Source organism: Pinus tabuliformis, chromosome 5_2 (genome assembly GCF_031772625.1).
Source record: "Pinus tabuliformis cultivar Carrire ecotype Pingquan chromosome 5_2, CPIR1, whole genome shotgun sequence".
NCBI lineage: Eukaryota > Viridiplantae > Streptophyta > Pinopsida > Pinales > Pinaceae > Pinus > Pinus tabuliformis.
Window position 1 is genome coordinate 962,288,357 of NC_142306.1, and position 72,089 is coordinate 962,360,445.

The following is a 72,089-nucleotide window of genomic DNA, read 5'->3' on the forward strand; positions in this document are numbered from 1 at the left end:
TTTGGGGGAGACACCCCCAAGATCTTAAAAATTGAAATGCCAGAAGAAAAATAGGAGAATGCCCAATAAACAAAAACACACAGGTTTTTTTATTAAAACGAAGAATAACTGTAAAAGCTACATTGTGGTAGACAAACTGTCCTTTTACAAAATGTGACTTGTTACTTATAGCCTTTTTTGGTTACAAATACCACGGGTAAATTCCATGGTGAATGAATACCATGGGTGGATGCCACAATACCGTGGGAAAATACCATGGGTGGATGCCACTTACAATACCATGGGTAAATTCCATGGGTCGATGAATAACATGGTTGGATGAATACCATGGGTTGATTCCATTTTCCATTTGGATCATTCCTCCCTCCTTAAGAAGCAATGGTCCACATTGCGTGAACGTCCCTCCTGCGAAGCCTTTGTTGAATATGAAGAGTCACTAAAGAGAAGGGTTTTACATGGTTAACCCATAACCATGATGAACGAAGATTCAAGGATAGAGATACCCTGTAATGCTTGTGACCAACAATGACACGAACAGTGTGCGATCTAGAAAATGGACTTCGATGAAGTGTGCATTTTTGGATGACCTATAACCATGATGAACGAAGATCCGAGGATAAACATACCCTGTAATGCTTGTGACCAACTGTGATACTGACAGTGTGTGGCCTAGAAAATGGACTTCGATGAAGTGTGGGTTTATGGATGACCCATAACCATGACAAGCGAAGGTCTGAAGATAGAGATAGCACATAATTTTTGTGACGAACTATGATACTAACAATGTGCAGCCTAGCAAATGGACTTCAATGACAAGGATTTTGTGCGGTTGACCCATAACTATGATGTTGATTGTTGATGAAGTAGCAGGTGCCTCCATAGCCTGGGGTGGGAGGGCACATCTCCAAAGAACCCAAGCCAGATGTTGCTATGATGAAACTGATGAATGTGAAGTAGGTGCCTATTAAAGTGGGGTGGGAGGGTACGTCTCCAAAGGGAACCCACTCCAAATGCTGCTCCAGAATTAAAATGGACATAACGTGGTCAAGATAACTTAGAATATTTATTATAACCTATTTTTGGAAACAGAAGGACCATTTTTCATCTTCCTATGAGTTGGAAATCCTTATTTGAACAATACAGAATCTCAGATTCGCACTACAATGTTTCTCCATCACAAAAGTTCTGAAAAATAGTTGATTTTAAATCAGTGATATCTCCCACATCCGAACTCCAATTCGACTCATTTATTTTTTGAAATTGAGTGATTTTTCAAGAGGAGCTTAGATATACAATCATTTTTCTAAAATTATGCACCAAAATTTCAAAAAATATAGAAGAGTTGCCGTCCACAAATTGTCGTCAGAAACATTTCTACAATATAACTGACTTTAAATTAGCAGTATCTCCCTCATCCAGACTCCGATTCGACCAATTTTTTTTTTTGAATTTGGTTATTTTTGCAAGGAATCCATATCTGTTATTTTCTTTTGTAAAATTTTCACCAAAATTTTCAGATCTGATCTGCAAACTCGCTGCCTAAAAACATTCCTGCAAAAAAATGAAAAAAGAAATTTCTTACTGCTTGGCCCTTGAAAATGCTTTGTGGAGGACGTATCACATGCCTAAAGTTTGTTGAATATTGCTGCAAAATTTGAAACTGAAATATGCATCAAACCCTCATTCCCATGTAATCATAACCTGCTTTGATACCACTGATCCAAATCTTGGGGGGAGGATCCCAAGATCTAAAAGATTGAAATGGATTTTTGGGGAGAGGCCCCCAAGATTTGAAAAATGGAAATGGCAGAAGAAAAAGAGGAGAATGCCCAATAAACAAAACCACAAAGAAATTTTTAATTAAAACGAAGAATAACTGTAAATGCTACATTGTGGCAGACAGACTATCCTTTTACAAAATGCGACTTGTACTTATAGCCTTTTTTAGTTAAAAACACCACAGGTAAATTCCATGGGTGAATGAATACCATGGGTGGATACCACTTACAATACCATGGGTAAATTCCATGGGTGGATGAATACCATGGGTTGATGCCATTTTCCATTCGGATCAAATGCAATACATATATGGTGCATAATATATATTTTTAGTGTATAGTATTAAATACTATAGGTTGGCATATGCTTTTTGATATGGTATATATCATAACCCTTATGGTGGTGGTATTATATTAAACCCCATGGCATATGACTTAACCATATTTGATGATCCATATCTCCATTGCCACATAGTCGTTGCTACGCCTCTAGACGACCACCTCCCTGCCACGTACTAACACTCCTCTGTGTTGTTTAGACTGCCACCTCCTTGCCATTGAATTCCATCACTCCGCATCGTTTGATCCATATCACATTGTCACATATCCTCTGTTGGTTTAACTATGACATGCCATATGTATAATTTAATCCGCCATTTAATCTTGTTGTTTAGCACCGATATAAATAGACTTTGGGTTGGCGAGGTCGTTGAATGTGGCGGGCTTCGCCAACCTTACCCCCATTTACCATTAATACAAACCATATTTATGATAATGCACTAATGTATTATCAAGGCACCAACTTGGTGCAACAGTAAAGTTTTGTAGTGTTACAACAGAGGTTGTAAGTTCAAACCTTGAATCTACCCATTCGACTTCTGCGTTGACTTGACCACCACGTTCCCCACTGTGGAGCTGCCACTTGGCCTACAAGGCCCCATTTTTACCTATTTTGACATAAAATTCAATGGGCGTTTTCTCCTTCATACGGATGCCATTTGCACCTATTCAAGTTGCGTTGGGATTGTTTCTGCGAATTCTACGCGATGGCATTGTGTTCGCTCGAATTCAACAACTTTGATTTTTCGGCCTTTTCTAGATCCTTGATCAATTTTGGATAATTTCCTCCCCATCAAGACCTTTTGGACCACCAAAAGGCTTAAATTCTATAAAACAAATGTGGGTTCCATTTTCCCACTTGGTTGGTATCTGTCCACCCTGTTCCGAATATGTACACTTTACTCATCCATACAATCATCAGTAAAACACACAAAATACAAAGTATATCAAGTCCCTTTTCACCCACATCTACATTCATATTTGCTGCCAATATCCAGGCACCACTAAATAGTAATAAACCCATTAAAAACATTGAAAGTATTGACATAGATGAAACCATACCCTTCTTTTTCTTCATAGCTGAAATGAAACTCAACTTGTCATGCTACAACTCTTGTTGATGTACAATTTTGGATTCCTTAATCATGTCTATCTGTTTGTGATTAACTTTAATGATCTCATGCTTAGGTGCTTTAGGTTGTACAACAACATTTTTACTGGCATAAGATGCTTGTTTTAACTGTTTCACTGTGAAAAGAGATTTATCTGTTTTTATGGGGTGAGAATGTACAATATATTCAATTCCTTTTTTGAACAAGTAATTATGTTCCTTGAAAAATATTGTTTTCTAATCATATAAATACTGGCTACCCAAGACCATCCCACATGTATCTAGTTTTACCACATCACACATCACCTTATACTGAAATTGAGAAGTTATTGCAAATGGTAACATACATTTCTTAGTCACTCGCAATTTATGGTTTCTTCTCATCCAAATTAAAGTATAAGATTTAAGATGCTTTATGGTTTTCAATCCCAATTGCTTAACCACTTTTTCTAAAATTAGGTTAGCTTGAGATCTAGTTTCTAGTAGTGTGTCGATATTTGTATGTTTCATAACAACCCTTATATGAAATAACTTGTGTATGGAACTTCTAGAATCATTACCTTCATCAGATTTACCAGTCATAACCAATGATGTGATCTGCGCTTCGTCGCTTGAATTTGACCCTATGTCCATCGGTTTCACTGCTGCTAGAACCTTTTGCTTCCCTTTTTTAGTCCACTTCGATTTCACTTCAAGATGCAATTTCGAGCAGTGGTCTTCTTCATGGCCATCTTTCTTGCAATGTTTACAAGAGATATTTTCAACCTCCATCTTAGTATAGTTTTCTTTCTTCGCTTTTCCTTTTCCCTTACTCTCCTTTCTGGCTGTTGATTTTGATGATACACCAACTCCTAATTTACCTGCTTTGATGTAAGTTTCTTGTACTTCCACTTCATCCAGGTTAGTAGGACTGAACTGTTACACAGTAATTTTGGAAGGAATGTTGTACGGAAATAGGTTGTTAAATTGAGGAAAAACTAAATTCAAAAGGCAGAAAAGTACATCTTGATATATTCAGAATGATTGATAGCTTTTCCAGTTGATATTTAGAACTGGAGAGATATGGGAATTTATTAATGATATTTTTAGCATGTGGGAGAACATTGACATTAAAAATCAGAAGGTCAAAAAGTCTAAACCATTGATATGTAGCAGCAGTAAATCAGGTCCTAAAATGAAGCAACTTCCAGAAGATATGACTATCACACCTTGGAGAGCATTGCAAGGAGTGAAGGATGAAAAACTTGTCAAAACAATATTATCTCGTGTGAAGTTAGGGGAATTATCATTGAATGAAATGTGTAAGGAATTTCAAAAGTAAGTTTGTTGAATTATTTTTACTTATTTCTAGTTTATAGTTTTCTTTTAAATATAACATATTTTTCTTGGTAGTATTTATTATACATATCATTATATTAAATTTTTTTACTTTATCTATTCAGTCACAAGGTTTACATGAAAATACAAGAACAAATGGTTAAATTGTTGAATGAAGATAGTTGGGATGATGTTGTACGCAACTACCCAGATTCAAGTTCTACATCTACACTAAAATATTTTTTTCTTGCAATTAAAAAGGTATGTTGATTTATACATTCATTTTTATCCATCAGTATACTATTTTTATTTTATAACTTATACATATATTTTGTTTATTTTATTAAAGATGAAGAATGATGCAAATGGAGCACTAGATAGTTTCGGAATCTTTATTGAAAAATTAAGATCCAAAGACTGAGAAAGTAGCGTCTTAATAATGTTGAACTTGAGCCAACTCTTACTTACTTCATTTGGAATGGGCTTGACACTATTCAATATCAAGTAATATAAGGTGATTGTGAAGACATTGCTAAACTCATACCTAAAAGGGCGTATTCCCTAGTTATTGTAGATATTTCCCATGGTTTCAATATCCCAAACATTGACTATGATATTGACCCTTATACTTATCAAACTCTTAATAAGTGGTTGCGGGATTTGTGGAAGTCACATCATCACCATTATGGAGATTTGTGACATTTCATTCAGATACACAATTGGCAATGTTATTGACAAGATTCAAGGGGAAAACAAACTCAAGGATGCATCTTACATGGTAAGACGTTGAAATTGTATGTTTGATTAATGTTAAAAAAATCATTTATGTACAAGTTAATTGAAATTTTACTATTTCATGTTATAGGAAAAATGTAAAATCTTATTAACCGTGAAGATCAGCCAATTATAAGTGATTGTGAGTTCACCCATATAGAAAGTTGGACAAAAGATGATAGCTATAAGTCTATTCTTCTTAATCGAGTAGATGGAAAGAGTCATAGCCAAGCACTTGTTTATAATGTTGTTGTAAAAAACTAACATATGAAGATAAAGAAGCAAGATGAGAGATAGTTAAAATTTATCAAAAACCACAGTCATTGATTAACTATCTTATAGATTTATGTTCAAATCAAGGAGATTGGGATCTGGATTTATTCTCAGGCTCATGTAAGTTTTATTATATAGAATTGAATTTCAATATCTTCTTTCTTAATTTATATGTCATTATACTAATTTACTTCAGTATTTCTTTTGTGCTTGATAATTAGGTACACCACTAGCATGTTGCCTACAAAAATGAAGAAATGGCATTGTCATTGAAAAATACTCAGTACAGTACAAATCTATTGAACAAAGAATTAATTAGACATCATTTTGGGATTCAACTACGTTAAGTAAGTCATTGACGTATGACCATTTCCATGAGAGGTAGTTGTAATTGACTAATTTCTCATGATTTTTGAATAGCTCACTTAGCACTCATTGCATCGGGTGATGCTCACGGGGCTGAAGAAGTGGGATTGAAACTAGTGAAATGAATCACATAGCGTCAAACATCACTTCCAGGGCTTGCACCCAGTAACCAGGACTTCCCATGAGGTCACCCATCCCCGATCGCCACTGGCTCAAGCACGCTAACTGTGGAGTTTTTCCCCACAATCAAGCCCACTTAGCTTGCTACCCCATTTGCAAAACCTTAGCAAGTATTGTGCCTCATGAACCATTCAAGTAGAGATCCCTTCACTCTTTTTGAATTTAAGTATGGGGGTTTACACAGTGCATTATATTAGACATCATTTTGGGATTCAACTGCGTTAAGTAAGTCATTGATGTATGACCATTTCCATGAAAAGTAGTCGTAACTGACTAATTTCTCATGATTTTTGAATAGTTCACTTAGCACTCATTGCGTCGGGTGATGCTCACAGGGGTGAAGAAGTGGGATTGAAACTAGTGAAATGAATCACATAGCGTCAATCATCATTTCCGGGGCTTGCACCTGGTAACCAGGACTTCCTAGGACGAATTAATGCTCTTCAATTTCTTCCAGATGAAATTCAAGAAATTGGATTGAGGAAAGGGGATTTTAATGAATCACGTGGGGCATAAAAGGCAAAGGAACCTCAACCACCATTAGATGAAATGATTGGAAAGGCATACATTGGGATATTCACAGACATCAAAGATCCATCAGAAGAGGAAAATAAGCAAACTGAAACAGAAAATATTGTGGAAGAACATAATGATGAAACTCTAGAGGATGAAGAGTTTGGATTACGTTATATTATTAATTAAATTTAAGTTATGCTTGGAAATCAAGCTCATTTTTTGTAACTATTATTTAGTTATACTTGTAATATTTTGACTTTGACATTTTATGAGAAGAATAAGTATTCAATTAATGTTGTTATATGTTCAATATTTGTATTATGTGATTTTCGCTTTAATTTTTATGTGAATCGTTATTTTTTGAAAAAAAACTGTGATTATTATTATTGTTTGACATGAAATCCATAAAAAAAAAACTATTATTTAACCATTTTTTTTGTTAAATTTTTCCTATAAAAATTGTGATTTTAACATGTCATTTCTAGCAAAAAATATTGAAAATGTGTAATTTTTTTGTTAAATTTATGTTCAAAATGTTTTTTTTTGTCATTTGTTAAAAATTATTGTTTTTTTAGAGACAAATATTTGATATGCATTGAAAAATTAATTAACGATATATAAATTTGTAGAATATCGAAACTTTAAAACATCGAACTTCTTCTTTAACTATGCAAAAAAAATAAAGACCTCACTACAAAAAAAAAAATATGAAGAAGAAGACTACTTCAAAAATTGTTAAATTTAGAAAATAATTATTCACATTTAATACATTAGAAAATTTAAAGTCAAAAAATAAGATTTAAAAAAAAAAGGGCCTATGAAGAATCATCACCTTTTAAAATCAACATGCAAATCACTAACATTCTAAAAACTAATGTACATAAAAAAAAAAAAAAAAAAAGTTAAAGTGTCAAAAACTATGCTATATATGTATATTCTGCATCACCACTTTTCAAAATCAGTTTATTTTTTTGCTACCTAAAAAAATGAGTGATCATATCAGTTCCCGTTTCAAAGCTTGCATTGTTTATTTTCAACTTATCTCCCTACTATTTTATTCAAATTTTGAGCGGAAGCATTCATTGGATGTGGAATTTAACTTTGCATCCAAGGATTACCCATGTTGCATACTCTTGATGGACCCTACTATACGAAAAATGTGAAATACATGAAAAACATGATTGCAATCACATTTTTTCACGTATTTCACATTTTTCATGTAGTAGGGTCCATCAAGAGTATGCAACATGGGTATTCCTTGGATGCAAAAATTAAATTTTGCATCCGACGAGTGCTTCCACTTGAAATTTGAGTAAAATCATAGAGAAATAAGTTGAAAATACGTGTTGAAAAAATAGTTTTTCCTTTTTTCCCTCCAAAACTTGATGAGATAATCTAATATTATTTTATTATTTCCACTATTATTTTATAATATTCCTTAGGAGGCCCATTTTATACCTCAAAAATTTTCAAAATTTTTTATAATGCCATTTCATTTGAAAAATGTGAGGGGAATCTGTTGGGTGGCCAACAGGTTTCTACAACAATTTCATTTGGTGATTAAGTACAAGAAGAGAAGTATAAACAAGTTATCTAACATGCTCTTAAGGACACCCACATCAAAGATTATAGTTTTGGGGACTCTTATGCACATGGATCCATTCATCCATGATGCATACAAAGAGGCATATTTTGAGGATGAAGACTTGAAGGAGGTGTTTCAACAGTTGAAGAGTCAGAGTCATGTGCATGATCACAACAAAACCATTGATTATCATCTCCAAGATGGGTTAGTCTTCAGGGTAGATAAGCTATGTGTTCTTAAAGGTAAGTGATTGCAATTGATTAGAGAGGCTCACACCTAAGGTTGTGGGGCACTTTGGCGTAGGGAAGACAATGGTCAACTTGCAGAGGTATGTGTATTAGCCCAAGATGCAAGATAAGGTAGCTAGGTTCATAAGAGGATGCATGTTTTGTTGTACCAGCAAGCCTAACAACAGGAAACAATTGTCAATGTCTATATCATCCCTTACTTATACCCACTTGTCATTGGGAAAGAATTTCCATTGACTTTATGGGAGGTTTACCAACAACCAAGAAGGGACATGACTACCTGTTCGTGGTAGTTGACAAGGTCTGCGAGATGTGTGTTCTAATGCCCTATAAAAAGACTATCAGTGGATAAGAAGCAACAAACTTGTACTTTGGACATGTCTAAGTGCACATTGAGACACCAAGGAGCATCGTTGTAGACAAGGACACAATATTTCTCAATGCATTCTAGACTACATTATGGGAGAATATGGATATGAAATTGAAGAGATCTACAACATTCCATCCACAAACATATGGGCAAACAAAAGTAGTCAACAAGACTTTGGTGCAACTTCTGAGGGGATACAACCAAAAGCATAAAAAAACCTAGGATGAAAATCTAGTATATACAAAATATTTTAACAACAGAACAATCCACACTTCTATAGGAAAGTCCCCATTTGAAACTTGTTTTGGATATTTGTCACCTTCACTTAGGACATTGCATATGGGCAGCAAGGAGGAGTGAGGGAATATTTTCCAAGAGATGCCTCGAGGGCTGAAAATTTGTAAAGAAGATAAGGCATATCTATATATATGTACAAGAGACACTACATAAGTCATAGGAGAAAAATAAGGCCAGGCATGGTCAACACAGAACAAAGAAATTGTTTAAAGTGGGGGACAAAATATGGCTACAGTTGAACAAGGAGAGGCTACAGGGGTCTGGTAGGAAAATCAAGGCTCTGCAGTATGGTCCCTTCGAGATACTAGAAAAGGTAGGTGATAATGCCTATCAACTCAGTTTATCAATATATATGTGCATTTACTCAATTGTGAATGTAGAGAATCTGAAACTCTATGATCCTTACATCCTAGATCAGGAAGAGGAACAAGTCCTACCTTTTGTGGAGGATTTGGCACTAGATGCTTAGGTAGAATTGAAAGAAGATATAATTTCGCAGAAGAGGTCCACAACTACAAGTCATAGGAAACATGACCTTTGGAAAATTGGGTTGGAAGGACAACTTCCAGGTAAAGCTAAATGGTACACCCGAGAGAACGTGGAGTCACCTCATTCAGTAGAAGCTTTTGGTAACCAAAATCCTCCCAAAATGGGGAGGTTTTCATGGATCATTATATTCTTTTTCATCCATCTCAATGCTTTCAAAGTGGAAAAAGTGGAGGAATCATCACATAGGACCCTTTTTACCAGTGGGACCCAGTTTGGAAAAACACGATCTGAAACCTTCCAAGAGTGTTTTGAAGCATCAAACGATGTTTTTTGGGGGTAAAAATTTGTTGCTTTAGTGCAACAATTTTTTTTCCTATTCTACACATGGAGAACATTCCAACAACATAAGAATCGTGTCAATCAGAGTTTGTATACGAAATTTATGTCACTCAGGGGTTGACCTTCATATTTTCACCACCATAATTTGAGAGGATGCCACATCAGCCCCCATAATTAATGGAAAAGGGGCAAACCACGTGATTATGAAGTTGAAGATTCTAGAAGAGTTTATAATGTAACTCTGGTTAAGAGTTGAGGTAGTCAAACCTAACCACGAGTAGGCCATTGCGTTGTCTTAGAATCGAGCCACTGGGAGGAAAAGGGGTTCCATTCTTTCGAGTGTATTTGTTCCATAGCTGAGCAAAAATAGATGAAAGGGATAGGAGATAGAGAACACAAAGAAGATTTGTGCATTGTAGTAGCCACAAGCCACAACTCATACTTCTTTGTACTCGCATACATTTTCTATTAAAAGAAAAAGAGCAGAGCAACCTCAACTTCCAACTGGGTTTTTCTCTCAAAAGGGTTTCCCAGTTCATATCTTGTGTCAAATGTGTGTGTGAACTTTTATTTCTCTATCCTCTATTTTCTGCATAATTTTAATTTGCATGCATACAGTATTAACAATAATCTATATATCTATATTTAACCTAAAGAGAAATAAAACTGTAATATTATAGATCTTGGATTTTTAAGTATAATTTTATGAGATATGTTGTGACAAACTGTCTAGTGGAATATGTAAAGCATTTTACGGATCATGATGTATTCTAAATATTGGATTCACTGCATGCCAAATGAGCATTTCTCTATATTGGCATACAACTTGTTTTGTCATAAGGTACTTAAGACCTATTGAATGTGTTGCAAATGTTTGGCCCAAGCTCTATTGAAGATGAGAATACCATCCAAATATACAACCACAAAAAAGTTTGTGAATGACCACAAGATGTCATCCATCATCCTCATGAATGTTGTTGGATCATTAGTCAAGCCAAAGGGCATAACCAACCACTTAAAAAGGCCTTCTTGAGATTTGATTATTGTCTTTCACACATTGGTTTGTTCAATTGAAACTTGGTGCTAGCCTAATTTCATATCATTCTTACTATAGAACTTGGCATCCATAAGTTGATCAAGAAAATCATCAGTCTCAGGGATCAAGTATCTATTCTTGATAGTGATTTTGTTTAAAGATTTGAAATCGATACAAAGTTTCCATGTCCTATCCTTCTTCTGCACCAACACAATTGGGCTCTCGCAAGATGAGGAGCTCAGTCAAATGTGGCCCTTTTGGATGAACTCATGAATGTACTATTTTATTTCCTCATTATACAAAAGAGAGCATTTATATATTGGACCATTAGGTAAAGGAACACCAAGTATCAGAATAATTGAGTGTTTGACTTGGCAATGTTGAGGCATACCCACACGTGAAACACTTACATCTTTGTATGCCTCTACAATCTTGTCCACCTTCTTCCACTGTATAGATAGACCCCATGTTGAGGCTATGGTGGTTTTAATGACTTTTGTTTCACATTTTGACCTAAACATGTAGAGAACAAACTTTGTACTCTAAGAATTCACCATTCAACTCTATTTTGTTGAGATCAATAAAATACACTAGTCAAAGCATGACTATCTGATACTTGACTTCCTAAAATAATAATAACAATACAAAAATTCATAATTATACCATATTTTCACATATAACATTTTCATAAAATAATCTCACAAATTTTCATTTGTATAATAATTTAAAAAACTTACCATCTATATATTTAAAATATATATATATATATCACATTAAAAACCCATAATTTTATTTCCACCTTTAAAAAACTATATTTTGCAGATACTATCCGCATATAATTTAGTTAAATCTCAACCAAAAATTACTTATTTTAAATAATTATTACCAATAAATACGATAAAAATAAAATTATGTTTATATAGAGTAAATATAACCATCTAATGCTACTTGGGACGTCGTCGCCGGCATGGAAAATTGTCAATACTACTTGGGAGATCGTTGCCGGAAAATTGTCGACCATTATAAATAACATTTGTTTTAAAATGTTATTTAAATTTATTTTGAATTGTAATTCGATATGACGAATATACGTTTATTTATTTTTAAATGTTCATTAGGTTTATTTTGAATTCTCGTGTGGAGAATATCTTAGTAATTAGGTGATACTCATGTTTATATATATTTTTTACTTCTATAAATAACAAAGAGAACATCTTTAAAGATAACTGGTTTCTCTTTATACTTTTTACTTCGATCAGAAATAACAAAGAGATGACACCATTACGGATGTAATTATTCATCAGCAATAACAACTCAGATTGAAGCAATATCAGGTTGGAATTGCAGTACTACCACAGAGATGAAGCAATATCAGGAAGGCCATGCTTCAGAAAATACATAATAATCAGCCTTTGTTTTTGGATTAATTGATTGTACCTGGTAGCCACTCATCACCCTGTATGAAGCTTTCAATAGAATACATTTCTACATTTCCCCTAGGAATCTGATTAGACCATGGCACTCTTCCAGAAAGCGTAGCACCTGGCCCATAATTTTGGTATTCCCCATAGTACAGTGTGTCAAGAGCAAAGTCCCCTGACCAAGGCAACCATCCTTCGGGGCTAATGAGCTCTCCCAAGTATGAGTTAGTGAAAATTACTCTGGAGTACATCTTCCATGGCCGACCCAAATACGCCTTGTAAATTTTTGGATTGGCATGGTAATCTTCCATGTATTCTTCAGTTCCATTGATGGTGCAGTTGTGAAAAACAAATCCTGTGGGCTGAGCTGGGTCTATTCGGCCATGTGCAGTAACAGTATCTGATGATCCTTGGCTTGATTTTACTTGACGAGGACGCACCAGAATAACACAGTTTTCAAAAACTGCTGCTGAGTTACCAAATATGAAATCAACAGTGCCTTCTATTCTGCAGTTTCTGTAGAACTGGCGAAGAGTGTGACTATACAGTGTATCCTGGTGGCCAAGAAGAGCACAGCTGTAGAAGGCAGAGAGATCACTATCTACTCTTAGGGCTACTGCTTGTTGACTGCCTGGCGCTGCTGCATTTTCAAATGCAATGTCCCGTGCTAAAAAACCGTCCGCATTTACAGCTGTAAATGCAATTGTGAAACCAAGTCAATCAGAAACTGCCAACAGTCTAAAATAAGGTTTAGTAGAATTGAGGAATATGAAAGTCAAGCTATGGAAAATACATCTGAATGTCAAGCTATGGAATGTATAGTTGTCATAGGCTTGCTTTTCCGAGGTAGTAGAATCGTAGAAATCAATCTCAAGATTCTATTCTTAGCAAGAAAGTGATTGAGATCGATAAAAAAGCCAGGCGATATTGTGTTCCTATTTTCCTGTGTGCTTACTGTGGATGCGTACTTCGTTTCTTCTGCCAAATATCTGTCGTGCATCTTATCTCTTCAGATTCAAAAATTGGTATCGGAGCAGGGTTATGAGCTTCAGGAAGACACCTTTGTTGTCAGGTTCATGAGAATTTGGATTGTTAAGATCTTGTTTTTGAGGTCTTTGATCAAACAGCTGAACAGATATGATTGTCCAGATTGTGGAGCTCAAATCGGACAGTTCTGTGTTTGCTGCTATGACTGATTTTGAAATATTCAACTTCAGTGGGAGGATGGGAATATATCTGTGGGAGAAGAAATGTCTTATAGACATTCGGAAATTGAAGAAATCATGGCCACAACTTCTATTGAGGAAGTTGAAAAAAGGATATATTCTTGTTGAGAGAGACCTACAAGAGACGGCATTGAAGGATACTAAACCTGCTGTTATCCAAAAGGAAGAATGGGACAAGAAGAATGACAAGGCAAAAGCTTTGATTAGAGTAAATATGTCTGCTTTTGGTACTCAAGAATATTTTGATTGCCGCAACAGACTAGGATCTTTGGGATCAGCTTGGATTGTTATATGAAGCCAAATTCCTCAATTTGTTTTTGAGATAAAGCTTACTTTGACTATTAATAAAACATGATATACAGAGCTTTTCACAAAAAAAGAGTGGACTGCGCATGTGCCCACCACAAGCACCAGCCCGGACAAAGTCATCAGGCCAAAAAAGAGGACCACCCTCAAAATAAAAGCTTAATCTAAACAAGACTAGGTATGGAAAACCAGCACAATAGGGGATCAAGCTCGACAATGTTTCCTTTCGTTTACTTGTCGCTTCTTCATCTGTCCAGAATTTGCCCTCATTGGTGGGCAGCAGAGACATCAATGATCATCAGCTGTCTATTGTCCACTTCAAGAGATTGAGATGCATCATCTGGGTCATGCTTCCGTTTACCAACACCAGAAGAGGAATGTATCACAGCTAACAACAATGAAGCAAGCTCCCAAGAATCAGAGGTGATGCCCCTTCCTCGGGAGGGGTGACAGGAGACATGGCATTCCCAGAAAGCTAAAGAGGAATAGATTCTGAGGCAGCTGTACATGTACCACCAGGACTATTTTCACAAGGTTTGGACATCTCCACCCCGTTGGTAGTATTTGCTGAATTCTTCCACCAAGAAAGGCTCCGAAGAGATGCTTTAGATCTCTTCTGGTCCTTTGCATTTGTGCAAGAAATCACAAAGTGTCCATGTTGAAAGGGTCGTCGCCACCAGAATGCAATATGTTCATAATTCACAACCTGTGTCCAATGGTGATCACCATATTGCAGCACATTCGATCCAACATCCCTGTGCTCATCTCAACATAGACACTATATGAGAGCAAGTAGTTGCAGATTTCGCCTCGATTGTTTTGCACAGACAGAAAACATTTCCAAGAACATCGCCAATAGTTTCCAAGGATTTGAGGCTCCAAAACTCCAAGGGAAGCTTCGGCAAAAGAACCCAGAGGATCCAGGATTTGGGATTCCAATATCTGAGTTGCTTCATAACATATTTGTGAACTTATGGACAATCGCTTCCATTGTGGGAACTGGATACTTTACACATTTTCACTGATGACTTCTCTAGGAATTCATGGGTTTACTTTATGAGGAAGAAAAGTGATGCTTGAAAAATTTAATCTTTGTTGTCTTGTTGGAAAGGAAATAAGGCAAAGTGGGAAGAAGATTAAGGCTTGACAATGGTGGTGAGCATTGCTCCAAGAATTTGAGGCATTTTGCTAATCTCAGGAAATTGCATGGCTTGAAGACAACTCCACATGGTCTTGCGCAAGATGGGCAAGCTAAGAGACCAAATCAGACCTTCGTAAAAAATTGCACGAAGCATGAGGAGAGAATGCTAGCTTAAGCAAAGGATTTTGAGCTGAAGCAGTTGCTACAACTAATTATTTGACTAATATGTCACCAAGTTCAATTTTTGGTGACATGACACTAGAGGAGGTCGGAGTGGAAAGAAGCCCTCTCTTGCACATCTTAGGTTTCTAAAGTGTGAAACATACATTTATGTGGCTAAGGTGAATAAGACAGAATTTGACAACATATTGGTCAACTGCCTTGACCCTTTGTTGGCTATTCAGGAGTAGTCAAGGGCTACAAGTTGTGATTTTCGTTAGGACATCGACCATACCTACAACCATACATACAACCAGGATGTGATTTTCAAGGAGAAACCTCGTGGAGATCAACATCAACTATCCGTTACAAAACAAAAGTACAGCCTATGGTGATTCCAAATGAGCTTAGATGAATAGCTATGTTGGCTTGATGGGGCCTGACCCAGGTTTAGTCGTGAGTTAGCCAAACAGAGCCCTAAACTACCGGCCCTTTCGGCAACAGTCCGTGGAGCGTGGACTGAGGTCTCACCCGAGGTAGTATGGGAGGGTGCTGGAACCAAGTTTCCGCACCCTTGGGATGTCTTGATGAGTTTTGAACTTTCGCGGTCCGAACCTGTGCGCTACGCTACCTCCACGCAGCTGCCTATCTAGTGCGACTGCCTTCGCGTAACTTAAATGAAGAGCGCGAATACTCCTTACTCTTTACTGTGCTTATGATTAAAGTAAGTGGGCCCAATACTTTTATTAACCATTCAACATAAACAGGTATGCGCGCAATCATAAAACTGTAAACAGATGCATAAACATAGATACAAGTACACAGATACAAGATATTCAAAACCAACTTATCTCTTATTATCACTTCTTCGGTTATAATCCCAACTCCTACCTTGCGCACTCAGCTGCAGGGGTCCGCGCACATAGTTGCGAACTCTACTAGGCCTTCGCGCACTCTGCTGTGGAGCCTCTATCTACTCCTACGACCCAGACTCAGACTCTACAGACTCTCTATTATCACAACTTGCTTCTCTACTCCATTGCTTCCCACAAAAACCTGTTTTACAACTTAGAGCCTTGCTCTAGCCGTCTCACTTTACATTACATTATATTATTTTAGGGCGGACAACCCTTTGACTGGACTCTTTACTTCACGTGTTGCGCACTTCGCGGAGCCTTTAAAATACAAATGACCCAAAAATGCAGGCTTTAAGCCCCAAAACCGTTGCGCGGGGGATCCGATGCCCAACAGGCCCCCAACACAAACATCATGACTCACCCTCGAGTCACTGTTCGGTGTGTCGATCGTTACGCGAAGTCCATCTAGCAACCTTTGTGTAGCCTGAAAATCTGCAGCCAACTGTCCTTCTGGTGGTATCTCTGTCTCCTTCGTCTGTCTTCCAAAGTATCCTCGTACCTTAACTCCAGCCTACCTTTATAGTCCCGCGCTGTCGAACGGTTCCCAAGAGCGCAAGGACTCAGGCTGTTGTCGCGTAGTCAAGTAGCTGCGCTACCCGTATAAAGCTTTAAGCGGCTGCCATTTACCTTCCCAGGGAACGGTTCTCTATTTAATTTGTCAAGTTGGACTGCGCCTCCATCTGTGATTTCGCGAACCCCATACAGTCTAAGCCAATGCATTTTGAATTTTCCCGGAAATGTTTCAACCTTACTGTCATAGAGCAGTACCAAGTCATTTGCTTTGAAGGTTCGTAGCTTGATATGGCGATCGTGCCAATCCTTTTACCATTGTTTCTATACCTGCTGATGAAATCCCGCCAGGAATCATTCTTCCTCCAGTTCTTCTAATTGGGCTAATCGTTCTTCCACTACTTCGCAATCCGCCATACCGGTAAGCATTGCAATGCGCAGGCTTGGGACAATATATTCCATTGGCATAACAACTTCAACCCCATAAACTAATCGGAATGGTGTCTGTCCTGTTAGTTTCTTACACGTGGTTCGATATGTCCACAATACTATAGGTACACGCAAGTCCCAATTGTTGTGTTGCGCGTTGCATACTTTGGTCAACGTGGTCTCCAATATCTTGTTGAAGGCTTCCACCATCCCATTGGCTTGCGGGTGGTACGACGTACTCTTCTGATGGTATATCTGGAACTCTTCTATGAGCGCACTGATAGTTTCATTCAAAAATGTGTTCTGCAATCACTCATTAAGATCTTTGGACAACCAAAACGGGTCAGTACATTGTCGAACAAAAACTTTGCAACTATAGCAGTCGTGCAGTCTTTCACAGGTTGTGCCTCTGCCCATCGCGTTAGATATTTCGTGGCAGTGATGATATATCATGTGCCCATCGTTCCTTGAGGTTTGATTGGTCCCACAAAATCGACGGCCCATTTCTCGAATGGTTGCAGTGTCATTTGTGGATTTAGCGGCATTTTGTCCCTTTGCGAGGGTTTCCCAGTCCTTTGGCATACATCGCAGGCTTTACAACACTCTTTGGAATCCTGGTGCAAAGTTGGCCACCATAACCCTGCGCACATTATCTCCGCGTTGTCGCACGCCCTGCATAATATCCTCCTGCAGCGCCCCCATGTGCTTCCATAAGGATTTGTCCACGCTCAAATGCAGGTACATATCATCTCAATATTTCATCAGTTCCCATTTTATATAGGTGTCCCGCGATGACGGAAAAATCCGCCGCGTGTACCACCAACTCCTTCTTCTGGACGGAGTATTCCTCTGGCGCAGTCCCTGTTGTTAGAAAGTGGATGATATCTTCGAAGTGCCTATCTGTAACGCGTACTACAAACAACTGAGCATCCAGTAGTCCATCCTCCAAATTAGTAGGTTCTTCGCTTGTCTCAATACGTGACAAATGATCTGGTCCTGTGTTCAGGCGTCCTGGCTTCGCTACCACCTCAAAGTCATATTCTTGTTATAATAACAACCATCTGCAGATGCACCCCCCCAACACAGGCTTATTGACCAAATATTTTAATGTGGAATGATCGATATACATTTTAAAATGCCCCCCAAGCAAATAATGTCTATACTTCTAAAGCGCGTATACCATCGCTAATCCCTCGCACTCGGTCATTGAGTAGTTCTTTTCGGCTTTGGATAATCTACGACTTGCAAATGCAATAGGGTGATCCAAACCCTCGTCTCCCTCTTGGGTAAGTACTACGCCTAGTGCGATACACGACGCATTCACGTGAACGTGGAACTCTTCATCCCAGTTTGGAAAAATCAGGATTGGCGAGGACGCTAACTTTTCTTTCAGAACTTCCAAGCTTTTCATGCAATCATCATTCCAACAATATGTAACCTACTTTTTTAAGAGCTTCTCCATTGGCGCTTTAATTTGAGCATAACTCTTGATAAACTTCCTGTAGTATCTTGTGTGCCCCAAGGTGGCGCACAGTTGTTTAACGCTACGTAGTGCCTCCAGATTCAAAATTACTGCAATCTTGGCAGGGTCCACCATCAGTGCTTGCTTGCAAACTACATGGCCTAATAGGTTTCCGAAGGGAACAAGGAAAGTGCACTTTTTCAGGTTAAGCGCGATCTGGAGTTGTCGGCAAGCATCCAACATCGAGCGTAGGCTTGCCACATGGTATTTTACTAAGCCAAACACAGTCCAGTCATCCAGGTATACCTCCAAAAACTTGTGGATGTATTCCTTAAACGCGGCGACAACGATGCGCGAAAAGATGGTTGGTGCGTTCTTTAATCCAAATGGCATAACCGTGTACTGAAAACAGCCCCATTCTGTCACGAAGGTCGTTTTGCTCCTATCTTTTGGTGCGATCTTAATCTGGTGGTACCCTGAGAATCCATCTGTGAATGAGTACGCTTCCTGCCCACCAACGTTTTCCAGCACTTCGTCTATAAATGGAGTTGGGAACAGGTCATGTACACAAGCATCGTTCAACTTCCTAAGGTCCACACATATTCCTATCTCTCCCTTTTGCTTCTTCTCTTATACTACCATAGGGCTCACCCAATCAGATTCTTCTACGAGCTCAATAATTCCGGCTACGAGCATTTTATCCAATTCCACACGAAACTTTTCTTTATATTTGGGATTCAAACGGTGAGGCCAAACATACACACATGCTCAAAATACACAATGCCTAAACTATCTACAACACACCTATTTATAATACTTATGAGAATAATTGAGGGTCCTTGTCTGACATTACTTAGTCATGACGATGTCTACTCAAATATTCTCGGGTACAATAATGCAATTTAATAATACAAAATAAAGCAAGCGCACTATCTAAGTGCATCTGACCTTTAGTCAGTGTCATAATCTGGTTCGAAATCTGAATCATGTGGAGTCTCTTGTCTTTCCCAGGTATATGTCAACTTTGACAACACGTCTTGTGGCTTTTCCCATGAAGATGTAAGCCACGATAGATATTCTTTTTCCCAAGTGGGGTCATTTTGTACCTGAGCATCTTGATAAACATCAACGAATACGGTTTCTTTTTCTTCGCCCACTTTTGCTTTTCCTTTTGGGTCATGGATTGCTATTGAAGATTCTTCTTTTTGTGGAGCATGTGAACTCTGTCCCGTGTCATAAGAAAATTTTATCGAATCTGCAGTTTTCCGTAGACTCTTTGATGGAAAGAGATAATCATCTTTATTCCATCTGTTCACATATGCAAATGGATCAATTTCAATTCCAAGAAAAGAATCTTTTTTACTTTTTCTAAAGTCTGGCAAGGACTGCACTGCCAACTCAACCCCATCTAACAAATCCCATTTGAAAATTTGAAACATACTGACTGACTGTTCGATGGCTGCTTGCACCCATAATTTGCACTGATGACTGACGTGTCCTTGATCTTGCCATCCAACTTCAAATATCATTGATGAACATACCCTGTTTGATAATAGCAAATTTATAAGACATACAGAATCTTCTGTCCAACTTCCTGAGGAGACACAAATTGTGATTAATGCTTTTTGATTAATAATTAATCGTAACACTCCATGTTTTCCTTGCATCGGCTCCAGTGTTTTGATCATTGAGATTTTTTCTGGTAATTTTAATGAATGGAATTCTTGAAGCCACATAGAAATCTTTTTTATCTGCTCTGGGTTTTCTGCCAATGTGGATTCTAGCACACTATCCGTACCATACATTTGTGCAAACGGATTAGGCTCTATTGGATTACGAAATTCCATACTCTGATAATCCCAAGGTTCTGTAAAAGTTCTGAGATACTGGAGAGTTCTCATAACACACTGAGATGCTCTGAGTTGAACTTTCTTCTGACATCTACCATTCTTTATTTCCCAATCAGCAAAAGGCTGAAACAATTCATACTGTGGAAAAGAATCTGTGGATACAAAGTTTTCATCAGGCTGTTGTAAAAAGGCGACATCTAATTCTTCAAATAAATCAGGAATCCATAGAGATTTCAAGAAATTTTGAACTCCTCTATTCATATTAATCTCTTCAAGGTCCAACATTTTTGCCGAGACATATACAGCCACTGAAAAATCTATTCCCCCGATTATTTGATAATAATTCAAAATTCTGAGAACTTGTATCATAGCATCTGTGAAGTGATTATTCCAAGTGTTGTCAAGTAATTTGAAATAAACCTTCACCTTTAAATTTGGTAGAGGATAAACCTTTACCAATTCTTCATCAAGATTAAGAAAAATACCAACATTTTTGTGCTGCCATGCCTGGCATCTTTGAATCCATTGATTTCTTCTTAATCGCAGGCCAACTACCTTTTTTATCTCTTCAACAAGATCAGATAAGAGAAATTCCAAAATTTTGAAACGTTGTACAAAAGTTTCAAAATTATCATCAGAAGCAGATTTACCTGAAATATCAAACATACTCTGTTTTTGTACATGAACTTTATTCATTTCTCTTGTCAAAGCATCTGCCAAAAAGTTAGAATTTCCTGGGATCCATTCGACATCAAACTCATACATCTGAAACCACATTTGCCAAGCTAACAATCTTCCACGAGCTAACTGTTTTGAAATCTTTGCATTCAGGAAGTATTTAAAATTCATGGAATCAGTACGAATTAAAAATTTTGCAGGGGCAAGATAGATTTCAAATTTCTGTATACCATTGAAAATAGCAAGGGTTTCTTTTTCTGCAGGAAAATAACCTTTTTGATGTTTCTGGAATTCTCCCGAAGCATATGCACAAAGAACTTCTTCAATTTCTTCTCCTTCTCCTTTTCTTTCAAGAAGTGTGGCTGCCCAAAAATTATCTGAAGCATCTGTTTGTAAAATCAGAAATCCATTACCTGGCGGTTTTAATGCTGGCAGATTTTGGCATTCTTTCTTAAGCAACTGAACCGCTGTAGTAGCTTCATCTGACCATCCACCATTAATGTGTTGACGAATTGGAGAAGTTTTTTCAGAGAGATTTGGGATATATTTATGTACATAATTTAAAATCCCTATAAATCTCTGAATCATATGTTTATCTGTCAACTGATCAGGAAATTCAGACAATTTTGTTAAAACATGCGGCTGCATCTGAATTTTCCCATCACTGATATGAATTCCAAGAAAATCAATATTTTCTTGAAATAGCAACATTTTCTTTTCAAACAAAACAAGACCATGTGCCTTGGCCTCTTCAAGGAATATCTGCAAGTGCCTTAAATGAGATTCTAAGTCGGAGCTATGTACAAGAATATCATCAATATATACAACTATGAAATCATATTTACTGAAGATATGATCCATTCTTCTCTGAAAGAAGGCAGGAGCATTCTTCAATCCGAAAGGAACAACTTTCCACTAGAAGAATCCTGCAGGACATGTGAAAGCAGTTTTGTGGCGATCTTCTTCTGAAATCTGAATCTGATAATAGCCTGATTTCATATCAAATTTGCTAAAGATCTTACTTCCTTGAATTTTCTGCATAATGGTTTCTTGTCTAGGCATAGGATAATTAAAACTTTTTGTTATTGCATTTAATGGCTTGTAATTAATAACCATCCTATCTTTTCCACGAACAATTTCTGAATGATTTCTGACAAGAAATGCAGAACAGGAGTAATGAGATTCACTTCTTTCAATCAACTGAAGATCTAACAATTCTTGAATCTGCTTTCTCATTTCTTTTTCTTCAGCAGGGGTGCATGGTATTAATTTACCGGTTACCCCATTATCATGCAATGTCTTAATTTCCTGCTGTGGACTTTCTGTAGTCCAGAATGCTTGAGGATTGTTCGAACAACATTTTAACAAATCCTCATACAGACAAATTTGTTCAGCTGACCAATTGGGATCTCTATTGGCCTTCTGGGTAGGTTGTGATTTAGCCTCATATATCATTAATACCTCTTTCCAATCATGAGACTCGTTTTTTGTTTTTTTGGAACCTACCTTCTTCTGACTCTGCTCCCTTCTAGCTTCTGAGTTTGCCATTGTTAATCTTGGAACTGCTACTGCTTTCTTTTTAACATTGCAAATGATTTTATCTTCACTTATTGTTACTGGCAGTACTGAATTAATAAATGGCATGCCTAAAAATAGGCTTGCAGAAGCATCATAATGCTGAATAGCAGAGATTTTGATAGTAACCCCCCCAAGTTTCAAAGAAATGTTATCTACATAATGGGTAAGGTTAACAGATCCACCAATAGTTTCTGAAACAATAATATGCTGCAAAGGTTTCCATAATCCTTTGAAAAGAGATGGTCTGGCAAGATTATTGGAACCACCAGTATCAATGAAAGCATCAACACTAATCCATTCACCACGGACTTGGACTTCAACTGGAATGTACAAAAGATTATTGGATTTGACCATCTTTTTAAAGAAAGCATTTTCTTCATCTAGGAGAGAATTATTTACAGGGAATGCGAATGATGATGAAGACGCAACTGTTTTTGGATACGGACAGAAAGAACTCACAGGTGGCTGTGGAGGCAAGGAATTTAAACTGGGGAAGGAGTTCTTTAAATCTGAAATAGTAACAGTTTCTACAGAAGAATTATCTGAGTATTCGTCAGTAAAGTCTTCTGTATCTGTCTCATCACTATAATGATTTTCTGCATCTTCTTCAAATTCACTTGGTTCACTTTCAAAACCAGAAAAACAAATATTCATCTTTTGGCTGACATCATTAAGAGATTCAGTGTCAGATAATGAAGCATCAGTCAAAATATATACCTCAGATACTTCATCATTGGAATCGACTACTGACCAATTATCTGCAAATTCATCAATCGCAAAACAGGCTTTCAATTTGTTAGAGGAACTCTTGGGACATTTTCGAGCGAAATGTCCTTCTTTCTTACAGATGAAGCAAGCGTTATCTCTTTTTGGTTGTTTCCTCTTTTTAACATATCGGAATTTTCTGAATGGTCGTTTGGGATTTACAACTCTTTTTGGTCTGTATTTACCATACTTCTTAGTTCTTCTTTTTCTGAAGGGAGTCCAGGGTAATACAGAACGACAAACATTCAGATTTGGAGAAACATTATGAACCTGTTTTTGCCAACACAAATACTTAACTTTTTCTTGGCATCTGAATAGGAGATCTATCCAATAGATTTGTTCAATCTTTTTATTTTGAACTTCAATATCTTTCATAATCATGTCTCCTAAATTTCCAAGAAATTTTGATAAGAAAGCAACTTTCTGGGTAGGATCATTGTTTAAACTGGCTTTAAAAACTTTAGCCATATAGTCTGAGCCAAACTGATCTAGATCCTTTAAATCTTTTAACTCCATTCTTGTTAGATCAATAATTAATTGCTTTCTTTCATCAGTCGGTTCTGGAACAAATTGAGTAAGCAACAAAACTTCTAAAGTAGCTAGACCCAATGCAGCAACATTCTGTCTTTCTTCATTCGAACCAGCGATCCACCAATCCCACACAATACCTGCCATACGTTTTTCTGCTAGCAAGAAAATTGAGAAATTATCCAACTTGGACACTACTTGCATTTGGTACAAAGCACCAATCCGTATTCTGATTGATTCAGCTGGATTTTTAGGTTTATCCAAATCTAGAACATATCCAGATGAATTAGTAGCAAATAAATCCTCTTCTACTCTTGGATATTTTGGTTCTTTATACATATTAGCTTTCTGCAGGGAGGGCATTATGAATGATGGAAATAGAGTAGCAGCATTTTCAAAAGTAGCCAATTCACTTTTATTTTTATGAAATGTAGTTGAATTAGGCTTGTCTATTTTAAAACCAATTTGGCTATTGCTAGACTCAGCTACTTCGTCTTGGGAATCACTAGTTTCCCATTTCTGAGGGATTTCCATAGTTTTGGAAAACTTTGGAGGCTGTGACTCATTTTTCTTTTTCTCTCTTCTTCTTCTTTCTTTTTCTTCTCTGCGTTGCCTATCAGTTGTTTGCTCATCATGTAGAAGTTTAAGATTGGCAAGAATTAATTCACTTTGACATCCAAAATCATCTAAAACTTCTTCCGCATTAGCACACCATGTAGTTAAATAATTGCCGATCTGATATGTCTGATGAAGATCATTTGTATTTTGTGCATTATGTTCAATCAGTGGAGCACAATCTGCACGAGTAGTTGGTTGCCGAGAAGATGAAGAAGTGGTGCAGAACTTTGTACGAGGAGGCCATTTGCCACCCTTGACAAATCTGCGATTGGCATATTGCCATTCTTCAACAGGAGGAAAATAACCTATGCGATGCATTTTATTTACAGTGGGTAAAAAAGGTTTGGACTCTGGTATGTACAATTCAGTAGATGACAACAAAGTCTCACTTTGACTGGCTTCTTGAATGGTAGACAAATCATGACTATTTGACGGGACATCAGTTGGAGCAATAGGGAACACATATCTTTTCTGCCTGGTAATTGGACGAGTTACCTTTGGCCTTGGAGGAATCAATTTTACTTGGCCATTATCAATAGCAACTCTTTTTACTTTTAATTTAGGCTTCTTTTCATCAGCTATGGATTTATATCGGAAATACCAATTTCTGGGTAGTTCAGTTGGGTCATACAGTACTCCTTCAACTTGGGCATTGGATAAACCAACAGTCACACAGTCTTTCAGTACAGGCTGTTTCAGCTTTGGATGTGTAGTGTTGGTAAGCTGAAATGAAGCTTGCCCTATCACAGAGAGATATTCACTTTCTTCAGCCATAGTTAACCCTTGTACCCCAGTTAATAATTTCCAACAATCTTTCAAATGTATATCATTCAAGCTAATGGCATAGTCAGGATAGATTGTCCCATATTGACAACTTGTGGAAAGGTTTCCCATAATAGTTCCAATCCTAGCATTATGATCATGGGAACTATTATGGGAAACCTTTATGGGAAACCTTTCCACAGGTTGTCAATATGGGACAATCTATCCTAGGATTGGAACTATTATGGGAAACCTTTCCACAGGTTGTCAATATGGGACAATCTATCCTGACTATGCCATCAGCTTAAATGATATACATTTGAAAGATTGTTGGAAATTACTAACTGGGGTACAAGGGTTAACTATGGTTGAAGAAAGTGAATATCTCTCTGTGATAGGGCAAGCTTCATTTCAGCTTACCAACACTGCACATCCAAAGCTTAAACAGCATGTATTGAAAGACTATGTGACTGTTGGTTTATCCAATGCCCAAGTTGAAGGAGTACTATATGACCCAACTGAACTACCCGGAAATTGGTATTTCCAATATAAATCCATAGCTAATGAAAAGAAGCCTGAATTAAAAGTAAAAAGAGTTGCTATTGATAATGGCCAAGTAAAATTGATTCCTCCAAGGCCAAAGGTACCTCGTCCAATTACCAGGCAGAAAAGATATGTGTTCCCTATTGCTCCAACTGATGTTCCGTCAAGTAGTCATGATTTGTCTACCATTCAAGAAGTCAGTCAGAGTGAGCCTTTGTTGTCATCTACTGAATTGTACATACCAGAGTCCAAACCTTTTTTACCCACTGTAAATAAAATGCATCGCATAGGTTATTTTCCTCTTGTTGAAGAATGGCAATATGCCAATCACAGATTTGTCAAGGGTGGCAAATGGCCTCCTCGTACAAAGTTCTGCACCACTTCTTCATCTTCTCGGCAACCAACTACTCGTGCAGATTGTGCTCCATTGATTGAACATAATGCACAAAATACAAATGATCTTGATCAGACATATCAGATCGGCAATTATTTAACTACATGGTGTGCCCATGCAGAAGAAGTTTTAGATGATTTGGGATGTCAAAGTGAATTAATTCTTGCCAATCTTAAACTTCTACATGATGAGCAAACAGCTGATAGGCAACGCAGAGAAGAAAAAGAAAGAAGAAGAAGAGAGAAAAAGAAAAAGGAGTCACAGCCTCCAAAGTTTTCCAAAACTATGGAAATCCCTTAGAAATGGGAAACTAGTGATTCCCAAGACGAAGTAGCTGAGTCTAGAAGTAGCCAAATTGGTTTTAAAATAGACAAGCCCAATTCAACTACATTTCATAAAAATAAAAGTGAATTGGCTACTTTTGAAAATGCTGCTACTCTATTTCCATCATTCATAATGCCCTCCCTGCAGAAAGCTAATATGTATAAAGAACCAAAATATCCAAGAGTAGAAGAGGATTTATTTGCTACTAATTCATCTGGATATGTTCTAGATTTGGATAAATCTAAAAATCCAGCTGAATCAATCAGAATATGGATTGGTGCTTTGTACCAAATGCAAGTAGTGTCCAAGTTGGATAATTTCTCAATTTTCTTGCTAGCAGAAAAACGTATGGCAGGTATTGTGTGGGATTGGTGGATGGCTGGTTCAAATGAAGAAAGACAGAATGTTGCAGCATTGGGTCTAGCTACTTTAGAAGTTTTGTTGCTTACTCAATTTGTTCCAGAACCTACTGATGAAAGAAAGCAATTAATTACTGATCTAACTAGAATGGAGTTAAAAGATTTAAAGGATCTAGATCAGTTTGGCTCAGACTATATGGCTAAAGTTTTTAAAGCCAGTTTAAACAATGATCCTACCCAGAAAGTTGCTTTCTTATCAAAATTGCCTGGAAATTTAGGAGACATGATTATGAAAGATATTGAAGTTCAAAATAAAAAGATTGAACAAATCTATTGGATAGATCTCCTATTCAGATGCCAAGAAAAAGTTAAGTATTTGTGCTGGCAAAAACAGGTTCATAATGTTTCTCCAAATCTGAATGTTTGTCATTCTGTATTACCCTGGACTCCCTTCAGAAAAAGAAGAACTAAGAAGTATGGTAAATACAGACCAAAAAGAGTTGTAAATCCCAAACGACCATTCAGAAAATTCTGATATGTTAAAAAGAGGAAACAACCAAAAAGAGATAACGCTTGCTTCATCTGTAAGCAAGAAGGACATTTCGCTCGAAAATGTCCCAAGAGTTCCTCTAATAAATTGAAAGCCTGTTTTGAGATTGATGAATTTGCAGATAATTGGTCAGTAGTCGATTCCAATGATGAAGTATCTGATGTATATATTTTGACTGATGCTTCATTATCTGACACTGAATCTCTTAATGATGTCAGCCAAAAGATGAATATTTGTTTTTCTGGTTTTGAAAGTGAACCAAGTGAATTTGAAGAAGATGAAGAAAATCATTATAGTGATGAGACAGATACAGAAGACTTTACAGAAGAATACTCAGATAATTCTTCTATAGAAACTGTTACTATTGCAGATTTAAAGAACTCCTTCCCCAGTTTAAATTCCTTGCCTCCACAGCCACCTGTGAGTTCTTTTTGTCCGTATCCAAAAACAGTTGCGTCTTCATCATCATCCGCATTCCCTGTAAATAATTCTCTCCTAGATGAAGAAAATGCTTTTCTTAAAAAGATGGTCAAATCCAATAATCTTTTGTACATTCCAGTTGAAGTCCAAGTCCGTGGTGAATGGATTAGTGTTGATGCTTTCATTGATACTGGTGGTTCCAATAATCTTGCCAGACCATCTCTTTTCAAAGGATTATGGAAACCTTTGCAGCATATTATTGTTTCAGAAACTATTGGTGGATCTGTTAACCTTACCCATTATGTAGATAACATTTCTTTGAAACTTGGGGGGGTTACTATCAAAATCTCTGCTATTCAGCATTATGATGCTTCTGCAAGCCTATTTTTAGGCATGCCATTTATTAATTCAGTACTGCCAGTAACAATAAGTGAAGATAAAATCATTTGCAATGTTAAAAAGAAAGCAATAGCATTTCCAAGATTAACAATGGCAAACTCAGAAGCTAGAAGGGAGCAGAGTCAGAAGAAGGTAGGTTCCAAAAGAACAAAAAACGAGTCTCATGATTGGAAAGAGGTATTAATGATATATGAGGCTAAATCACAACCTACCCAAAAGGCCAATAGAGATCCCAATTGGTCAGCTGAACAAATTTGTCTGTATGAGGATTTGTTAAAATGTTGTTCGAACAATCCTCAAGCATTCTGGACTACAGAAAGTCCACAGCAGGAAATTAAGACATTGCATGATAATGGGGTAACCGGTAAATTAATACCATGCACCCCTGCTGAAGAAAAAGAAATGAGAAAGCAGATTCAAGAATTGTTAGATCTTCAGTTGATTGAAAGAAGTGAATCTCATTACTCATGTTCTGCATTTCTTGTCAGAAATCATTCAGAAATTGTTCGTCGAAAAGATAGGATGGTTATTAATTACAAGCCATTGAATGCAATAACAAAAAGTTTTAATTATCCTATGTCTAGACAAGAAACCATTATGCAGAAAATTCAAGGAAGTAAGATCTTTAGCAAATTTGATATGAAATCAGGCTATTATCAGATTCAGATTGCAGAAGAAGATCGCCACAAAACTGCTTTCACATGTCCTGCAGGATTCTTCCAGTGGAAAGCTGTTCCTTTCGGATTGAAGAATGCTCCTGCCTTCTTTCAGAGAAGAATGGATCATATCTTCAGTAAATATGATTTCATAGTTGTATATATTGATGATATTCTTGTACATAGCTCTGACTTAGAATCTCATTTAAGGCACTTGCAGATATTCCTTGAAGAGGCCAAGGCACATGGTCTTGTTTTGTCTGAAAAGAAAATGTTGCTATTTCAAGAAAATAATGATTTTCTTGGAATTCATATCAGTGATGGGAAAATTCAGATGCAACCGCATGTTTTAACAAAATTGTCTGAATTTCCTGATCAGTTGACAGATAAACATATGATTCAGAGATTTATAGGGATTGTAAATTATGTGCATAAATATATCCCAAATCTCTCTGAAAAAACTTCTCCAATTCGTCAACACATTAATGGTGGATGGTCAGATGAAGCTACTACAGCGGTTCAGTTGCTTAAGAAAGAATGCCAAAATCTGCCAGCATTAAAACCACCAGGTAATGGATTTCTGATTTTACAAACAGATGCTTCAGATAATTTTTGGGCAGCAACACTTCTTGAAAGAAAAGGAGAAGGAGAAGAAATTGAAGAAGTTCTTTGTGCATATGCTTCGGGAGAATTCCAGAAACATCAAAAAGGTTATTTTCCTACAGAAAAAGAAACCCTCGCCATTTTCAATGGTATACAGAAATTTGAAATCTATCTTGCCCCTGCAAAATTTTTAATTCTTACTGATTCCATGAACTTTAAATACTTCCTGAATGCAAAGATTTCAAAACAGTTAGCTCGTGGAAGATTGTTAGCTTGGCAAATGTGGTTTCAAATGTATGAGTTTGATGTCGAATGGATCCAAGGAAATTCTAACTTTTTGGCAGATGCTTTGACAAGAGAAATGAATAAAGTTCATGTACACAAACAGAGTATGTTTGAGATTTCAGGTAAATCTGCTTCTGATGATAGTTTTGAAACTTTTCTACATCGTTTCAAAATTTTAGAATTTCTCTTATTTGATCTTGTTGAAGAAATAAAGAAGGCAGTTGGTCTACGATTAAGAAGAAATCAATGGATTCAACGATGCCAGGCTTGGCAGCACAAAAATGTTGGTATTTTTCTTAATCTTGATGAAGAATTGGTAAAGGTTTATCCTCTGCCAAATTTAAAGGTGAAGGTTTATTTTAAATTACTTGACAACACTTGGGACAATCACTTTACAGATGCTATGATACAAGTTTTCAGAATTCTGAATTATTATCAAATAATCGGGGGAATAGATTTTTCAATGGCTGTATATGTATCAGCAAAAATGTTGGACCTTGAAGAGATTAATATGAATAGAGGAGTTCAAAATTTCTTGAAATCTCTATGGATTCCTGATTTATTTGAAGAATTGGATGCCGCCTTTTTACAACAGCCTGATGAAAACTTTGTATCCACAGATTCTTTTCCACAGTATGAATTGTTTTAGCCTTTTGCTGATTGGGAAATAAAGAATGGCAGATGTCAGAAGAAAGTTCAACTCAGAGCATCTCAGTGTGTTATGAGAACTCTCCAGTATCTCAGAACTTTTACAGAACCTTGGGATTATCAAAGTATGGAATTCCGTAATCCAATAGAGCCTAATCCGTTTGCACAAATGTATGGTACGGATAGTGTGCTAGAATCCACATTGGCAGAAAACCCAGAGCAGATAAAAAAGATTTATGTGTGGCTTCAAGAATTCCATTCATTAAAATTACCAGAAAAAATCTCAATGATCAAAACACTGGAGCCGATGCAAGGAAAACATGGAGTGTTACAATTAATTATTAATCAAAAAGCATTAATCATAATTTGTGTCTCCTCAGGAAGTTGGACAGAAGATTCTGTATGTCTTATAAATCTGCTATTATCAAACAGGGTATGTTCATCAATGCTATTCGAAGTTGGATGGCAAGATCAAGGACACGTCAGTCATCAGTGCAAATTATGGGTGCAAGCAGCCATCGAACAGTCAGTCAGTATGTTTCAAATTTTCAGATGGGATTTGTTAGATGGGGTTGAACTGGCAGTGCAGTCCTTGCCAGACTTTAGAAAAAGTAAAAAAGATTCTTTTCTTGGAATTGAAATTGATCCATTTGCATATGTGAACAGATGGAATAAAGATGATTATCTCTTTCCATCAAAGAGCCTACGGAAAACTGCAGATTCGATAAAATTTTCTTATGACACCGGACAAAGTTCACATGCTCCACAAAAAGAAGAATCTTCAATAGCAATCCATGACCCAAAAGGAAAAGCAAAAGTGGGCAAAGAAAAGAAACGGTATTCGTTGATGTTTATCAAGATGCTCAGGTATAAAATGACCCCACTTGGGAAAAAGAATATCTATCGTGGCTTACATCTTCATGGGAAAAGCCACAAGACGTGTTGTCAAAGTTGACATATACCTAGGAAAGACAAGAGACTCCACATGATTCAGATTTCGAACCAGATTATGACACTAACTAAAGGTCAGATGCACTTAGATAGTGCGTTTGCTTTATTTTGCATTATTGTACCCGAGAATATTGAGTAGACACCGTCATGACTAAGTAATGTCAGACAAGGACCCTCAATTATTCTCATAAGTCTTATAAATAGGTGTGTTGTAGATAGTTTGAGGCATCGAGTGTTTTGAGTGTGAGTGTATGTTTGTATTCTGAGCTCTCAAAGATCAGAGGCTAGTCAAGCTCTCGACTTGAGGCTATCTATAGTGTGTAATCTTATTTTGAATTAATATTGAAGCCTGCTGGGCCGCCAGTCTGAGGACTGTTTTGTTCCAAGATCATCTGAGTTGTCGAGATTGTAAGGCGTGTTGGAGAAGCGAAAAGGAGTCGCGCAGTCCACGCATATCTCTGGTTGATGTGAGGAAGTTATGCTACAGCGTCCACTTCAATAAATTCAAGTAAGTTACGAAGTCTATCATCTTTTGAAGTCGTGTCCAATCTGAAATTGGTATCAGAGCCCTGTTCTAGTCCTGAGTTTGTAATCTATAGACAGAGCCTAGAGAAAGCCAGGCAGCCTTCGAAAGGCATCATTGTTGAACATTGTGCTGAGTAGATAAACGCTTTCTTTAGTCCATCTCTGGTTTAGATTATAAAATATGGCCAATCTCTTACGCTCATTCTCTTCTATTGATCGAAAAGTAATTACTGAAGTTTCATCTAGATCTGTTGAGTCTGAAAATAATGAAAATGAAAGTCATGAGATAGTTGAGGATCCTTCTAAGTGGACTCCTCCTGCTTTACATGCTACAGATATTTATAAACTCCCCATGACTTTTGTACTTAAGAGAAAGACTTTTCTGAAAGAAGTAGAAATAACCATAAAAATCTCTGGACCTTCTACTCAAATCCTTGCTTTAAACTTGTTCTCTGATGATGAAATCAAAAAATTTCGTCAGTATGCTAAAGAAGGAAAATACTTTTATCTTCATTTTGGAGGTATAAGGATAGGCCTTGCACCATTATTCCGTCATGGAATAAACACCCCTTGCATTGCTGAATTATTTGACACCCATCATCAGAATTATGATCATGCCAGGATTGGAACTATTATGGGAAACCTTTCCACAGGTTGTCAATATGGGACAATCTATCCTGACTATGCCATCAGCTTGAATGATATACATTTGAAAGATTGTTGGAAATTATTAACTGGGGTACAAGGGTTAACTATGGCTGGAGAAAGTGAATATCTCTTTGTGATAGGGCAAGCTTCATTTCAGCTTACCAACACTGCACATCCAAAGCTGAAACAGCCTGTACTGAAAGACTGTGTGACTGTTGGTTTATCCAATGCCCAAGTTGAAAGAGTACTGTATGACCCAACTGAACTACCTGGAAATTGGTATTTCCAATATAAATCCATAGCTGATGAAAAGAAGCCTGAATTAAAAGTAAAACGAGTTGCTATTGATAATGGCCAAGTAAAATTGATTCCTCCAAGGCCAAAAGTACCTCGTCCAATTACCAGGCAGAAAAGATATGTGTTCCCTATTGCTCCAACTGATGTTCCGTCAAGTAGTCATGATTTGTCTACCATTCAAGAAGTCAGTCAGAGTGAGCCTTTGTTGTCATCTACTGAATTGTACATACCAGAGTCCAAACCTTTTTTACCCACTGTAAATAAAATGCATCGCATAGGTTATTTTCCTCCTGTTGAAGAATGGCAATATGCCAATCGCAGATTTGTCAAGGGTGGCAAATGGCCTCCTCGTACAAAGTTCTGCACCACTTCATCTTCTCGGCAACCAACTACTCGTGCAGATTGTGCTCCACTGATTGAACATAATGCACAAAATACAAATGATCTTGATCAGACATATCAGATCGGCAATTATTTAACTACATGGTGTGCCCATGCAGAAGAAGTTTTAGATGATTTGGGATGTCAAAGTGAATTAATTCTTGCCAATCTTAAACTTCTACATGATGAGCAAACAGCTGATAGGCAACGCAGAGAAGAAAAAGAGAGAAGAAGAAGAGAGAAAAAGAAAAAGGAGTCACAACCTCCAAAGTTTTCCAAAACTATGGAAATCCCTCAGAAATGGGAAACTAGTGATTCCCGAGACGAAGTAGCTGAGTCTAGCAGTAGCCAAATTGGTTTTAAAATAGACAAGCCCAATTCAACTACATTTCATAAAAATAAAAGTGAATTGGCTACTTTTGAAAATGTTGCTACTCTATTTCCATCATTCATAATGCCCTCCCTGCAGAAAGCTAATATGTATAAAGAACCAAAATATCCAAGAGTAGAAGAGGATTTATTTGCTACTAATTCATCTGGATATGTTCTAGATTTGGATAAATCTAAAAATCCAGCTGAATCAATCAGAATATGGATTGGTGCTTTGTACCAAATGCAAGTAGTGTCCAAGTTGGATAATTTCTCAATTTTCTTGCTAGCAGAAAAACGTATGGCAGGTATTGTGTGGGATTGGTGGATGGCTGGTTCTAATGAAGAAAGACAAAATGTTGCAGCATTGGGTCTAGCTACTTTAGAAGTTTTGTTGCTTACTCAATTTGTTCCAGAACTGACTGATGAAAGAAAGCAATTAATTACTGATCTAACTAGAATGGAGTTAAAAGATTTAAAGGATCTAGATCAGTTTGGCTCAGACTATATGGCTAAAGTTTTTAAAGCCAGTTTAAACAATGATCCTACCCAGAAAGTTGCTTTCTTATCAAAATTGCCTGGAAATTTAGGAGACATGATTATGAAAGATATTGAAGTTCAAAATAAAAAGATTGAACAAATCTATTGGATAGATCTCCTATTCAGATGCCAAGAAAAAGTTAAGTATTTGTGCTGGCAAAAACAGGTTCATAATGTTTCTCCAAATCTGAATGTTTGTCGTTCTGTATTACCCTGGACTTGACTGGCTTCGCGCTGAGCTTTAGGTTGATCGTCATCATTCCTAAGTCACCAACAATCCCTTTAGCTCCGTGATCTTGGTCGGGAACAGGTCTTGGTATTCGCAGAGTAAATCTGCGACTTTATCTACCATGGCGCCATCCCAATAATCTCCAAGTTTCGCGTACTTGGGATCCTCCTCTGTTCCAATATTCACCTGTTTCGTCTTGAGCAGTGCAGTAATATCAGGGTCTTCAATCGCAGGACCTTGTACTTCATGACACCTTTCCGTTTTTGGAATGCTAATATTCTGGGGGTCCTCTTCGTCTTCCTCAACGTTCACATTGTAACATTCCAACGCACAACTTAATTGCGTTGCCCATTGTGGCTAAATGACTTCTACAGCCTCCTGGGGTGGCTTCAAAATAGCTATCTTGACTGCTTGTAGCGCATCATCAACAGTATCCCAACAGCGGTCTTTAAATGAAAACGTCAGCAGAAACCCTTTGCGCAAGATATCCCACTCGCTCATACCATGGCGAAGCTCTGTTTCTGTATACCAGTTCATAGGTATGACATCCAGAGTGTGATAGAACAAATGCACCCATTCAAGTTGTGGCTCGTCTCCATAGGCTTTCGTCCACTTCGCGAGGTGGGAGCGCAAATCATCCCTACCGTCATATTTGTCTGGTATTCGCAACTGTGGCATCCCAAAGTGTAGGCGCATCATCCTTCGGCATTCGTGCCAGCTCTCATAGCTTCCTTGGTGGGTGCCCCATACGTGCGCGCATCATCCGCTCAGCCTCAGCAGTTCCTGCTGCAACATGCTGGGCCACAGTATCTGTATGGGGTTGTTGTAGCAGTAGTCCTTGGATCTGTGCGCTAAGCGCCCCAACACAGTGTTTTGCTCTGTCTGCATCCCCTGGAGCGCATCCTGTGCAACGTACCAAATCACTTTGCTGATATCCAACAGATCACCCTTCGTGATCGAGTCAGCGGTCGTCTTTGTGATCTTTACCTTTTTCGGGGAGTTGTTTCCTCAAGGTCGCGCGGTCGCTTGAGCTGTGTTGATGCAGAACCAGGGTCTTCGCACTCCTCTGGGTTGTCCTCTTCCCCAGTCTGTTGTCCCGTGGATATCTCTTGTTCCTCCTTAGGGTCTTGGGGTGGTGCGGTTGTAGGTTATGTTGCTGCTGCTGCATCAACCGCCTTCTATTGTGCAGCCGCTTCTTGTTCCTTTCGCCGTCTTTCAGCCAGCTGCGCGAGGCGCAGCTTGGTGTCCTCCTTTCATTGTTGCGCGACGATCCTCTCCATCTCTTCTAAGTCTGGAGCGCGTCATTCCGGAGGCCATGACTCCATTACTGTGAAGATGGCATCATCTGTTGCGATGAACGGAAGCTTCGTCCATGTCTCCGCATGATCCTTGCACGCCCGGATATACAAGTTATGCATATCTGCCTTGAATTCTGTTGCACCTTGTAAGTTGTTATGAACTGTGGGGGATATGCACGGCCTGCAGTGGATCCATGTTCGGATACTCACCTCCACGAACACCCAAAATACCTTTATCTCGCGAATCCTTGTCGCGTCTTTTGTAGCCTAGAGCGAGGTGTACCTCCTGCGGCTTTGGGTAGGTCGCCTTCCACATCAGGAAACTGGTAGTCCACTGACAGCTCTCCTGCGACCAACAGAATGGACAAGAGCACCCACGCATAGTGGAATGTCTTAGAGCTTGCAAGTCTTCTTCCTCCTCCTTTGGTGCGATGGTTTTGCCCTTTTCTGCAATCGACAATTTGCTGAACCATCATGGTGACACTTAGACTGGCCCCATCGTTTGCTTGTCTCTCTGTGGCCGCGGCGTGTGTGGTGATTTTGGAACTTCAAGCACAGCTGTAGTCTCTCCAAGCTCTTTAGGGGTCATATAGGGCTCCGCAGTAACTTCAGCAAACCGCACTCTTGTTCTTGCAGCCGACATCGAGTCTATACTTGAGGATTATAAGGGTAGGCGCTCAATGCTCTATAATTTCTCAATTCTCAAACAACCAAGTGTTGCCTTGTGGCAAGCCCTAGTGTTTATATAGCATCTTTTGAATTTGAATTCGACCCTTCCCCCCTCTCTTGCAGCATTAATGCATCCTTGGCGGCAGATCGTTCCAAATATAGGCTTTAATCTGTCTTAATTTCCCGTCGCCCACTCCTTTTTTCCTTAAATTGGACCTCTTGTCATGAACAGTGACACCAATGGTCACTTCCTTACCTATCAGCGCAGCAGTGCACCCCTTAGTACGCCGCTGTAAACCCTGTAACATGTCACCCCTATGCGCACCCCTGTTGTCGCGCATCTCCCCAACAGACTGTTTTATAGTCCCAAGCTATCTTTCAACTGTCTGGAGCGGTGAGACTATCTCCTCTCCGACTAGTCAGGTGGTCGCACCCCTTGGTGCAACGCTAGCACGCATCGTCGAAGAGTTCGCAGATCAGTCCTCATGGTCGTCACCACGCGCACTACTAGATGCGGTGCTCTCCCCTGATTTCCCTTCGGAGTAAGGTGCGGCCTTAACCATGGCATCTGATCACCTAGCTCGTGGCGATATTCCTCCAATCCATCCCTAGGGTTGTGCGCATCCGGCTATAGCTTTCTAGGTTTGTCGCTAAGGAAGTCTTCCTTTAGTTCCCTTTCCAACTACTTAACCTCCGCGTCCAGCAACATACTCTTCATTCTCAGCAGTACACTGTTTCTCTCTAGTTCGCGAAGGTGCGCATTCCCATGCCGAATGGCTTCCTAAATCCACTCATACTCTTCTTCGCGCGGCCTTGTGACTTCTTCATTCCGGTCTTCGCACGCGGTTCCTTTCACTGGTATTATTGCATCTAAGGCCTCCTGTGGAGGTTCTTTAGGGACACCAGTTCCTGCGTCATTCCGCAGCCTCGGAATTGACTTTGCAGCCAAGTTTTTGCATATTGCCATATATGCCCATTTGACCGCTGGAACGCGCAGGTCCCATTTTGTACATTGTATCTTCTGTCCCTTATTCATGACTTCGCGTACCTTGGTGAACGCTTCCTGTCTAACACTTGGTAGGGTGATCCTTCTTTTTTGCCAATGCGCCTCGTTTTGGTCTTCTATTTCAATACTGGTGCGCACTGGAACAATCTGTTTAGCATACGTCTGTACCCATCGGCAAAGGTGTGCATGCAAGTTGTTCTGCCCTCTACCACAAATCCTTCTTAGTTGGGGTCTTCCAAAACATACGCACATCCTCTTACTACAATCACACCAACTTCCAACGGGTCCCTGATGTGTATCCCACCACTTCGTGGGTGTAGCGCGTAGCGCCCATTTCAATGCACCAAACCGCTGTGGTTCAAGCACCGCGTTCTAAAATTCTTCTAGAAATTCTTCTACTGCGGATAGCCCCTCGTACACTGGTAAGTCGCGCACCTCTGTAGTTACATAGCGTAGTGATCTTATCAATGTACTGCAATTAAGTGTAGTCACCTCGTGCAACCGATTCTGCGATCTTTCAATTTCTTCATTTGAATCCAAGGTACATGAGCTATCGCGCTCCCACGAAATTCTTCCATCAGTAATTGGATTCACTGAATCTTGTTCGCGCGCAGTGATTTGATAAATGCAATCAATATCGTCGTCGCTATCTTCGTCACGTACCAGCTCAGTGTAGCACGCGCCTTCCACAGGGTCTAAATGTACGACCATGCACAACGCCTTCTTCTTGAAAATCATCTTGCGCTTTTTCAAATTAATAATTCCATTTATATCTGTAGCCCAATCAATGCCTAACAGCGCGGGATAGGGATTGTTGTCATTAACAATCTTTATTACCTCAAAGTCCGCTAGTGCGCTTGCACCTTCAATATCGACAGTGACCCCTTGCAGTCTCCCCATTGGTATAATTTTCTGCTAGTACGCCATTTGCAACTGAATGGGAGACCACTGCAACGCGGGCTTCCCCATTCGTTCCCAGGTCTGCTTCGGGAGTACATTTTCATCTGACCCTAAGTCCAGAATTACCTGGTCCATTTCGTATTCCCCTATCTACGCAGTCAGCCACATATCTCTTTCGATGCGCGAAGCATGCTTCCCTACTTTTCAGACCATGTGTGGTTCTCCAGATCCTGCACACCTAGTAATAAGTTCTTGTAACCCTTTTACCGCTCTACTGTCACGCAACAATTTCACACGTCTCCAGAAAGGTAGTAAGCATAGAAGGATCCATTCCTGCCTCTGTTTGATCCTGACTACCTGATGTGGAGGCCTCCATGAAGCTCTTTTTAGCTTCCATAAAGGTTTTCTTTGTGCGCTCCAAACCGAATTCGAGTTCCTTTGTAGGAGCCTTGCAAACCCAATGATCCTCTTCAGGTTGTTTCCCCTTACCGTCTCCCATCACACCGCCACTTCTAAGCATCATATTCACCGTTGGCTCTTCTTCGCGGGGTTCTGATCTCATCATCTACACATTCTGGGTAGGTGGTGGCTGAAGGACCCCTTTCTCGCGCATCTGTACTATCAACGTAGGACAATCTATCATCTCATGATCAAACTAAGAGCAGTACGAACACGATATTCTTGTCGGGTTTGTGAACTCGCAGGCATAGTGCCCCGGTCCTCCGCAATTATAACAAATCATCTGTCCGTGACCCTTTCTGGGTCCCATTCCTCCTCTTCCCCATCTGTGTCCTTGGAATTCACCACGCATTATCGCTGCGGCTGGATCCAAACCTCACGTCTCGGTCTACATTCTATAGGCAGGTATCCGGTCCATCATTAATTTATAACTCCGGCAGGTGCACTCGTCATGCCCTACTGATGCTTTGTTATGCTCTTTACCTGCAAAATGATACCCAAATATAGAATATGCGAAGAAAAGATACCGAAAACACAGAATAGCAATGATTTTATTATTCAGAGAGTAATGTTCACTTGCCTCTTCGAGGGGGCAACCTCCAATAGAGCAGAGCCCGACTACAAAATAAGACACGATGCTCCTCGCAAGGAGTCTCTATCCTTTATATATGACTCATACATGCAATACCACAGGCCAATACTGTGGGTTTTATTAATACCATCTATCTAATACTACGACCCATTTGCAACTAACTGTGGTTCCGTCATTGATTGCGGATTAACCACTTACAATTATTAATATGGGCTTTATTGACTCTTGACTATGACGTGATCCCATTACATAAATAAGGGGGTTAGGGTGGGACCCTAACATGCCCTCCCCCTTAAGACTAGCCTTGTCCTCAAGGCTGAAGCTGCAGAAACTGCTGAAGAATAGTGGTTGGTTCCCAAGTTGCATCTTCCAGAGAGGTGTCTTTTCATTTGACGAGGACTTCCTTAATCATGTGGCCGCGCAGTTGCTTGTCTCGTGTGTCTAGGACCTGTTCGGGTTGAAGCCAGATGGACCCTTCTTCGTCCAATTCAGGTAGACTGGTCTGAATTTTGCAATTGTTCCCAATCACTTTCTTGAGGCATGAGACATGGAAAACTGGATGGATTTTTGCAGTAGGTGGCAAGGCCAACTTGTAGGCCAATTCTCCAATGCGCTGAAGTACTTGATATGGTCCGTAGAATTTGGGAGAGAGTTTCTGACACCCCTTGTCTTTGAGTTATGTTTGCTTATATGGTTGGAGCCGTAAAAAGACCTGATCCCCTTCTTGAAATTGGCGCTCTAAGCGATGCTGGTCTACTTGTTGCTTCATGCGGTTCTGAGCTTGATGAAGATTCTCTCGAAGATGGGCGAGCATGGTTGCGCGGTGTTGTAGGAGTTGATCCACTGCTTGTACTTTTGAGCATCCCTTGAGATACGAAGTAGGTGAAGGCAGGAGTTGACCATATACTACTTCATAGGGAGTCATTTTGGTGGTGGCATGATAGTTGGTGTTATACCACCATTCAGCCAGAGGTAGCCACTGTACCCAAAGGTGTTGCTTTTCTGAAGTGAAACACCTAAGGTAGGTTTCTAGACATTTGTTGACGGCTTCGGTTTGACCATCTGTTTGCAGATGATAGGAAGTACTGAGTTTTAGTTGAGTGCCTTGTATTCTGAAGAGTTCCTGCCAAAAATAACTGGTGAAGATCGGGTCGCTGTCAGACACAATAGAAGTGGGCATGCCATGCAATTTGAAGATCTGATCCATGAAAGATTGAGCAACCAAAGTTGGTGTAAATGGGTGGGGTAGGGCGCAGAAATGAGCATACTTCGACAGTCGGTCCACAACCACCATGATGACTGACTTGTTCCCTGACTTTGGAAGACCTGTAATGAAATCCATAGAAACCTCCATCCAAATTGATGCCGGAATGGGCAATGGTTGTAATGTGCTTGGTGTGTTGACGGTTTCCCCTTTGTGGCGTTGACAGACATCGCATTCTGCTACGAAAGTAAGGATGTCCTTTTTCATGCCTGTCCAAAAAAATGATCTTCTGGTGCGAGCATACGTCTTCTGAAAGCCCGAATGTCCTGCAATGGGAGATGAGTGCAATTCTACCAAAATGCGACTTTTGAGGGTGGATGTTGGTGATATTACGACTCTGTCCTTGTAGCGAAGAATATCATCCTGCCACGAGTAGCCCTTGGTGGAATTTGGATCTACCTGCAATTGAGAAATGAGTTGGGAGAGCCCGGGGTGTGAAAACCATTCCCTGCGAGCCTCTTCAATCCATTCTGGAATGGGGAGGGAAATTGCTAGCAGAGTACTTTCCTCCTCAAATTGGCGAGATAATGCATCTGCTACACTACTGTCTTTCCCTTTCTTGTAAATGATCTCATAATCATATCCCAGCATTTTGGCTAGCCATTTATTTTGTTGTGGGGAGGATAGGCGTTGCTCCAAAAAATATTTAAGACTATGATGATCTGTGCGGATTTGGAAACGTCGCCCCAATAAGTAAGGTCGCCAGGTCTCGACTGCATGTAAGATGGCCATCATTTCCTTCTCATAGGTAGATTGGCGCAGATTCCTCCCACTGAGTTGTTGGCTTGTGAAGGCCAACGATCACCCTTCCTGCATTAAGACCGCCCCAATACCTGTACCCGAAGCATCACATTCAATGACAAAAGATTTGGTGAAGTCAGGTAGTGCTAAGACTGGAGTGGAACACATGGCATTTTTTAGAGCTTTAAAGGACTGTTGTGCTTCCTCATTCCAGAAGAATGAATTTTTCTTTAGGAGTTGGGTGAGGGGCTTCGCTATGCGACCATAGTTGCGGACAAATTTACGATAATAGCCTGTGAGACCCAAAAATCCTCTCAAGCTCTTCAAGGTCTTAGGTTGAGGCCATTCCTGCATTGCCTGGATCTTTTTGGGGTCCACCTTGACACCTTCACGCCCCACAATGTGGCCCAAATACTCTACTTCTGCCATGCCAAAAGAGCACTTGGACATCTTGACAAATAATTTATGCTTGCGGAGCAGTTGCAAGAGTAGATCTACATGCTGAAGATGTGCGGCCCAAGTGCAACTATAGATGAGGATGTCATCGAAGAAGACAAGGACAAATTTCCTGAGATATGGTTTGAGAATGTGGTTCATAAGGCTCTGAAAAGTAGAGGGGGCATTACAAAGACCAAATGGCATGACCAGGAATTCATAATGGCCTTCATGAGTTCGGAAAGCAGTCTTGGGGATGTCGACTTCCTTCATGCGAATTTGGTGGTAGCCTGAGCGAAGATCCAGCTTAGTGAAGAATTGAGCCCCATTGAGTTCATCCAGCAAATCATCAACCACCGGGATGGGAAATTTATCTTTGACTGTCAACTTATTGAGGGCCCTGAAGTCGGGACACATCCGCCACTCCCCATCTTTCTTGAGCACCATGACCACTAGGGATGAATAAGGACTAATGCTGGGACGAATGACACCTGCTTCCAAAAATTCCTTGATGATTTTTTCTATTTCATTCTTTTGGGTGAACGGATATCTGTATGGGTGCACATTTGGGGGTTGGGCCCCTGGAACCAAGGTGATGCTATGATCATGTTCCCCTCTCGAGGGTGGAAGCTCATGAGGCTTGTCAAAGACCGGCAGATGGTTATTTAAAATCTGTTGCATCTCAGGATGAATTGGCAGAGGCTTGGTTTCGACTGCCTGGATGGCATTAAATTGAGCTAGAACTCCATGATTGCCCTTTTTTAACAATTTTTCCATCCAATGCGAGCTGATGATAGAGGGGGCTCCCGCCTGGAGTCCACGGAGGGTATGTGTGTAGTTGTTCTGCTTAAAACTCATATATAACTCCTGGAAATCCATTGTGATTGGCCCAAGAGTGCGGAGCCATTCAGCGCCGAGGACAATGTCGCAACCCCCCATGTGTATGGCAAACATGTGAGTTTTCAACTGATAATCCCTCATTTGAAGTTTGACATTTTCACAGCGGCCTTCACATTTCATTGTGCCTCCATCCGCAATTTGAACTTGGAAGTTAGAAACTGCTCGTACAAAACAATGCACTGCTTCTGCGACTTTTTGATGGATGAAATTATGTGTACTTCCACTATCAATCAAGACTACTACTGGGCGATGTTTAATAAAACCTTTGATTTTGAGAGTTTGAGGGGAAGAAATCCCTGCCAAAGCATGCAACGAAATAACTGGTTCATCAGAGACATTGTCCTTTTGGTTGTCTTCTTCTAGCGGCTCATGTTCCTCCAGTGGTGGATCTTCCTCTGTTGAGCTGTAGTCAGTGGCATCAATTTGAAAAAATTTGGGCTCCTTGCATTTATGACTTGGGGAGTATTTTTCATCATAGTAGTAACATAGGCCTTGCTTTCTTCTTTCGGCCATTTCCACAGGTGACACCTTTTGGACCTTAAGTGTTTGAGTCGTGTTGTGAGCCTGTGGGGGGCGACCTTTAGCGGAGAAATTTGGGCGACTGTATTGGGCTGCTAATGCACGTTCCTTATCAATACTGCAGTGGCCAAATCCTCAAAATGTCAATGCGGCCAAAAGTCCTGCGAAAATTATACCCCGGTATAGGAACCCTTCACAACGACTCCGATCTGGGGGATCTGAGAGATCTGAATGGCGGATCTGATGTTTCTGAAGACTCTTAACAGAGTTTTACTCCTTCCTTATCAATACTGCAGTGGCCAAATCCTCAAAATGTCAATGCGGACAAAAGTCCTGCGAAAATTATACCACGGTATAGGAACCCTTCACAACGACTCCGATCTGGGGGATCTGAGAGATCTGAATGGCGGATCCGATGTTTCTGAAGACTCTTAACAGAGTTTTACTCCTTCCTTATCAATACTGCAGTGGCCAAATCCTCAAAATGTCAATGCGGCCAAAAGTCCTGCGAAAATTATACCCCGGTATAGGAACCCTTCACAACGACTCCGATCTGGGGGATCTGAGAGATCTGAATGGCGGATCTAATGGCGGAACAGACTGCTTCTGCGGATCTGATGGATCTAATAGATCGGAATGGCTGATCTGCGAACTCGAGACTGCGGGACTGATGTCTGCTGCTGCTACACCCCTTTGCACAAGCGGATCTAGAAGAGATGCTGTGTGATCCCCTGATAGAAAAGGGAACTAAGGTCTTGAGGAGTGTCAGGTGCTACAGATCGCAATATACATAAGGGTCTGGCAGTAGTACTCGGCCCAATGTTTCAGGGCTCTAACTAAGGAGGATCGACCGTACCCTTAGCCGTACAACCCGACTACCCTATCGTACGGGCGAGTAATCTCCCCGAGTGTTGTTCTCGATGTACTGTAGCCGCAAGACGGCCGACGGTTTATCTATGGCGAGGTTTCAAGGGAGCCTAGGGGGCTTCCGATATACCCAGAGGGTACGTGGAAGACAATCCGTGCGCGGTTCTGTCTAATGCACTACTACTCGAAGGGGTACCCACAGGGGTTACAAGGGAGTCCAACAGACGTGACCACGTCTTGTATTTCCTGCGTGCATGCCTCCCCAAATCCGTAGGTTTATGTGCTCAACGACAGATCCCGTGGTTTAAAGACGTCGGAACACGTCTCTAGCCAAAAAAAAATTGCTAAGAAATGGAGATCCCACCGGCCCTGGAAAGTGCTCTGATACCACTTGTTATGCTCTTAACCTGCAAAATGATACTCAAATACAGAATATGCGAAGAAAAGATACCCAGAACACAGAATAGCAATGATTTTATTATTCAGAGAGTAATGTTCACTTGCCTCTTCGAGGGGGCAACCTCCAATAGAGCAGAGCTCGACTACAACATAAGACATGATGCTCCTCGCAGGGAGTCTCTATCCTTTATATATGACTCATACATGCAATACCACAGGCCAATACCGTGGGTTTTATTAATACCATCTATCTAATACTATGACCCATTTGCAACTAACTGTGGTTTCGTCATTAATTGCGGATTAACCACTTACAATTATTAATATGGGCTTTATTGACTCTTGACTATGACGTGATCCCATTACATAAATAAGGGGGTTAGGGTGGGACCCTAACATGCGCAAAAATTACAGAAAAGTTGTTGCAATGTTTACGTGTACTTCTACAATAAATGACAGTTGTCAGTATTATGCTTTCCTCCTATCTGACATATTGCGCACCACAAGGCAGGTGCCGCGCTGGGCCTTACTTGTGCCTCCGACCTCAGCAGCATAGGTCCTCCCATTGCCAAGTAATTCGCAAACACAGGGCAATGATCCTTGTCGTGGCCCTCTCCCTTACACTTAATGCACCATACTTCTTCGCGCACTTCAGGTCGCGTTGTTCTTTCTTGCTTCAGGCTCTTCATTTCTAAACACAGATTCTGCAACTGCACATGAATCTGTTGGACTCCCAATGCCGGATCCTGTATTGGTGTCTCATGCAACCTCATTGCCATCTCTAATGCCTCAGCTTGTGTGGTCAACTTCTATTGTGTAAGCGTCATTCTCAAATGGGGTGATAATGATGCTATAAACCAGGCGCGGTGTTGTGCGTCCGTCAATGTCATATTCGTTTCGTGAATCATACTTTTCAATCTTTGATCCAAGTCCCAGGGGGTCTCGCCCGAAAGCATCATGCTTTCCTTAAGTCCGATAATCAACTAGGCCTCTGATTTCGATCTGCTAAACTCCCTATTCAATGCGGTCTTCACTTCCGTGATCCCTGTGTTCGGGTGATCATTAAAATATTTGATATACCATGTCAGTGCGCGGTCCTGTAGTGCGCTCACCAGGGTCGCCTTTTTGATGTTATTGTCTACTACACCATGCGCTTCCCATACTACATGTACCACAAACCAGAATTGATTTGGATCTTCGTTTCCTACTCCCTTGAACACCGACAGTTTAATTGTGTTTGCCATACTGAACGGTGACGGTCGTGGAGGTGGAGTGGGTGGAGAATTGGGGAGAATGGTGAGGTGGGTGGCGGTGTGGACGGTGGTGGCAATCGTGGGATCCCCTCCCTTATCAAACTTACCGCGCTCCTCAGTGAAACTGCCGCGAATTCTTCCGCGCTTTCCCTTCACGGTGAAATCAAAGGACTATCCTTTATTCCTTCGCTATCTAGATTTCTATACGATCTTCCACTTCGTGTAGTCCCCAACATTAATTTACTCGCATAACCCGTTTCTCACACAACAACATTTTAATCCAAGTATTCAAAGATCTGATGTACTTACCTCGCGGACCCTTGAGAAACCTTCTCTCTGCTTTGTTGTAGCTGACAGTCGTATCTACCGCGAACTCAGTAATGAATCCTCCTATAACTCGATCCAGCCAATGATCTATAGCGCGTGTGATTTTATCCTCCGAGGCTTCTAGTCTATGTACTAACTCTGGAGTCCACGCTATTGGTTTATCCAATCTGCACCTCCCTTAGCTGTCTGCTAACTTCGCAATCCACTCATACAGCTCGACCGAGAAAGACACGAAGAAAATTTCGTGTACTTCTGTATACAGGTAGCGATCTAACCACTGTTCCTTGGATATTCATGGATTCCTGTTCTCCTGTGTCGCGAACTCATGAATCTTGTTAATCAACCAGTCTTCAACTTCTTTCTTCGTTGGATTCCAACGTTCCGACATCAGACATCCCTTAGGTAGATCCCGGTCCCGGCAATGGAACCATTTGTTGGCTTGATGGGGCCTGACCCAGGTTTAGTCGTGAGTTAGCCGAACAAATCCCTAAACTACCGGCCCTTTCGGCAACAGTCTGTGGAGCGCGGACTGAGGTCTCACCCGAGGTAGTATGGGAGGGTGCTGGAACTAGGTTTCCGCACCCTTGGGATGTCTTGATGAGTTTAGAATGTTCGTTGCCCAAACTTGCGCACTACGCTACCTCCGCGGAGCTGTTTATCTAGTGCGACTACCTTCACATAACTTAAATGAAGAGCGCGAATACTCCTTACTCTTTATTGTGCTTATTATTATAGATCTTAGATTAAATTAAGTGGGCCCAATACTTTTATTAACCATTCAACATAAACAGGTATGCGCACAATCATAAAACTGTAAACAGATGCATAAACATAGATACGGGTACACAGATACAAGATATTTAGAACCAACTTATCTCTTATTATCACTTCTTCAGTTACAATCCCAACTCCTACCCAACGCACTCAGCTGCAGGGGTCCATGCACACAGCTGCAGACTCTACTAGGCCTCCGTGCACTCAGCGGCGTAGCCTCTATCTACTCCTACGACCCAGAGTCGAACTCTACAAACTCTCTATTATCACAACTTGCTTCTCTACTCCATTGCTTCCCACAAAAACCTATTTTACATCTTAGAGCCTTGCTCTATTCATATTATATCTTATTTCATTGTTTATCTTCCATGGGTGATGACCCACAAAACATGAAAATTTCTGAATCTACACGTCAAAAATCCTACTGCAATCATTGGTTTATCATCTCCTACTTGTTTTACATTCAACAAGTTATTTACTTATTTAAATAGCGATGAAAACACTATTGCAGACTACACATACATACAGATCATGAACTGAAATAGAACGAGACAAATACACAAGGGACACCATTATCTTTGGACAATCGTCCCCAGAAAAACCCAATGCGGGAAAACCGGTGCAACAACTCTGAGGGTTTTCTATTATTAAGCAGTAGTTATGAATACAACTCTGGATGCCCTCTCAGCAATCCAGTTACAGAGATAAAAATATACTAGCAGAAACCTAAGTGAGATTATCTCACTTCACCCGACAAAAATTCTCCATTCCAGCAACTAGACTGGCTGTCCCTGGCTACAACTGTGTTGCTCCCTTGCAGTAGCTACTTGGGCCTGCGTGGAGCACACTGGGACACTGTGCTGTCTCCTTTGCCTCCTGGAGCTCTGGTGTCAGCCTTCTTGGCTGATCCTACTGCTCCCCGGTTGAATTTGGATTTCTACTAGAGGGTGGCCCTACCCCAGTGCTGGAATTGCGTGAGCCTTCTTGGCCCAGCGTCAGTCTCCCTGGGTCTGCGTTGCCTCCTCTTGTGTCTCTTTGCCTCTCTCTGTTGTGTATTCGAGGTCCTAGAGAAGATCCTCCAACCTCAATTATCCCTGCCCCTCTGCTGCAACAAATCACTTGTTCGATTTTCTCAGCAAACCTCGCCCCAAACAACTCGAACTTACTGATCTCTCAAGTGTATTTCCCACTGACCCTCAAGCCTCCTCTTATACTCTTCCTGATGATGAATCAACAGTCGAGATTAAGTCCCTAATCAACGGCTAAGATCAAAACAGACTTGATCCTCGTCACTTAGAAGTTTCTCACCCATATTCTTATTAATACACATTAATATTTTTTTTTTCTAAGTTTAGACTTAGGAACCCATTAAAAATATTAATTATTTTAATAACTCCTCATCCGGGTGGAATTTCTCCAAACGGTTTTTGGGTCTTGGAGATCTCATGTATTCTAGCCCCTCCACAAAATTTCGGAGCTAGAGCACATCCAATGCTACCCAAAATCAACACAAAATGTCAAAGAGGCTCTTAGTGGAGATGAAACTTCTTATTGGAACAAAGTCATGGATGAAGAAATAAAGACCTTGGAACATTACCAAACCTAGCATTTGGAGGAGTTTCTTGAAGGAAGGAAGGTAGGCCAGTAGATGCAAATGAGTGTTTAAGGAGAAGTCCAATGAAGCAATATAAATCTCGTTGTTAACAAAGGGGTACTCTTAAGTTGAGGGTGTTGATTATGATGAGGCTTTTCCCTTGATGACCAAAACAACCTGTATTAGGTTGATGTTGGTGCTAGCAATTGCTTATGATTTGGAAGCGGAGAAAACAGATGTGAAGACCACATTTTTCAATGGTGAGCTCAAAGAAGAAATCTCCACAAAGCAACCAGAACTTAGAAGGAAAGGATTTATGATAGAAGGGAGAGAAGACATGGTGTTTCGATTGAAGATCAGTATATGGATTGAAGCAGTGCCAGGACAGTGGTACCAGTAGTTCAACAAATATGTTGCTGGACAAGGCTTTATAAGGAGTGATGCAGATCATTGCACTTGCTTCAAGCAACAATATAATCACTTCATTATTCTGGGCTTATATGTTGATAGCAATTTTGAATAGTCACAATAAAAAAATAATCAAGAAAACCAAGTCCCAATTGTCATGTAAGTCTAACATGAAGTACTAAGTTAAGTTGCACTATTTCTTGGGAATTCAAATGAAGAAAGACAACCAAAATTGGAAATTGTAGAACATGACTGACCTTTTTAGGATGGATAAGTGTAAAGCAGTTTGCACCCCATCTCAAGTGGGATCGTGTTTGTCCACTCACATGAGTCCTAAGAGCAAACAAGAAGAAGAGGAGATGGCAAGAGTTTCATGTGTAGTGTGGTTGGTAACCTTATATATGTAATAGCATGTACAAGACTAGATATCACTCGACAGGTTTCAAGGGGATATTTAGGTACATATGGGGCACTAATGGCTATGCTATTTGCTATGAGAAAGAGCTAGGCAAAAGCCTTCAGCTGCATGGGTTCGCTGGTGCTGACTGGGCAGATGATATGCACAATGGAAATTCTACTGGTGCTTATGTATTTATCTTGTTTTGAAGGAGTTTTGAGTTGGAGTAAGAGGAAATGAGTGGTTGCCCAATCAAGTATTGAGGCAGAGAACATTGCAGTTTCTTAAACAACCAAGGAAGCCGTTTGATTGCAGAAATTATGCAGAGATATTGGGTTTGAATAGGGCACCATGCCTATTCGTTGGGACAGTCAGAATGCAATTTCTTTGACAAAGAATCCCAAATTCATGTCAAGGCAAAATTCCACTATATTAAAAGGCGATGAAATCTAGTGATGTAAAGTTTGAGACTAACAATAATGTTACAGATGCTTTAAGGCAATAGATGGAAAGAAATTAATGGGACAAGGTGGGGAGCCAATCTTGTTTGAAGTTATTGTTCCACGTAGCAGATCTGACTTTTCTCTGTATCAAAAGTATAGTTGGCATGGCCCTTGCTTTCAGAAAGAATAGAATTGCATAACGCATTCAGCATTTTTGAAATTTGGTAGAATTTGGATTTAAGTCGAACTCTGCCTATATGTTCCACAATTTACTGTAATTCTTCAAATTTTATCTGATAAATATCAAGAAACATGATCGGAAAAGTTATTTTCTCCCACCATTATTGATAAAGGGGTTTCCCATACAGACGCATTAGAAGTCTCAGACTCTGAGCTTTTTCTTTTAGATTGTCATTCCCCGCCCCCCCACAATGTGTTAGGGTCACTATCGGATTTTAATGACAGCCCCAGCCTTAGGATAATTTTCATTAGATATTTCTGGCCCTTCCTGTGAGCATGGCCATATTGTGAACTTCATGTTGAATTTATATTTTGAAAAACAGAAAGATAATTAAAATGGTGACATTTGCATCTCATAAGTGGAAGATTACTTTGCCTGCTATAGAGCAGTGTTGTCAAACTCGGCCAGTTCACTCAGAATTAGCTGATTTTGACTCAGGTTGGTGACAAAACAAGTTGATTGGTCAGATGACTCCACAGAAGACATGTCAACAACTGACCTGGTCCGAACATAATGACTGTCAAGTCAGTGTTAGTGTTATAACCTTATTTGCCATCCTAAGTGTCTACCAGAGAGATATCCTCATGTCACCTTGCTGAAGCATCGTTTTTCTTCCCTTGGAAACAAAGATTAGCAGGTTCATCACTACCTGTACATTGACAAGGAGCGATACATCGCTCTTTGCCTTACTGCAAGGGGCGATGATTGCTTAACGCCCTTCAGCGGCAAGTGATAACCTGGTCAAGCTTCTAGATTTACTCATTGTCGAGATGATCAGTTTGAATAGGTTTGAATTAACTCATCTAATGGCTTGGGAACTCATATTGGACTCTGAATTTACCAAGACCTAGGGGTCTAGATTCATCCTCTCCTCTCCTCACCAAGTCTATATAATGAAGCCACTCGAGAGAGAGAGGTAATTACATGCTGAAAAATCTTAGAGAGAGCTTTCTTTCTACCATAGGCAAACTCATGGCAGCAGAGAAGCTCTCTCTAACATTTTTGAGCAGCATGTGGTTACATATCTCTGTCCGTTAGGAATGACTTCATTATATAGACTTAGTGAGGAGAGGAGAGGATGATTCCAGACCCTTATGTCCTAGTGAATTCAAAGTCTAGTACGCATTCCCAGGCGATTAGATGAGGTAATTGAAAATTCAAACCTCTTCAAACTGATCCCCTAAAAATGAGCAAATCTAAAAGCTTGACCAGGTCATTGCTGCTGAAGGGCATTAAGCAATCATTGCTGCTTGCAGTAAGGAAAAGGGCGATGCATTGCTCCTTGTCAGTGTACAGGGAGCAATAAACCTGCTAATCTTTGTTTTTTTAGGGAAGAAAAGTGGTGCTTCAGCAAGGTGACATCGTGGGACCCATTTTAAAACAAATGAACTATATTAAATTTAACCCAAAAGAAAATAAAAAAATTTAACCTTATATTACATCTTCAAAAGCTTCCCTTGCCTCATTTGTCAGCCATTGCTTTCGTGGAGAGAGCTTGCAGATGAGATGTTGAGTAAACCTTCCCTACTGTTGTAGCTGATTTGGAGATGATTTCACAGAGGAAACCATTTCTGTCTGAAAATAACATATACATATTTGTACAGTTATCAGCAGAACCCCAGGATCCTATTTATAATTTTAGCGTATGCCCCTGGAAATTATGCTCTACTGTGGTCTAACCTGAGGATCAAACTTGCAAAGCTCAATGCCTGTTAAATGACATTACAGGTGTGATAATGAAAGGTTCCAGATATTTTATCCTTAAAATGTAAAACTATCTTTAAATTTTTTCTGCTTTAAATGCCTTAAGAGGAAAACAGAATCTGCAGAAATAAATATTATAGTTCTCCTCTCTTGAACAACCCACAATCTAAAGAAAAGCATTGTTCTTGTTTTAGCAATTGACAGAGTGCATTCGAAGCAATCTTGGATTTCAACTGTTCTCTTCTCCCATCTGAATCCTTGTTGATGATTTCTGGATCGACATTTCCTAGCAATCAATTTAATCTGGGTTGAACTTCAGTGGTGAAATTCCAATTCGTTGATTGGATTTTTAAGCGTCATATTCCATTTGGATTTCCTGGAAGGAGGTCTTGTCATCTATATCTGTACTTTTATCATTGTCGAGATGATCAGTTTGAATAGGTTTGAATTAACTCTTCCCTGCAATTTGAAAGCAGAGGAAAAGGGCCAATTTTTATAAAATAATATTAAAGAAGGGACTCAACACACCAAACTTGATCATTGACAACCACTCTCTGGTCTCTTTCAATAAAAGAACCATGGTATAAAGCCATAAAGTTCAAATAAGTTCTTACTTTCCTAACTTTATTAATCCCTTTTGCATGGTGAATCGTTTCTGCTCTTAAGACATTACATCGTTTACACTACCCCGCAGCAACAATAACATGCTGCACAAGCTAGTAGCCATGGAGCTTCAAAGCCTACGATGGAGACTCTTTTTCGACAGCCAGGATCAACACTTGGTCTAAAGACGATCTCCCATACATAGTCAGGGATGCTTACGCAAAGCATTGAAATAACAAGCCATCTCTTACAGTTCAAGCTGTATTGTGTCTATTTCCCTCTTACATAGACAGCCTGAACCTTTCTAGCTGTATTGTGTCTAGGACTATTTCCTTCTTTCTTAGAGGCTGTAAAGCTCATTGGATTTCGAGTAAAATTGATAAAAGCCAAAACACTATGTGATTTGGATAAACTGGAAATATGTATTTGGGATTTCTGAAGCTGCACATTGGGTCGAGTATCCATATTAAATCATAAATGCACCTAATGCATGGATTTGATTCAACACACGCTTGGTGGGGGCGGGGGGCAGTGCACACAACTCAAGTTGTAGAATACACCTTCATTTTTTGTTCTTGGAACTATACAGGGAACCTACTTAGCTTAATGGGTATTTGTTTTTCAAATCAAAGAGGTTTTAACTACTTCAGTAGGATTCCTTTGGTTCATAGGTCTAACACATGGAATTCAGGCATGTAAAATCAGCCAGCATTCACACCATTATTAAACACAATAGCACAACCAAGCTCAGGCAAACAAAATTAACTTTATATGAAGGAGAAGAAAGAGCAACCAGGATGAGTATTACCAACAGTTGCAGAGTCATATGTAGTGGGAACACCAGGCAAGGACGGTACACTCCTAGACCCCCTGATCACAGTCCTATCCATGCCATCGCCCACAAACATGAGATTAGTCTTACTGGGAGGAATCCTAACGATCTCCTCATAAACCCCAGCCTTGATACGTATCACGAATCTCCGCTCAGAATAATCCGGTGCACTGTTCACCGCTTGTTGAATGCTCATGGAGGATTCATCCTTGGAAACAGTAACGTCGGCAACCAATTCATTTACCTCTGATACACCCAAAATTTTATTGAAATGCTGGGAATAATCTGCAGTGCTAGATAAATTCAATGATCTCTCTGTTTTGGGAGGCCTCCATATGACCATATCCTTCCCATAAGTATCCAGAGCATCGACCATGCTTAGAGCATTGCTAGTGAAGTTCATAACTATAATGAGTTCTTGCATGGATCTTCCCACTGCCTGGGTAGTATTAACATATTTGAGAGCCGAATTGCAGTCACTCTGATGACTCAGCGCTGCGCTCATCCAGATCTTAACGTTTTTAATATTCCTCGGGTTCAGCTCCTGAGTCTTGCTCTTGGCAATATATCTTATAGCACCCTCCAGGAACTCCAAGCAGTCGTTAACGGCGCCCGTGAAATTCCTGTTATCCGAAGTAGTGAGTAGCTGTTTAGAATGAAGATAACTTTGTGTGGTGAGGTCCGATGAGAGAACCATGGCTGCACCAATGATTTCCTCTGGCCCTGCATTTTCACTAATATTAGAATTGGCCTGCAGAGATGACTTGCAGAAGTCCGGGTACTGTGATGCCTGGCACGCTAAAACTATGCTATGGCTGGTGGAAGATTTCTGAACTAGGAGAATTTTACGGCCACTGCCAGCTGAGAGATAATTAGCTGAGGAGAGTTGGGCAGAAAGCGTGAGGAGGATTGTGATTAAGCGAAGAGAAGCCACGATATTAAACCCCCTCATCTTGTTTTTCCCCTAGCCTTATATGGTTCTCATGAATTGTTTTATATGTAGAATGAGCGCCTGGGCAAATATATGAAGATGAATCTGCTGTCCGTGAAGTGTTCGAATGGTGCAAGGATCAGAGAGGTGTATGGAATGTCGGGGAATCTAAACGGGGCAGATTATCACGAGAGATTTAATGACAAGATATTAAAATACAGAAGCTGACAGTTGATTCATTATTATCTTTTTAAACTATGGATATTTGATTACGGAATCTCTCAGTGAAAAAGTTGTTAATTCATGATTATGTGTTTAAGATGTGGGGATATAATTACACTAGAACAACATATGGAATCGACTACCGCTCGGAAAAATATTTACTTCTATATTATCTATTTATGTTTGGGCTATATAATAATAAATACATTAATAATAATTTAATATTTTTTAAATTATAAAAAATCATAAGCCATTCGATATTAATATTATTATGTTAAAATATAAATATATAATTACAATATATAAAATAATAATAAACAAAAAAATTGTAAAACATTTGGTTGAGTTGGTTTATTTTATTCATGGTAATATAGAATGACAATTTTATCCCAAATGTTTTATAATGGAAAAAATAATAAAAAATGAAATTAAATGGTTAGTTTTCAAATGATTTAGAGAAAGGGAATGTAGTTTCTTAAAGTTGGCAATTCAAAAAGAAATATATTTATGATTATGATGATAAAGGTGATAAATAAGAAATATATTTATGATTATGATGATGTGTTTAATGATTTTATTAGAGATTATTTGAAATTTTTAGCATTTTATTTTCATGTTTAAAACTTATTAAGAGTAGTGTTTTAAGCTGACTATGGTTTGTTGATTTAAAAAGTTTAGTAAATTGGTCATATGATAAATGTTTTGAAATTTAGATTGAATTTGACAAATATTTTGAAATTTAGATCAAATATGGCTATAAAATGTATAATCTAAGAAAAAATGTTTTTCATCTTCAACCTGCTGGATGTTGCAAAATAAACATTTTTATCCCGTGATATTTTCAGAATTAACCATTGCCCAATTTCACTATATAATGTTTAAAATATTTTAACTTATTTAATTAAGAGTAATAAGCATTGCACTCTATTTGAAGTCACAAGTAGCATCCATTTTTTAACAATTTAAACAAACACGTTAAATCATCTTCTTAAAATTGAGATTATAATTTCTTTACCTAATTATGAAATGCATTTGAATGTGAAGATATTCAATTTTATGACGTGAACACAAAATTCTTCCAATAAAGAAAAGCTCTTAAATAGGATTATGCCACAACCTCACTCTTTAGTCCTCCAATTAAAAAAAACTCTTAACCATAATTATGTCCCAACCTTACTCTCCAATCTCTTGATAAAACCATAAAACCACCACTCAACTTTCATCTATTTTACCTATTATCAAAAAAATACAAAATTTCAAGATATATTTACTAGTTAAAAAAAATTACTTATGTCAAAATAAAATTATACACCATATTCATATTAACCATTAATAATAAACAAACAAACAAACAAACAAACATCTATAAATCACTGGTCTCAAAACACACTAAACAAACGCACATCATTAACATATTTAATTAACCATTAATAAATAAAAAAACTTACCAACCTTCCTACAAATTACTTGTCTCAAAAAAAATTACCCGTCTCAAAACATACGAAGCAGACACACATCATATTTAACTAACCTTTAATAAATGAGAAACCTTGCTTCTGGAATTTCAAAGGAAAAATCGCAATCCATTTTGGTAGCAAAATAAATCACAGCTAAAACATTTCCCACTGAATGAGATTTGTTGCAAATTATAATTCAGCGGCGATGTTTGAACTTTGAGTAGCACTAAGGCTTTGAGAATATAGGTTTAGCTATTTAAATAATTATTATTAAATACATTAAAGGACAAATGGACCCCTGTGTGGGGTATATAGTTCAAAAGTTTTGTATCGCCAATCCACGTGGCTTGATTTAATTGTTATAAAGACTTGATTTAATCGTTACAAAGACTTCCGTTGTGGGAATCTTGTTGAGCGCGTTCGGTGAAATACGAAAAGAAGATGTGGGTTAGATGAATGTAATCGAAGTGGGGTCATCGTATCATGTCCCTTTAACGGACTTTTGAGTCGTCACGTTATCTTGTCGCTCAAGAAAATTGAATATGAGCGTTATGATGGGACAACATTACATCAAAGTCCAACTTCAAATTTTAGTGGGTACGCTTTATCTTTCACATCACTTTGAAAAAAACTTTCAGATTTAAAATTATTATTATTATTATTTATATAAAAGTAACGAAATTATATTACGTATATAACTTTTCCAAATTTAGTTTTTTATAAATACTTTTTTCATTAATTTTTAAAAAATATATATTTTATAAATATTTGATTTTGATGTTGTTTTAATAATTTTATTTTTTAGATTTGTTTATGTTTTTTTAAGATAAATTTATAATTGAGAAGATAATTCATTGTTTTATTTAAGTAGAGTTTTTTATTGAATTTTAATTGTATTGAGTAATTAATTATTAATGGTGATTTTTATTGAAATATTTATATATGAAAAAAGAACTTCATTTACATTTAAATAAGGAATTAAGTTAATTCAAATCTTTTTCAAAAAGGATATTAGTTTACACTAACTAGTTTAGTAAAGATATATGAATGCGGGAAAGTATTTATTGGATTTTCTACAAGGCTTTCTTTCTTGTCTACAAGATCATAGATTTATGGTCATGCAATGAAAACCAAGATGATTGAGTTTTAGAGTATGGAAGACAAATCAAAGATATACAATATCCTTAATAAGCAGTTGTTATCATTGAGCCCAAATTACATTTAGTCAAGCTTTCTATAAGAGGTCTCTTCCACAAGTCCATACTCATATGGCCATTAAAATTAAAAGACAATTGAGAATCCTTATCATTGAGCTAGCCTTGAATTGTGTAAGTCAATTTTTTATGGCTAATTATTCAAAGTTTGTGAATTTCGTAGCTCATGGGTTTCCCTTCTTCCTTTATTTTTTCCTCTCTTCATATTCCTCATTTATTCCTTTTCTCGGACATAGTAGATTTTCGAAATGTAAAGCATGAAGCTCTATTACCTTGTCCATTTCTTTCCATTCCATGTCCTCAACACTCATCCCTATGTATTCGACCCCTTAATACTTGGCATTGTTCTATGTTCCATATCCTCAACACTCATCCTTATGCATTCACCCTTAGGCTTGGCACTCCTTTGGATTCCATGTCCTCAACACTCATCCATATGCATTCACTATTAGGAATTGGGATTCCTTTGCATTCCATGTCCTCAACACTCATCCCTATGCATTCACCCCTAAGATTTGGCACTAATATGCATTCCATTTCTTCAACATTGTTCCTATGCATTCACTCTTGAGATTTTACGTTTCTTCAATCATAGAAAACCAACATCCACAACCTAAACTTTCACTTCGTGCCCATTTCCTTTCCCATAAAATTGCATCTACATCTACTATCCATTCCATTCCTCTACCTCAACCATGCCTCTACCCTTTGGATTCCTTCATTTCCTCCCTTTACATCATCCACATCTCTACATCTCCACATTCCTAATGTGGGATGCAATGTGCAACAAAGTTCACCTCTTTTCACACGTGCCTTGCTTTGATTCTTTGATCCAATTAGCAAAGTTGACATGTCATGGAATAGATCATGGCAACAATTAAGTGCCACATGGACCATTCGTTTGAGGTGAAAACTATACGTTATAACTATGTAGACACAAAGTAGTTCACCTCTTTTCACACTTGTGCCTTGCTTTGGTTTTCTCATCAAGTTAGCAACATTGACATAGGGACAATCATGACATGACATGGAATAGGCCATGGCAATGGTGAAGTTCCACATAACCATTCATTTGAGGTGGTAATTATAAGTTATAAGTACACAAACACATAGAGTTCTAATTAACAAGGTATAAGGGTGATAGATGGAATTTAAAATTTAGCATATGATGTAGGTGTGATTAGCAAGGATAACATAAACTAGGCATTTCACTTGACAACAAAAGGAGTTAGTATTTTCACGATAAATACTAAATAATATCATTGCACTAGAAATGTGGAATAAATGTTATCGACAAAATATAATCAATAGGGTTTAGTAGGAGTATTGATAAACCATTGTTGTAGCTTATAAACCTTTTTTTGGGTAAGTTAAATGTTTCATTGATGATTCAAAAAATTACATAATGTTTTTTCAAGAGAATTCTTTCGGCAAATCACATTCCAGATTTTTTTTGGCTGATGCATTTCGAACCACTAAGTGTGGCTCATCTTCAGGATTTAGTGGTTTGAAACATGTCAGAAAAAAAAATAACTGGAATGTGATTTATCGGAAGAATTCTCTTGAAAATCAATATGAATCATAGAATTTTGCATTCTGAAAAATTACATAATATCTAAAACCCATTGTCTCTAGCGTGCCACTTGGGAAGCCATACTAGAGATAGAAGAATATAGATGGAAGTGAACCAAAATTGAAAATAAAAATCCATTACTTGTCCAAAGAACTAGGAATTGTATTGCTATCCCATAGTTGAGGAAACATCAATTGAATATGTAAAAAAAGTGGCACCAAAATTCTGTGATTTCAAGGAGGACTACCTAATACTAAAGAGAATTAAAATTGCTTAAGATATGGGGAGGAGATTCCCTAGTAGAACTAACGTAACTTCCTAGAAATTAAGCATTAGAAACAATAAGAAAAACATGTGCCTTAGGAGGACATACAAGTGTCCAAGTTGATATATTTCTCATTGACCTTACATGGTGGTAGAACGAAAGATCTTGGAGGTGATCCCACCTCTAGCCTACCCAATCATGCTTCTATATCCAATAGAAAATTCTTCAATTCATTGAGCTTGTGCATTAGATTGTCCTAAGTTTTTCGCATGTTCACTAGAACCCTACCAAGCAAAAGCTTAACATGCTAGTGGATATCAACCATGTGAAGGTATTAGTTTTGACATCCACATGAGTTACCAATCTATGGTCCTTGAAAAGAAACCTCTTCCATAATCTTTGATACCATGATTTTCATGTCTCTCCTAATGGATTTCCTCTGCAACATCTCAAATGTCCTCTTATGTCTATGATAGTGTGTTTTTGGTAGCTCTGTGTTAAAGATTAAAAGTGAAAGCACCCTTAGAACCACCCACCATGCCTCAGCCTCCTCCTCCCCTACAACAATGTGCTCACTGTCGTGTCATGGCTACTAGAGGAAGCAACACCATAGTTCAAATAGATGCAGTTCAGGGCAGATAAATGGAGAAGGAATTGGTAAATGAATATAAAGAGATTATCTTGCCAAGAGGGTGATGTATTCGATTTGGCCTAAGAAAACCCCACTCCTTTAGTAAAGGCCAATGGAGGTAGAGGGAAATCCAGTGGAAAGAGAATAGATAGTAGCACCTGAGATGCAGAGCCTCATCCAAAGGTCATGGCAGACATAAAGAGAAGTATAAGGATGCAACGAAGGAGTAGTAGTAAGGCCAAGAGGTATATTATTGAGATTAGCAACAAGAAATGCTAAATAGAAAATGCTAAAAATAACACTGCTATAAATATTTGAGCTATAAATAGCAATTTAGCCATTGCAGATCTTAGCAACAATGGATGAAAAGTGAAAGTGCTAAAAATAGCTTTTCTAAAAATAGCATTTCGGGATCCCTTCTTATTTTAGTCAGTCCCTGGACTAAACATAGGAAGTAAAATTCGAATTTGATATCAACAGTTGTTTGGAAATTAATTAATTAATTCATCTTGAGTTAATTAGTTAAGGAAAATTAAACTTGAAGTCTATGTGAGGACATGCAACAGTTTCTCCTTTGATTGAAGAATTTAACCTTCAGTTAAAGAGATAAGGATGAGTTGTAATATTGAGTTGTAATTAGTTGACTTAGTTTAACTTAGTCAAGTCCAGTTAGATTAATTTAACAGTTTGTTAAATTAATGAGAGTTTAGTTAGTTAATGCTTGCATGCATGTAACTACTATAATTCAGATAACTAAATATTCACTCATGGATAAGCCATGCATGTCAGTTCAGTCAGAGACCTAGTTGAGATCAAATGGAGAGACAATGTACTATTAGCTGCTAGGATATTCCTTGGTGAATATTCCTTGCATGCAGAAGGAATATTATTCCTTATGGATTGCACAGTTGGACCTGAGGTTACAATGAGTGTGATGAGGCAAATTCACACATGTGATATCATTGGACCCCAATCAAAACTACGCAAGGAAATAGGAGGCTTGGAGGGCTTGAGGAAGATTTATTCTAAGTCTATTGAGTCTATGAGCTGTATTGTTTGAGTGCAGAGAGATCAGGATAGCTTGAGAGCTAATTCTTTTTGTAGCTTGAACAAAATTTCCACTTGTATGATAATATAGAGTTGGGGTTTTAGGCTAGTGCTTTCCCCAGTGATATATCTTCTGTGTTATGGTTGATTACTTCTCATTCTTAGTTATATTTGTTCATTCTTGATGATGCTCATATATGTTTAAGCTTCCGTAAAGTTTATGTTCGAAGTAGATCAAGTATTATGCTTTAGGATATTTCATATATTGGGTTGATCTACAGGTGAAATTTCTACATGGTATCAGAGCAAAGGTGATCAAGTCAGAATAGTATACAAGCAGGAGAAGTATGAATTTTGGTTTCTAAATATTGAATTGAGTTCTTATCACATCTATTTCACTTATGGCGTTCAGTGGCTTAAGACTCGAATATGCCCTTGATGTCAGTTCGAATTATATATCCTGGAAGGATCGCATGGAGGCAGTATTGGAAAATAACGGTCTTAAGGACTTCATTGATCAAGAAGTCCAAAAGCCGATCGATGCTAATAAATTGGCGAATGGAAAAAGTGTGTGGATAGAGCAAGGAGAATCCTCCTAGAGGGAGTTCGAGATCACATTGTCTCGAGCCTCCATGGGAAGGAGACTCCATTTTCAATGTGGAAAAGATTGAAAGATCTTTATCAGAATAGCAGTGATCAGAGGAAGCTGGTGCTGAAGGAAAACTTCACAAGATCAAGTGCAAAAAGGGTGACACAATCTCTACATTCCTGAACAAGCTCATCACATGCATGGATGAGCTTGCAAGTGTAGGGGTTGTGATTGTTGATGACGACATGGTTAGTCTAGCACTCCTTGGTCTTCCTAAGAGTTGGCATAGCTACCAGGACTCGGTTAATGGAAGAGAGAAACTGCTAGATTGGGAATGACTTTCGTTAGACCTAATGCAGGAGGAGATAAGGCGGAGCATCAGGGATGGATATTCATCAAAACAAGATGATGAAGAAAATCTAGCTTTAGCGAGTAAAGCTAAGAAAGGGAAAGGGAATGCGTCCCAATCCAAATCTTCTCATGGTGGGAAGAAGGTTGACAAGTAGAAGGTGTGATTATTTCACTGTCATGAAGTGGGCCATTATGCTATGCAGTTCCCACAGAAGAAATCCAAGAAGGGTTCCTCAAAGGGATCTGATGATGATGCACTAGCTTCACAATTTGAGCTGGATTTCTCGCTTATCGCATACATGGTGGGATGTGTTTGGTACCTAGACAGTGGAGCTTCTTTCCACATGTCGGGTGACAAGAATCTTTTCAGTACATTGGAGGAGAAGGATCTCCAGATGTGGATCGAGATGGGCGCTGATGGAAGATACTGTGTCTCCGGTGAAGGTACAATTGTGTTTCAGAGGGAGCATGGTTCTCCTCTCACCCTATCTATTATTAAATATGTACCAAGTTTGAAAAAGAATCTTGTGTATGTTGCTATCCTAGAAGATAAAGGCTATGATGTAGTCTTTAGTAAAGGAAAAGTGTTCCTGAGGCATATCGGCACTGGATAGACCAAGTGAATAGGTATTCGAGTAAAGAATCTCTACAAGCTAGAGGTAGATGACTATGCTACACTAAGCTCCAAAGCAGAGGTGGTGTAAAGCCAAGATGTGGGCGAGCTATGGCATAGGAGACTGGACCACTTGCATCATGAGACCTTGAAGATCATGCAGTAAATTTATACTAGCTTACCCAAGGGAAAACTGGAGCAAACAGACACATGCAAAGGATGCACCCTGGGTAAGTATGCGAAAGATTCCTTTCAGGATCGGGATAGTAGAGCTAGAGCAATCCTAGAGCGAGTTCACTTAGATGTATGTGGACCATTCTCTACAGCCTCCACCGCTAAACAAAGGTACTATGTTATTTTAATTGATGAATTTTCTTGTAGATGTTGGATCTACTTTATGCAGAAGAAGGATCAAACCTTCTTGATGTTTTTTGAGTTTAAAGCCTCAACAGAGAAAGAATCTGGGAAGAAATTAAAAGCCTTATGTAGTGACAATGGTGGATAGTATGTTTCCCAGTAGTTTAAAGACTTCTATGCTGCAGAAGGAATTAAACGAGAACTAACGGCACCCCATAACCCATAACATAATGGGGTGGCCGAAAGGAAGAACAGATCTATTGTGGGAGCAACTCGAGTGATGTTGCATGACCAAGGCCTACCACTTCATTTGTGGGAAGAGGCATGCAATACAATAGTGTACCTTCATAACAGAAGTCCTCATCATGTTTTGGGGATGAAGATACCTATGGAGGCTTTTTTGGGGAAGCGACCAGATGTGAATCACTTTCGCATCTTTGGATCACCAGTTTTATGTCATGTGACCAAAGATGCTTAGAAGAAGCTAGACCCAACAGCTGAGTTGGGGATACGTGTGGGGTACACAGATACACCCCACAACGATTGTGTGTTTCTGCCTTCCAGTCAAAGGACCGTAGTGCGCAAGGATCTGAAGTTCGATGGGCAGAGAGCCATGCGAGTGTCGCTTGAGAGGGAGCTAAAGTTGCATGGTGATGAGGAAATTTTATTTCCAAAGGAGGAGGAGCCTCTTGATGATGTGGATTAGCCACATGCAGAGGATCTAGTAGTGGAGACCACCACTCTTGGAGAGTTTTCGAGAGACGGGCGGAAATGCTTGCGGGAAGCTGACAGATTGATGTAGGATGTGAGAGAGAATGTGGAACAATCATCCTCTCATCATAGACAGAGGAGATCTCCCAAGAGATAAATTGGCTACATGGCCCTGGTTGGGGAGTGTGTAGCGACCGAACCTTCTTCTTTTCAGGAGGTAGTGCAACAACCAGTCTGGGTTGATGCAATGGTAGAAGAGTACGATTCTATCATGCGGAACAGTGTGTGGGATGTTGTCCCTAGACCTACGGACAAGTCAAAGGTTAATTCCCAATGGCTTTACAAGGTAAAGCAGGTAGTTGATGGTAGTGTTGAGAAACACAAGGCAAGGGTTTTTGCCTCAGGTTTCTCACAAGTTGACGAGATCGACTACGATGAGACATTTGCTCTCATAGCAAGGTACTCATCTATTAGATCGATGCTAGCTCTATCAGCTCAGATGGGTTGGAAGAACCTTCAGATGGATGTGAAGACGACGTTCCTCAATGGGAAGAGTGAGGAAGAGGTATACATTGAGTAGCCCGAAGGATTTGATACCTTCGATCGCGAGTCACATGTCTGCTGACTCAAGTGAGCACTGTATGGGCTGAAGCAAGCACCCCGTGCTTGGTATACCAGGATCGACATCTATTTCATTGGGTTGGGCTTGACCAAGAGTGAAGTAGATGTGAACCTATACCACATCATGGTAGATGGTAAGCCCTTGATTATTATACTTTATGTCGATGATCTAATTTTGATAGGTGATGAGCAAATGATACAGTCTTGCAAGGAGGACCTTGCAAGAGAGTTCGAGATGAAGGACATGGGCCTCATGCACTACTTTCTAGGCATGGAAGTGTGGAAAAAATATTGGGAAGTATTTGCGTCTCAAGGCAAGTACGCCAATGAGATACTCAGGCGCTTTCACATGGAGAAGTGCAAACCCATGCAGACTCCTCTAGCTGGGAACTGGAGGAAGGAGGATGCTACTTCAGGTGAGGTAGTAGCTGCTACTGTATATCGGCGGCTGGTAGGTTCACTCATGTATCTAGTGAACACACGACTCGACTTATGCTTTGCGGTGAACCAGCTGAGTCAAGCTATGGTTCAGCCTACCAAGTTGTTTTGGAAGGAAGCGAAGCATGTGCTGAGATATCTCAGAGGCACTACACAGTACTGATTATGCTACAGAGGGACAAAGGGAGTGAAGCTGCAAGGCTTCACAAATGCAGATTGGGCTGGTAGTCCATCAGACTAGAAGAGCACTTCTGGAGGAATCTTCAACCTTGTTTCATCCGCAGTTTCTTGGTATAGCAAGAAACAGAGATCAGTTTCACTTAGCTCAGCAGAGGCTGAATACATGTTTGCGAGTCAGGCAACATGTGAGGCCATTTGGATGCGGAAGATTCTAGTGGGATTGTTTGGTCAGATGATGGATCCTATGGTGATATACTGTGATAATCAGAGTTGCATAAAACTCTCTGAGAATACAATGTTTCATGACAGGTTCAAGCATATAGATATCTGTTACCACCATCTACGGGATTGTGTAGTCAAGAGGATCATGATGTTGCAGTATGTTTCGACCGAGGAGCAGGATGCAGATATTTTGACAAAGGCATTGTCAAAATGCAATTTCGAGTTCCACAGAGACAGGATCAGGGTTGCTGATAATCCCTTTCTTGTTGAGAGGGAGTGTTGAGATTTGCAACAAGAAATGCTAAAAATAGCACTACTATAAATAGCCAGGCTATAAATAGCAGTTCAGCCATTGGAGATCTTAGCAACAATGGGTGAAAAGTAAAAGTGCTAAAAATAGCTTTTCTAAAAATAGTATTTTGGGATCCCTTCTTATTTTAGTCAGTCCCTGGACTAAACATAGGAAGTAAAATTGGAATTTGATATCAAAAGCTATTTGGAAATTAATTAATTAATTCATCTTGATTTAATTAGTTAAGGAAAATCAAACTTGAAGTCTATGTGAGGGCATACAACAGTTTCTCCTTTGATTGAGGAATTTAACCTCCAATTAAAGAGATAAGGATGAGTTGTAATTAGTTGACTTAGTTTAACTTAGTCAAGTCCAATTAGATTAATTTAACAGTTTGTTAAATTAATGAGAGTTCAGTTAGTTAATTCTTGCATGCATGTAACTACTATAATTCAGATAATTGAATATTCAGTCATGGATAACTCGTGCATGTCAGTTCAGTCAGAGACCCAATTGAGATCAGATGGAGGGACAATGTATTATCAGTTGCTAGGATATTCCTTGGTGAATATTCCTTGTATGCAGAAGGAATATTATTCCTTATGGATTGCGCAGTTGGACCTGAGGTTATAGTGAGTGTGATGAGGCCAATTCACACATGTGATATCATTGGACCCCAATCAAAACGACGCAAGGAAATAGGAGGCTTGGAGGGCTTGAAGAAGACATATTCTATGTATATTGAGTCTGTGAGCTGTATTTTTTGAGTGCAGAGAGATCAGGATAGCTGGAGAGCTAATTCTTTTTGTAACTTGAACAAGATTTCCACTTGTATGATAATATAGAGTTGGGGTTTTAGGCTAGTGCTTTCCCCAGTGATATATATTACATGTTATGGTTGATTACTTCTCATTCTCAGTTATATATATTCATGCTTGATGATGCTCATATCTGTTTAAGCTTCCGCAAAGTTTATGGTAGAAGTAGATCAAGTATTATGCTTTAGGACATTGCATATATTAGGTTGATCTACAGGTGAAATTTCTACATATATGAGGAGGAATAACATAGTCATGAAGGCTATAGACATCGTGCTATCAATAATGAGTAAATATCTCAGAGTGTTTTCTGCCACCTTGTTTGGTAGGCGAGGAACATTCACACATTGTGACATGTAGAGTGGTGGGGTGGCAAGAACCCCCATCCTATCATCCCATTCCCTCATTATTCATCATTAACACTTCCATCCAGGTGTGGCTTATAGACCTTTAGGAGAGCATAACTTCTTGTATATTAAGACAAAAAGATTTAAAATAGGCTTGTTAGAAAGCTATGAAGAAATATAATTTGATGAAAAGGATATTCACATTAATTGTTCAATCAAATCATGCCATTTGTCAAGAAGATAAAAGGCTTGATTATTTAATGAAACCCAATTTTATGCATTATGTTGATTTCTTGTTTTGAAGATTGTTTGGAGAGCATATATGACAGGAATAAATAAATGGATATCATGCAGTGGACTTCATGCATGGCACAATGTAATGATTAGTGATGGGGCATTCCACAACTATCATGGAAAACTTGGGATATGAAAAAGTGATGAATCATGACCCTAGGGATTGAAATACAGATGAGATGGAATGAAACTATTACTAGAGAAGACCCATGAGGTAGTAAGTAAATGCATGAAGAAATGGATGTTGAATAATAAATGTATTGCTTATGATGAAGATAATGATTTTTATTCAACAAATGAGCTTTAGAATTAAGATCAACATTTAATATACAATATAGGTGTTGGAATTAGGAAATACTAAAGGGGAAGGGGGTGAATCAATATTCTACAAATTTTTACTCTTATTTTACCAATCAATCAATCAATTTCAATTACCAGACAACAATACATCTCTCACATGGAATTTGTACACAATTGTTTTAATGTGGAAACTCTTCTATGAGAAAAACCACAAAATCTTGTTTTTATTATGATGTAAATCAAAATAACCAACTTTGATTACATCAATTTTTGTGAGCACCCACTCACAAGAGGCCCCAAACCCCTTAGATAAGCAAGAACCAACTTTTTAGCCAAGGCACCAACCTCTGACCTATACAGGCACCAACTTATTGTAGCCAAAAACTCTATATTTCATACAATTTCTAGACTTAGAACTTTGGCTAATATTTGCAATTATAAATTCAACAATATCTCCACACTATCTTTTGTAGCCTCCTCTGCCTCTACAACTCTCCTCTACCTCAACAACTCTCTCTTCTTCTGCAAGCACTCTCACACACTTTCTATGTAACACAACAACCTCCTACTTCAATCAAATTCTCTCGTTATCGCACACAAGAACAACTCACACTCTCTCTAACTCACTACATTCACCCTACAACATAGGAATAATGAAAAAAAATTCATAGCTAATTTTTCTTCAATCTAATGCACATAACTCGAAATAGGAACTACATTCAATTCACATAGTGCTCGAAGAATAAGCTGCGTTGAATCACATACTACTCGAGGAAGAACTTCAATACACATACAGAGATCAAAATGAACTTCATTTACTTCTTGCACAACTCGAGAAGAAGCTTCTCTTCACGAATGAAATCAACTCTACATTTTAGCCTTTAAATATTCTACATTTAATACGAAGGCTTGTTTAATATGGACATAGTCATCATAATAAAACAAACTATTTTCCCTCCAACTTCCACTAACTGTATTTTGATGTACAGGATGCCAAATTTCAAATAGTTCCACACCCTTAATCTTTTGTCTCTTGATGCATATGACTTGGGAGTTGGGATCAACTACTTAAGTGTGGGGAGCGGTTAACCTCACCAATTGTTTGGTCAATTTAGTGATGTCTAAATTGCAACTTTTAAATGTTAACCCGGGGCTCGTAAGTTGATGAAGTGAGGTGTATTATATGTACTTAGGTAACTGTTTTCTTAATCTTTTGTCGTTTTTATCTTTTTAGTTTGTTTTTGATTGTATCTTTCCTAATGTGATGTGATGGAGATGTAATAAAGCGAGTGAATGTGGGTGATTGTGATGATTTCTAAGTGATTTCTTGAAACTTAAAGAGTATTCTAAAAGGAAACTTGAACAATAACTGAAATAAAATCAAAGCTTAAAATCAAATAAAGGACTAATGGCATCGGCCCAGTATCTCTGCTGCTGATGAAAATGAAAATGAAATCTATATTAACTCAATGAAAAGAAAGAACAACTACTTTACACTACTTTACACTATTTTAACTCTTCATTAAAATCTAATCAATGTGAAATATAAGTGAGACAAATCACACCATTTTAACCTTTTCTTAATCATGTGAGAACAATTATGAACAGGTCAGCAATGTGAGTCTTAAAGCAAAATAAACCAAGCTGCACTAAGTGATATTTTGGCTCTCAATAAAGATATTGGATTATGGAAAAAGAACCATCAATAGATGAACAACTTGATAACTACTGAGCAGAAAGTAAAGTGCAAGTTAAAGAAATGATACTAATGAAAATCAAACTGCAGAAAAATAAAGGTCAGCAGCCTAGACAAGATGATCACACATGCCACTAGTTGTACAAAGAAAAGAAAGAAAATTGTCCCGGGCTCGCCTAAGAAACCTACATAACACACTGATTAGTCATGAACAAAAGTGAAGAAATGTAAATCAGCAGAATTCAAAGTTTATGTACAGCTATTATACATGTTGAAAACGCAGCAATTAAAAGAAATCTGTACAACTATTATACATGAAACGAGAAAAAGAAATGCTGGAAATTAAAAGTAAAACTACTGTACAGTGGCTGCCGCAAACAGGGGCCCTCTACCTACTTCAACCAATCCAAAGAGCAGTTACACGCTTAGAAACAGAACAGTCTTCTCATGTATTAATCATCAAAATGTCAAGTACAGTGGGGAGCTCAAAATTTACAAAATGATTACAGCAACGACTAACTATACAGAGTTCAAAGACGCTTTATTTATAACAGAGGAAAGCAAACTAACTTAACGAAAACTAAGCTATTCAAGCAACTGTGTAAAAATACGTAATCTGGCTGCGTCCTCGGATTTAGGCAACGGTCGTTGTGGGCATTCAATCTGCTGTTGGATTCGTGTTTCCCACTATCTTCGTGGCTGAGGAATATGCCACCTGTTCTTCACGTGCTCCAAAACAGAACACGCAGAGCCGTGCCACCGCTAATGACTTATGTTGACCGTATTTGCCTCCTCGTTGACCACGGGTTTTTATGACCGGTTTGGGTGAGCTGGAAGGATACACACCATGTCCTTGGTTCCACGAACTTGCCCATGTGGCTCTTCTTCCCGGAGGACACCTGGAACATATCATTTAATAAAACAACTGCGGAATCCGGGGTTGGTTGCGGAAACCGGGATCAGCTGCGGAAACCCTGTGTGAGCTGCGGAAACACAGCACTTTGAACCAAAATTCTAAACCAACAACAGTCATTAGCATAATTAGCAAACCATGTAAAAAGTCCTAAAATACAATGATTTGAGCAATTTGATGGAGGGAATGAGTGGCAAAAGAAGGAAATGAATAGGAAAAGGAGGCTGAGAGGATGTGTGAAGAAGTCCAGGTTTGAGGCTCAACATACCCCCACTGTGAAGGCGTTGCATGTCCTCATGCAACCAAAACTTTGTCATTGTTTTTCAATCCATGTGCTCAGATGCTTCTGCCAAAACATCTAGCCTTCTTCTCTTTCTCCTTGCTGCCAAAATTGTCCTTGGTTTTCTGACTAAACACTTGAATTTCAAATTGATCAATGCCCTGCTCAGCTTCTTACATTTTCTCTTCAATTTTCTGTTCTTCTTCTGCCAGAGTCCTAAGTGAAGCATGGTATTGTCATGGACAATTTTGTCCACCTTGCTTTGTTCTTTCAATGCTTCGTTTTCGTGTTTAATATGTCGGTTCAGGACTTCTAGCTCAAACACCTCCTGTTTTAAAGATTGGACCTGTTCATCAAGAGGCAATATAGTGCTTGGACCTGCAACTGATTGCTCCAAGGTCTCCAAATAATTGTATACCTCCTGCTGGTCAGTGTCAATTTCAGGTGTTCTTCTTGGGCTATGTTCAAAATCAAATTCTGTTTGAGGTTCTGGCTGAAAGGGGCTCTCTTCACGTGGAGGAGTGGACTCAACACGTGGAGGACTCGACTCAAGGTCAAGCTGAGTTAGAGCCTTTTCATGTGTACCTTCTCCCAAATCAATGAAATGTGATTGTTTTCCTTTAGTCACACTCATTTTTTCTTTAAGTCTACTGCTTCTTCTCACTTGTGCACTAATGCTCTTTTGCTGGGCACCCTGTTTTTCTTTCTGTTTCTTCTTTGAGAGGGCAGCAGCTTGAAGTTGTGCTAGTCTATCAGCCAAGGTTTGAGAGTATTCTTCTACTGAAGGTTCAGGTGATGGATATGATTCTTGAACAATTGTTTTCCCTTTATCCTTTTTCTGTTTCTTGGTTTTATCTTCCTCTTCCTCTTCTTCTTGAGCAATTTTCTGAGTTTCTACTGTAGGAGGATCTTGGGCTGCAACATTTCTTTCTCTTCTCCTACTTCTTTTTGGGATTCTAGGGGAACTGCTAGAGGCTTCAGTCACCTCTTGGAAATGGTTTCTGATTAGAAACTTTTCCCATGTATCCTTGTTATTCTTCAATTGCTCTTCTATGAGAATTCTAATGAACCCGTGATGATACAAGTGGGGTTCAATATGGCCTACATTCTTTTGGACAGTGGAACTCATTTTCTTTAGGCTTGCTAACAGAAAGTGGGGTAAATTGAGGGCATGGCCTTCCATGAAATTCATCATAATCCTTGCATGGTACATATACATAATGCCAAAGCGGCCCTCACATGTGATAAACTTTTGAACAAGTAATAACAATGCATTCCATTCTTCCTTAATTACATGCACAGGAATCCCTTTAGTGAATATTGAAGTGTCCATACCTGGGTTCTTAAGCATGTCTTTCCATCCCTGATCTTCCAGCCCTCTGTTCTTAAACCATCTGTCTCCCTCTTGTGGTAAACTGGTTGCTGCTGCTATGGTGTTCTCTGTTATTGTGAATTTCAGGTCCCCTACTTCCACGGTGTGTCCATTGAAGGATCGAGCAAATGCTTTCGTTACCTCCTTATTATACCCTCTGAATTTTTGAATAAACTTCAACCACTTTTCTTTCTTTAATGCTTCCTTCGTCTGTGGATACCCTTCTAAATACTTCGGACCCTCAGGTTCAGCTCTAAGCAGCTTCCCCATCTTCGGCTCTCAACTTCGGCTGAAGCTTTGACTGTGTGTGGATGCTCAAGGAGGATGCTCACGGGAAAAATACGTGGATTACAGCTGTAAGTGGAGTAGCCGTAACGTAATGCAAGGCGTATTGCAGAACTGTAATCGAGGTTTGAAACAGAGCTGTGGAGTTTGCGGCGGAAATGAGAGTGGAAATAGTGTGAGTACGAGGGAGTAGAAGACAAACACGAGAAATGAGTTCAACACATGCGGAAATGGAGTGATAAGTGGACGGAATAACGGCCGAATCCTTTAGAGTCGGGTGGCTTACGCACACGTCTCAGCGTTGGCTGCGGAAATGATGGTAAGGAGAGTCGTGGTACATTAGGTTACGTCACAGAGGTACGGCCAATAAATGAAAGCACAACCCCATTTCGAGTTTGAATTAAGAGTGATTATGGAACCGTTAGAAAGGTATGAGGTGGATTATCGTGGAGGAGGAATGGGATGATCTTGCCAAATCATTGCATTTAGTGGCTCTTTCCATGATTTAATAACTATGAATAAAATGACATTAAATTGTTGTTTGGAAAAGATTTTGATCATACCTTCATAAGTTCGCCATTTGTTGATTAAGGTTGCTGACCCATTATTGCTTTTTGATCTTGCAGATGCCTCATATCCTTGCTATTCTTGGTGATGATGATACCTCTGACTGTGACTTTTGAAAACAGAGTGTTGCTGTAGAGACAGAGTGTGCTGGCTGCGGAATCATTTCGAGCTGCGGAAACTGGTGCGAGCTGCGGAAACGGTTCCCAGCTGCGGAAACTAAGACAACTCCCCTTTAGCTGCACAAATTTAGTTAGAAAAACAACTAACTGAATGAAATAGTCCTGAGAGGGACTTTTATTAATGGAATGGAATGAAATGAATGGAATGAGATGGAAGTGAAGTGGAATGGAGATGAAGATGAGATGGAGGTGAAGATGGAAATGACAAGT

General features: G+C 39.0%; 1 protein-coding gene across 1 annotated transcript; it reads right to left on the reverse strand.

Moving 5' to 3' along the window:
* Positions 1–12,233: 12,233 nt before the first annotated feature.
* Positions 12,234–54,251, reverse strand: LOC149162486 (putative pectinesterase/pectinesterase inhibitor 51). The gene is made up of 2 exons (XM_089437290.1): positions 53,091–54,251; positions 12,234–13,130 (listed from the first exon to the last, which is right to left on the reverse strand). Exons 1-2 carry the CDS (start codon positions 54,064–54,066, stop codon positions 12,442–12,444), a joined length of 1,665 nt encoding a protein of 554 aa, XP_089293416.1. The 5' UTR covers positions 54,067–54,251; the 3' UTR covers positions 12,234–12,441.
* Between the last annotated feature and the right edge of the window lie 17,838 nt (positions 54,252–72,089).

Coding starts and splice junctions, on each gene's coding strand:
- LOC149162486 (XM_089437290.1), bottom strand. CDS start 54,066: ATGAGGGGGTTTAATATCGTGGCTTCTCTTCGCTTAATCACAATCCTC. Junction 13,131..53,090: donor ATATGACTCTGCAACTGTTG/GTAATACTCATC, acceptor TTGCATTTACAG/CTGTAAATGCGGACGGTTTT.